The 72,089-nt window shown below is 40.2% G+C and overlaps 1 protein-coding gene across 1 annotated transcript; it reads left to right on the top strand.

Moving 5' to 3' along the window:
- The first annotated feature begins 15,040 nt into the window (after nucleotides 1–15,040).
- ADAMTS15 (ADAM metallopeptidase with thrombospondin type 1 motif 15) lies at nucleotides 15,041–53,367 on the top strand. Its single transcript, XM_074303786.1, has 8 exons — nucleotides 15,041–16,174; nucleotides 34,280–34,412; nucleotides 35,699–35,866; nucleotides 41,108–41,391; nucleotides 45,429–45,606; nucleotides 46,230–46,411; nucleotides 46,525–46,700; nucleotides 49,499–53,367. Exons 1-8 carry the CDS (start codon nucleotides 15,218–15,220, stop codon nucleotides 50,271–50,273), a joined length of 2,853 nt encoding a protein of 950 aa, XP_074159887.1. The 5' UTR covers nucleotides 15,041–15,217; the 3' UTR covers nucleotides 50,274–53,367.
- Nucleotides 53,368–72,089: the final 18,722 nt, after the last annotated feature.

The following is a 72,089-nucleotide window of genomic DNA, read 5'->3' as shown; positions in this document are numbered from 1 at the left end:
ATGTTAGATGTTATGTCTAAGGCCACTTAAGCTAGTTTACTTCAAAACTGGGAATAGAATCTAGATTTCCTGATTCGGTTCATATTCAATGACAACTATTTATCTACCATCAGACAGCTAGGGAGCACAGTGATCACTGTGGGATCACTGGGGCTGGAGGCAGGAAGGCCTGATTTCAGATCAAGCCTGGGATACTTACTAGTTGTATGACATTGAGCAATCCATTTAACCTTTTCTTGACTCTGTTTCCTCATCTGTGAAATGGGAATAATAATAGCACCAGCCTCTCCAGGAGAATTATTGTGAGGATCACATGAGATAATGTTTATAAAGTCCTGACACATAGTTGACTTTATAGAATGATAATTATTATTGTTATTGCTACCATCATGATTGTCATCATCATTGATCTAATTAGTCATTAGCACTTTAGTGTGAATAGAGGATCTAAGAATAGTTTGTCACAACAGGCAAGAGGGAGTGAACATAAATTGAGCCCATGGTAGCTTTCTTCAAGCATTTGGAGCTTTTGACTTATGGTACTTGGCCCAAGAAGGCAGAACTAAAATCGGCGGTAGAGAAGAGGCTTATTTTAGTTTATATAAGGAAAAACTTCTTTACAATTAGACCTGTGCAAAAGTTGAATGGACTGACCTTAAGAGAAATTCCTTATCTCTGGATGTCTTCAAGTAGACAATGGGTGACCATGGGGTGTTTGGGAGGATTTATGTTCAAGTGTTGGTTCCACTGCATGACTTCAAAAGAGTTCTTTTAACCAGAAGTGAATAGTATTTCAAGGCTTTTCCTTCTTCAAATATCTTCTCTGCCTCCTGTCCCTTTCCCTCATGGCCTTCTATTAAAATAAAGGAATGAAAAATTATATTGGGCAAATTAAGTAGGTTATGATGTGATGTAATGTGACAAACTACCCATTTTGAGGTTATGAAAGTCTCCTTATTTTAACCTAAAAAGAACATAAATGCATAACTAATCAGAAAAAGCCTTATAGAGGCTGGGTGTTGAGAGCAGTTTGTTAAGAAGGAAGAGGAATTGGCATATGGAAAGCCTGCTTATGGTATATGGAAAGCCTTTAAACAGTAATGTTTAAAACTTTGAGGAGTCTTTTCTGGTCTTACGTTTCTTTTTTCTGAGTTAGGAATGAGGCTGTCTTCCCTCTCCTTTTTTCATCTTGCCATCTCTATCTCTCATTCTCCAGGCCTCAGTTCTTAGATATACAGTTTTCTCCTTATTCTGAAAGTTAGTTTATTCTTCTTCCTTTATTTCCTTTGTGGTTTTACATATTTGTTAGACAGTGAAGATCATGTTGCTAGTGAAATATACAGGGTTTAGATAAAACTTAATCCTTGCTGTCATGGAGCTTATACTCTAATAAAGGGATAAGAAATTAATAACGACAATAGATAATATTACAGGCTGAATGGAATAGGAATTCTGTGAAGTCTTAGAAGGAAGGATGTTACTAATGGGGGGAATTAGTGAAGCCTCCAGTAGAATGTAATATCCTTGAAGGCAAAGATTGTTCATTTTGTGTTTGGATTCAGTGAATAGTATGGTGGTTTCCACATAATAAAAAGTTAAAAAAAATGCTTATTTAATGAAAGAGCATTTCTCTTGGGAGATATTTGACTTGGATTTTAGTGGATGGGTGGCAGATCAAGAGACCAAAAATGGGAAAAAGAGTATTCCAGGCATAGAGAAGAATTGAATTAAAGACACAGAAGTGAGAGAACAAAAGAAATGTTGGGTTTTTTTTCCTTGGTGGTGAAGAGTCATAGTGCAGAAAATAGTTCAGCATGACTTGAGCATAAAGCACATGTAGGAAATGAGATAAAGCCCAATCACGATTTTCTTTTTTTTAAGTGTCTTGCTGCTCAGATATTTCTATTGTCATTCTCTATCTCATTCATATTTTTACAATCTTTTTATCTTTTTTTCAGACTTCCAGGAGATTAGGAGAAAATTTCTACTACATTTAATACCTTACTAAGTATTCTCTTACCCCTATATCTGATAGATGATCAGAGGTAATAACATCAACTCATTCTTTGCTTTACTTAATTCATTATTTCTCAATGTGTTTTGTGAATTCAGAAGACAATACATGACCAACATCACAGGGTCCTTACCCCAGTTGGCTCCATATAAGACTCATACAGATCTGGTTCCATCTTAGAGAAGTCTCTTCTCAGAGAAGGAGGCTAGATTTCTCTTTGCTTTTCTAGCTTATTATTTCTATCCTGGAATCAAACTCGGAGAATCTTAAACTTATATCTACATATGGCTTATGTTTAGAATTTCTGCAAAATCTTGGTAACAGGGATTGTAACAATATGCAACAACATCCCTAAAATATGAACAGCAGATATAGAACAATGCTTCATTTCCTTCTCCACAGAAAATGCTTACGATTATAAAATACTCATAGATGCTCATAAATACATACTGAAAACACAAAGCCCATTATATTCTCCTCAAAAAGTAAAGGTGCTTTTAGGTAATCTGTTGACTATTTCAAAAAACAAGACTGTGGAGGAAAGGGAAAGTGGAAGTAGAAGAATAGAGAATCCTTATTTTGTTTTACCCAAAACTGTGGGTTTATTGAAGGACTCTCTTTTGCCTTTCTGTACTTGGTACAGTGCCTGGCACATCATAGTTATTTAAAACTGTTTATAGATTGACTATTGGAAACTAAGCAACCACTGCTCGAAGGCCTTGAACAACTAGAAATAGGCTGATGGTTTAGTTAAAAAGTGGATATAATAAAATTTCCCCATTTCTTGTCTTTTGATCTGTGACCAGGTTGCTGTCCTGGAGGTTCAGAGAGGCAATGGAAGGCCAAGTGTGAAAAGTACCTATGAAGGAGATTATTACATCTTTTTCTTTAGGGCTTTGGAGAGTGTGGAGCATGAAGATAGCAGCCCAGAAAATTCCCTCTTCCATAGACTCAGCTTGTCCATCTCCTTTAGGATAAAATGATATCAGGTTACCAAGAAGGGTCAAAAAGTGTTTCTGTTTGCATTTATTTGGTAGTGACAATGAGAAATAGGAGTAGGGAGTCAACAAAACATTTTCTTCCCAGGTTAGAAAATCTGAGAGGCAATAAGTAAATTTAAGGAATCTTTCCTTCTTAGATGCTTTGGAGTTAGTATAGGAAGAAGTGTGATAGAGAAGGGAAGAGATTTATAAGTAGGCTACTACAAACACTTCAAACTATTATTAGTCATTTATATTTTAGTATGAATGGAGATCTAAAGTCAGGGTTCAATGTGGCATAGTCAGACAGTTAGCCTTGCTTTATGTATTGTGTTTCAAGGAAGACTGTACCAATACAACTGTTTACCCACACCTTGTTCCCATTCCTTATAGCTTTCCTTTCTCTTCACTTAACTTCAGGCTTTCTTTGGGCTAATGCCTATAATCTTATCCAGAAATTCTATTCTTAAAGCTTCATTCCTTAACCTTAAGATTTATTTTATCTGTTAAAATTAAGGGAAGTATCACATTAATTTGTTATATACCTTATTGTGAATAAAAGTTTTTGCAATTGTTTTTTATAGTGAGGGGAGATGGAAATGAGGGCCCTAGGAGCCTAGAATCTAGGGAAGGGAACCCATCAAAGAGGAAAGATAGAGAACGAAAAGACTGGAGGAAAATGTCTATTCAATTAATTTCAAATATACATACATACATATATGTTTATATTGCTATCGTGGTTGTTCAGTTGTATCCAACTCTTCATGACAGACACATTTAGAATTTTCTTGGCAAAGATGGAGGAATGATTTTTCTATTTTCTTCTCCAGCTTATTTTATAGATGAGAAAACTGAGGCAAAGAGGGTTAAGTGAGTTGCCCAGGGTCATACAATTAATTAGTAAGTGCCTGAGGCCAGATTTGAACTCAGGAAGATGAATCTTCCTGACACAAGGCCCCAGCACTCTGTCCACTGTGCCACCTATTTGCCCTATACATTTATGTGTATATATATATATATATATATATATATATATATATATATATATATATATATAGGACCTGTTATGCTAGGCTTAGGGATAAAGAAATAAAAAAAATATACATTTTCTCCTCTCAAGAAGCTTGATGGTACGATATATTGATAACCTTATCTGAGGGACATTATTATAAGTGCTACTAAAAGTTATGCTGAAAATGTTTGCGGCAGCTCTTTTTGGAGTGGCAAGGAACTGGAAACTGAGTGGCTGCCCATCAGTTGGAGAATGGCTGAATAAGTTATGGAATATGAATGTTATGGAATATTATCATTCTATAAGAAATAATTAGCAGGATAATTTCAGAAAGGCCTGGAGAGACTTACATGAACTGATACTAAGTGAAGGGAACAGAACTAAGAGAACATTGTATACAGCAAGAACAAGATTATGTGATGAGCAATTCTGATGGATGTTGTTCTTTTCAACGATGTGATGATCCAGACTTGTGATGGAGAGAGACATCTGCATCCAGAGACAGGACTATGGGGACTAAATGTGGATCCCAGAATAGTATTTTTACCTTTTTTTGTTGTTTGCTTGCTTGTTTTTTTCTTGTTTTCATTCCCTTTTATTTTATTTTTTCTTGTGTAATATGATAAATGTGGAAATATGTTTAGAAGAATAGCACATGTTTAACCTATGTTGGATTTCTTGTAGCTAGGGAAGGGTAGAGGTGGGGAGGCAGGGAGAAAAAATTTGGAACACAAGGTTTTGCAAGGATGAATGTTGAAAACTATCTTTGCATGTATTTTGAAAAAATAAGAAGCTATTTTTAAAAAAAGAAAGTCATGCTGACTCAATGACACATTATTCCCTGAACTGCTTATCAGTCAATGTTGGGAGGAGGTCACCCAGTCTTCAGTTTTGTATTACCTGTTTGTATGTGGAAATTGTCAAGCACTTGCTGCCTCGGGAAGGGACTGAGATGAAACTGCCCATCCCCTTTTATTGCTATGGACCTAACTCAATTGTTTTTATTTCATTATAAAAATTATCAATAAGAGCTGGCTCCATCTTGAAGGCATTTCCGAACTCCAGTGATTATCCAGTCAATGTGTATCTTGCTATAATTAAATTTAAAATATTTTAATATAATTTAAAAAAATAAATTAAAAATTTTATTTAAAGTTTTGAGTTCTAAATTCTATTCTTTTCTCCTTCTCCCTTCCCTGAGATAGTAAGCAATTAGATATAGGTTGTATATGTACGATTATGTAAAACATTTTTATATTAGTTATTTTGTACAAGAAGACTCAAAAGAAAAAAAAAGAAAGAAAGGGAAAATAGTATGTTTCACTCTGTATTCAATCAATATCAGTTCTTTCTTTGGAGGTGGATAATATGCTCATCTTTAGTCCTTTGAGATTGATTTGAATCATTGTATTGCTGGGAATAGCTAAGTCATTTACAATTCTTCATTGAACAATATTCCTGCTATTGTGTAGCAGGTTTTATTCAAACTCCACTATGCATCTGTTCATGCAACTCTTTCGAGCTTTTTCTGAAATCGTCCAGCCTGTCATTTTTTTTTAGCACAATAATATTCCATTACAATCACAAACTGGCTGGTTTAGCCATTTTCCAAATGATGGGCATCCCTTCAATGTCCAAGTTTTGGCTACCACAAGGAGAACTATTACAAATAGATCCTTTTCCCTTTTTCGGATGGATCTTCATATACTTTTAATAAACTCCTTTTAATTTTCTTTGTTTTAAGTTTTGCAGGGCAAAAGCCCCAAAGAAAAATTTTCCTAATAACAGTGCAAAGGAGAGGTCTAGTAAAATTATTGAAGGGAGGGCAGCTAGATGGCGCAGTGGATAGAACACCAGCCTTGAATTCAGGAGGACCAGAGTTCAAATCTGATCTCAGACACTTAACACTTCCTAGCTGTGTGACCCTGGGCAAGTCACTTAAAATTAAAAGAAAATTATTGAAGGGAAAGAAAGTGAAAGCTCATGAAGATGGTACTTGAGCTGTTTCAAAGGAAAGTTGTGATTTCACTGGGCAGAGATTAGGGACAAAACTGTAACCAAAAAGGATGGGGCAAAAGTTAGGGGGAAGAGATGAAGAGTAACGAGTTCTATAGATTGGATGGAGCAATGTTAGAAAAGGATGTAAACATCAGTCAGATTCACCCTGAGGAACCTTGAATGTCAAGATCAGAACAATATGCTTTCTTTGGTAATTAAAGGAGCAACTGAAGGCTTGTGGTTAGAGGAATGAAATGAGCAAGAGTTTCATTTGAAAGAGGAAGAAAGCAGCAGGGGAGGCTCGTGCATGAACCACTGGTGGGGCCAAGACTCCTGCTTGGACCTCCCATTAGTTTTGCATGGTGCAATCAACCACATGGGTTATAGACTTCTACAGGACAGAACTCATGTCTCAATCTTACTCCTAAACATAAGGTCTAATAAAGTGTTGTGTGCTCAGTCAGTCCTTATGGATGATGATGACATATGTGTTCTATTTCATTTGGGAAGAGAAATGATTATATCAGAAGATGAAGTCATTTGCCTTGTAGCATAGAAAAGAGTGGGTTTTGGCTTCTATAATTTTATCCAATGAGATGTTACTTCTCTGTTCTATCTTTTCTTTACAAAAAGAACTGAGATTCTTTTTTTTAATTAATTTTTTTTAATTTTCAAAACATATGCATGAATAATTTTTCAACATTAACCCTTATAAAACCTTGTGTTCCAAATTTTCCCCTCCTTCCTCCTTCCTCCCACCTCTTCCCCTAGATGGCAAGTAATCCAATATGTTAAACATATTAAAATATGTTAAATCCAATATATGTATACATATTTATATAATAATCTTTCTGCACAAGAAAAATCAGATTAAAGAGAAAAAAAGAGAAAGAAAACAACAAAATGCAAGCAAACAACAACAAAAAGAGTGAAAATTCTATGTTGTGATCCACACTCAAGGAACTGAGATTCTTGCCAAAATGGCTCAGCTCTTGGTTCTCTTCTTTCCTACTCTTGAGTCTTGCACTATTTCAATCATTCTGTTTTTAATGAAAATTTAATTTCTTTAATTTGCCTCCTGGGTCTGAGAAGTAGAAAGAGGGAAGAGGTCCAAAGAGAGAGATTTTAAGTAAAAATCAATGCAGCATTTTTGCTTATGGTGATGGTGGAAGCACCTGAAAATGTGGTTTCTCCAGAGTAGCAACACTCCATGTGTGGAAATTCTTTCCACTGATGCAACTTGTTACCTTCTCTGCAGCTTCTCATTTGAGAGGCACTGAAGTATTTGAAGTACAGAGCTGACAATGAAGAGAAATCAGATCTGTTTAAAAAAACCATAAAGTTAGGTGATTTTGTTTTATTCAAGACAAGTCTGGGAAAATGTGGATTTTTCCTTTTGTCAAATGGTGATATGGACACAAATAATTCTCTTTGACAAAAACTGAGTAATCAATCACCTCCCCCACTCCCTCATTAGAGTAAGCTTGATTATTAATTCTTTTCATTACTTGTTAACCAATTAGAGTTTATTTCCTCCCACAGGAATACTCACTCTTCCAAGAGCATATAAGAATTGAGTGAATTCCATGATTTATCTTTGGCCTAAAAGAGATGACCAAATGACCATCATACTTTTATTAATATGCTAGCATCATTAATAAAAAGAAAAAATTCCCCAGAAATTATGTCTCTTAAAATTTTGATACATTACACTATCCTTTTTCTTTGTATTTGTATCTTAAACATCAATATATAAACAAATGTTACTGGCATGTAATAGGAACTTAATAAATAATTTTTGTCTTGATTATATATTTGGGAAGCAGGTCAAAATCCAGGGGTGATAATCTGAGAAATAGTAAAATAAAATACAAACTCCTGTTTAGCTTTTAAAGCTTTTCACAACTTTGTGCCAAATCATTTTTTCAGTTTCCTTGTAGATTGCTACTGCTCTCCCTATCCTAACCTCCCTCCTATCTAGCCAAATTGACTTTCTATTTCTCATACATGTACCCAATCTCTTGTCTCCTTGTCTTTGCACTGATCATCCTTCATTCCTGGAAGATATTCCCTCCTTACCTTTACCTTATAGAGTTTTTCTCTTTCTTTAAGGACTCACCTCAACTTTTTTTTTTTTTTTTAAATTTTAAAGCTTTTTATTTTCAAAATATATGCTTAGATAGTTTTCAACATTCTCTTATAAAACCTTATGTTCAATTTTTTTCTTCCCTCTACCCTCATCCTTGGATGGCAAATAATCAAATATATGCTAAACATGTGCAATTCTTCTTTATATATTTCCATAATTATTGTGCTGCACAAGAAAAATCAGGTCAAAAAGGAAAAAAAATGAGAAAGAAAACAAAATGCAAGCAAACAACACAAAAAGGTGAAAATACTATGTTGTGATCCACACTCATTCCCCACAGTCCTCTCTCTGGATGCAGATGGCTATCTCCATCACAAGACCATTGTAATTAGTTTGAATTATCTCACTATTGAAAAGACCCTCCTCCATCAGAACTGATCATCATATAATCTTGCTGTTGCCGTGTATAATGATCTCTTGGTTCTGTTCATTTCACTCAGCATCAGTTTTTTGTTGATGTTGTTTTGTTTTGAGGCTGGGGTTAAGTGACTTGCCCAGAGTCACACAACTAAGAAGTGTTAAATGTCTGAGACCAGAGTTGAACTTGGGTCCTCCTGAATTCAGAGCTGGTGCTCTATCCACTGCGCCACCTAGCTGCCCCCTTAGCATCAGTTCTTGCAAGTCCCTCCAGGCTTCTCTGTATTCATCCTGCTGGTCATTTCTTACAGAACAATAGTCCTCCATAACATTCATATTCTCCATTTTCCAACTGATGGGCATCCACTCGGTTTCCAGTTCTTTCCTACTATAAACATTTTTGCACATGTGGCTTCTTTTCTCTTTTTTATGATCTCTTTGGGATATAGGCCCAGCAGAGATAAAGGGTATGGACAGTTTGATAACTTTTTGAGCATAGTTCCAAATTGCTCTCCAGAATGGTTGGATCCATTCACAATTCTACCAACAATGTATCAGTGTCTCAGTTTTCCCACATCCCCTCCAACATTTAGCATTATCTTTTCCTGGCATTTTAGCCAATTTTACAGGTGAGTAATTTATCTCAACTTCTATATGCCCCTTTTCCTATTGACCTGAACAATTAGTGCTCTCCCCTATTCTCAAATTATTTTGTAGACAGCAAATTTCTATTTTTTCTCTTTCTATGTATAGAACTACACATGAATACAATACAAGCATATACATATACACCCATAACATGTATGTTCCAGCTCTCTCCCTCAGAGTCAGGTTGCTCCATCTACTTCTTAGGATTTCCTGGAGGGACTCCAAGGGGATTGGGATGGAGTGTTTCTTTTCTTTACCACCATCAGCTTGAGCTCCTACTGCTGTGTTTCCCCTTTGGTTAAGAGCCTATGATTAACCTCTCAGTTCCATTTAACTACTTAACATTAACTACATTTTATAAAGGCATCTTTACTTTGAAGATATAGCAGGAACTAAGTACAAATATTCCCCCCTTCCCATTTCCAACACCTTAGAATACTCTCATTCCCCCTCAGTCTCTGGAGGAGTAGATTCAAAACTTAGTTCATTTGCTATAAAGTGTTGATCCTGTCTAGTTCTCATCCAAAAAGGCATCTTTACAGGATGAGTAATGGTCTTGGCTATCTCTGGGCTGGGGTCTCAAAGGTCACTCCTTGCTCCCTAAGGCTGAAAAGCTGTGGACTTCGGAATGCTAGGAAGTGCAGATACCCTCTGCACTGTTCACTCTTCTCACCCAGAATTGAAAAGGACAGACATAAATACATGTATCACATACATAAATATATACATATTTACATGTATAATGGTAGAATTAAAGGAAACATAAATACATATATGTATATATACATATATGTATATATATATATATAATTTCCTCCAATAGGACTTAAGCTCCTCATGAATAGAGATTGTTTAATTCATTGTATTTTTAACCCAACATACAGCACAGTGTCTGGCACATAGAAGGTACTTAATAAATGCTTGATGACTGGTTGATTGATAGGAGTCAAGTGAAATCATAATAAAAAGCAGATTTTCTGTCTTCTTCCCTGTTCACTGGCATTTTGAGGTGTGTTATGGATCTTTTTGTTTAAATGCAGAGTACTCTCCTTTTTTTTCCCTCCCAGTCTTTGGTATAATGAGGAAGTTCCAAAACTTTTGCACTTAGGCTGGTTGAGGGAGGAATGCTTAGAAAAGAGATGGAGTATATCCTGAATCTAATTATCTTCCAATGGTGAATGATTCTCTCCCCACAGGGTTCAATTGGGGAACTTCTGTACTAACCTTCCACTGTCTACAAAAACAGGCCCTACCATTTCTTTATAGTAGAAGGTTCTAGATTATCTTTTTTTTTTTTTTTTTTAAACATATGGACCCGGAGAATATACAAGGTGAGTGGTTGAGATAGAAAAGACAGAGTTAAAATTTTCTCTGACCAGTGGCCCAGCTTTATAATTCATGAGGCCCCAGCAGGGTCTCTAGTAGCTCCAGCTGTTTTCACATCTGGAGTAATATGGCCTAGGAGCTCAGCCAGTAGTGATGGTGTATAGACAATACAGTTGAAGGGCAAGGCAGTCCCTGAAGTCCCCAGGCTACTCCCTAAAACCTGATGGCTTACATTCTTTGTTAACCTCTATGGTTTAATCAGGGTCAAATTGAGTAATCTGGGTCACCTACAACTCTGGAGGCTCTTCATGCTCTTGGCAATGATTAATTAAAAAATGTAGACTTTAACGGAAGATAATTTTTTAATCATACTTCACCTTATTATGTAGAATCCAATATAAATTTTTATATAATAGATATATGAAATAAAATTATTTCTCTTAGCAGTTAAGACTGACTTTAGCTATTCATCCCTTTACTTTCTTCGTTTTCTCTTAACTCTCAAGCAGGCCTGAAGCCTTTTAATTTTTCTTGATTCCTTTCTCTTGTATCATTCATTTACTCTCTATGTCTTTGATGGCAACTGGGATCTTCCACTTAGAATAAAGTGAGGAGAAGAGAAACCTCTTTGGAAGGAGTGTTGATTAAAAAGCTGGATGCTAGTGCAAAAGAAAACCCTTTGTGGAAAGGTGAACATTAAAAATCCTAGAAGAGTAAAAAGTAGAAAGTAAAATAATTGACTTTCTAACCCCCTGATTTGGCTAAACCTATGGCAATCCAGTTTGTTTCTTTTCAGAAAAAAAGAGGCAGATCCCTCAGGACATTTAGATTTCTAGAGAATTTTCAGGGTGAAGATGAAGATGGAGAGAGGTGACAAAAAGAGTGGGATAAGAATAGGAAGTGAAATGAGAGGGCTCCAAAGGAAGAAGAATCCATATTGGCATGAGACTATGAGAAATAGTGGCAGAAATATTAACTCATACATACCAACTCTTCTTGTTAGTGCTCAGTTCTGACGGACTTTTTGTGACCATAGGGTCTGGTTTTCTTGGCAAAGAGTGGTTTGCCATACCCTTCTCCAATATGTTTCTACTTTTACAGATGAGGAACTGAGGCAAACAGGGATTAATTGATTTGCCCAGGATCAATCAGCTAGTAAATGTCTGAGTTGGGGTATAAACTCATTTCTTCCTGATTCCAGTACCAGTGCACTATCCACATTACCACCTAGGTGCCCTCACACTCACTTTTACCCCATCACAAATGAAGGGGAATAATACCAGCAATGGCATCATTTTTGCCTCAGTCTTTCCCCACTCCACTCAGCTATGAAAGTGATCTTCCTAAAGCACAAATCACTTTACTACTAGAAGCTCCCTATCACCTCTAGGATAAACCTTATCCCTTTCTAGTCTCTTTACAATTTATTCCCTCCCACAAAGTCTGAGATCCTGTGAGATGGTCTCCTTTGCCTTGATGTCTGGAATTCATATACCCTTCTTAACTTCCCTGAAGTCTCAGTAAAACTCTCACTTTCTTCGAGAATACCTCACCAGTCCTTCAAGTTCTTAGAGCCTTCCCTCTGAGATTATCTTTAATTTACCCTATATATACCTCAGGCTGTGAGCCTTTTGAGAGCAGGGATTATCTTTTGTCTTCATAATCACAGAGTTTACCACAGTGCATGGCAGTTAGAAACTGCTACTAGCCTGACTCATTGAAGAGAATAAGTGATTTGTCCAGTGAGTATCTATCAGAGGTAGTATTTAAATAAATCTTTAAACCACAGGCTGGTCTTCTACTCCCCATTCCTGTTCTACCATATTATCCCTTGGACATACGATGGGGATGGCAGTGAAATCCCTAGGATAGAGATGAGGGATTTGACAGTAGACCCCTACCAGAGTTGGAAAGTCAGTATAGTTGCCAAATTCTCTTCTCCTTTGGGGAATTCCTGTATGGAGGAAGAAACAATGATCTAGAGATTCCAGGTATTATTAAGATCTATGAAGTCTTGATAAAGTTGCTCTTGAGGCAGCTAGGTGGCACAGAGCTCTAGGTCTGAAGTGATTCTAGCCAAGTATAATTTAATTTAGTCTCTGTCTCAGTTTTATCATCAGTAAAATGGGAATATAATAGCACCTATTTTGAAGGATTGTTGGGAGGATCCAGCACTTAACACAGTGTCTGGCACATAGTAAACACTATATAAAGTTTGGCTATAATTATTATGATTATTATTGTTCCAATTTACTAATTGTGGATGCTCTGGAATATGCAATAAGGCACTTCTGTAAGATCTTGAATAACTCCCTTGGAAAGGCACAGAATCTCAGAGTTGGATGGGATTTCTGTGACTGAATTCAACTCAAATCAGAACCAAAAATCACTCTACAAGTTCATTGAGTTGTTATCCAGTCTACTTGAAGAGCTGTAATGAAAGGGAGTCCACTCCCTCTCAAAGAAACTTATTCCACTAAGAATACCACAAATCCACCTGACTTGTTAATGAGTTTTTGCTCAAAAGTGAGAGCAGGCTGAGTGAAGGGGAAGGGAAGTAGGGCATTTAGGTCAGAAAGGGTCTCTCCCTCCCTGAGGCTATTGCCCTGGTTCACTTTTCCAGAGGCACTGCCAAACTCCTTCAAATCACAGCAAAAGGAGAATTTCTTTGGAAACTTTGTAACCTACCATTAAAACAACTGTGTGTAGGAAAGCAATCGTTTGTCCTAAATAAGTGACTTATGACTGCCCTTGGTACTCTGGATTTCTTTTTAATTACAGGCCCGTTTTAAACATACAAACACACAGGGCCTTTGAAAACTTAAACTCATTCTTTGTATAGATATTCTCCTGAATACACACACACACACACACACACACACACGTCTCTTCCCCTCTCTCTCTCTTTCTCTTTTAACATGTAAACATTGGTCTCTTACTCACATACTAAATTTCAGCCCCTTATCCCTCCAAAAGGGAGAAAATCCTACAATCAATATGTACCACAGAACTCTTTCTTCACCAGGGCTTATAAATAAGTCTGTATTCAGGTTACTTTGATGAGGAAATTTAAAAAGGAAAACTTGTCTAAGCTAGTGAGTTGGGAGACCTCTGCTGTGCCCTATGTCATTCAGGTGTGCACAAGAGCAGAAACAGTAGGTACATTATGAAGCCTTTGTGATTATTTTGTACACCTACCTACAGCGCCTCTCCCATACCTCCTGTTATGTACAGAGGCATTGTCCCTTTTCTTTCTGCTTCTTCAATCAGTGTTTTGGAATTCTTGAATCATTTCAGAGGCAATCTACCCCCTCGAAGACTATTTAGCATCATGGAGGCTAAGTGCACCCTTCCAACATCTATTTTCTTTCTACTTCTTTTTCCTGGATTGGTTTACAAATAGTGGAAAATTCAAGGGACAGGTAGATGACCTTAGGAATTGATGCCTGAAATCAGGATTTCCCTGACCATTTCTAGTTTAGGTTAAGCTTCCACAGTGATTTATTATTCCCATTACATTTATAGCTTCATCTCCAGCTCACCAATGTTCTTAAAATGTAGCTGGTAGGAACAATCATTTCTCTCTTTCTCTCTTTCTCTCTCTCTCTCTCTCTCTCTCTCCTCTCTCTCTCTCTCTCTCTCTCTCTCTCTCTCTCTCTCTCTCTCTCTCTCTCTCTCTCTCTCTCTCTCTCTCCTCTGTCTCTTTTCTATCTCTCTGTCTCTCTTTCCCTCCCTCTCTCCTCTCTCCCTCACTGTCTCTCTGTGTCTTTCTCTTCCCCCCTCCCTTCACCGCCGCCCCTCCTCCCCCCACTGTTCTGGAAGGGAGGACCGCGATAGTCTTCCTCCTCTCTCTTGGTACCTTGGTTTAAAGAAGATATTACTGCTTTAGGATATGGGGTGTGGGCTTGTGTGTGTAAAATATAATTTGCATAAGAGACAGATACAGAAAATCAGAGAAAGAGACATAGTCCTTTTCTTACAGTCTCTGAACCGACTAGATAAAGGTCACCTACGGGATAAGAAAAACACAGGAGAAGGCACCAGCTGAGAGCTTTGACTGGGAACTACAAGAAGAATGTTCCCAAACTTCACGAAGTACCATTCGATGGCAGAAGTAAAACACCTACCGGGGTCTGGTGGGCTATTATTTAGGGAGAATGGGAGGCAGCATCCTAGCAACCAACTAATTTACCCCTTGTCCACGCTCCCAGCTAGTCTCCCCTCCCTCCCAGCAAAACACAAGAGGCCAAGTGGCTCTCGGCTGTGTAGGCGGGACCCAGTTCTTCAGTCGCCCCAGGAAGCTCGGGGGCTGCAAGTGATGGGAGGGGAGGGGAGGAAAGGGGAGGGCCTCGATCGGCTCTGTCTAAGCTTGTGCTGGCCCTTTAAGAGGGCTCGCCCTCTGCCGCGCCGCCAGGGTCTGCCTCTCTGCGAGTGGCTGCGGAGGCTCCAATAAGCGTCCCAGCGCCTCCCCGCCAGGCCCTGGGCCACAAATCTTAGTCTTCTGCACTTGACAGCGATTGTATATAAAGCTCCCAGAGCGCGCGCTGCTCGGGGAGACACAGGTAGGAGTTGGGGGGAGCACAGTGTGCGCTCAGTGCTTAGGGAGCATTTTAATCCCTCTCTTCCTTCCCAAGCCCCACAGCTGTTGCTCCTCCAGCTGGGTGCAGCCGTATCACCCCAAGAGCGGGGAGCTCTCCTTTCTGGGACCCCTTCTGTGCATAGTCCCCGGCGCCATGCTCTTGTTCGGCATCCTTGCCCTGGCCCTCGCAGGGGCCCCCGCTTGCGGTACGGACCCCGAACAAGAGATTGTGGTTCCCATCCGGCTGGACCCGGACATCAACGGGCGCCACTATTACCGGCGGGGTCCCGAGGACTCCGGGGAACAGAGACTCATCTTCCAGATCACCGCCTTCCAGGAGGACTTCTACCTACACCTGGCTCCCGATGCCCAGTTTCTAGCGCCCGCGTTTGCCACTGAGCATCTGGGTGTCTTCCAGGCCGGAGTGTCTGGGGACTCTCCCGACCTCCGCCGCTGCTTCTACTCAGGGGATGTGAATGCCGAGCGAGACTCTTTTGCAGCTCTAAGCTTATGCGGGGGTCTCCGTGGTGCTTTTGGCTATAGGGGCGCAGAGTATGTCATTAGTCCCCTGCCCAACGTCAGCGCGCCTGAAGCGCAGCGCAACAGCCAAGGTGCACATCTCCTCCAGCGCCGGGGCGCCCCTGGCCGAACCCCGGGGGACCCGACCTCCCGCTGCGGGGTGGCCTCGGGCTGGAATCCGGCCATTCTGCGTGCTCTGGACCCCTATAAGTCCCTTCGGTCAGGCTCGGGTGAGAGCCGGCCACCCCGAAGAGCAGGGCGGGCCAAACGTTTTGTGTCCATTCCGCGCTACGTGGAAACACTCGTCGTGGCCGATGAGTCGATGGTGAAGTTCCACGGTGCGGACCTAGAACATTACTTACTGACACTGCTGGCCACTGCCGCGCGGCTCTACCGCCATCCCAGCATCCTCAACCCCATCAACATAGCAGTGGTCAAGGTGTTGGTCCTCGCAGACAGAGACAAGGGGCCCAAGGTCACAGGCAACGCGGCGATGACCTTGCGCAACTTTTGCGCCTGGCAGAAGAAACTTAACAAAGTAAGCGATAAGCACCCCGAATACTGGGATACAGCCATCCTCTTCACCCGGCAGGTGAGTTCTGGGCTCTCTTTAATCCCAGATATTTCCTCTACCCCTGGGCTACCAGCAAGTTTCTTTTAATTGGTTTTTTAAAATCTCTTTGGAATTTAGGCATTCTTCCCCCTCTTCATCCTCCCGTCCCCAACTAATCAAATTCATTTCTGCAGTTTTAAGCTTTATTATCTGTGACCCACTCCAATTCTCTCTAGTTCGGATTACTGCCCCATAATCCCTAAGGGTTCGGGGAGGGGGAGAAAGGGAAGAAAGGGATTTCCGTTTATTTCAGAATCTTGCAGCCACCTCAGTTCCCTACTTAGCCTCCGCCCTCTAACTAGGTTGAGTCCCCAGGTCACGTTTTGGCAACGCGCTTTGAGGAGGGTTGGTGCTTTAGGGAGGTGTTGCCCCAAGTGGCCAATCAGCGTCTGAGCAAACCCTGGAACTCGATGGGCTGGAATTTGGGAAAACCGATGGCTAGTTTCCAATTCTCACTGAGGCCGAGAGGAGGCGCTCTGAGGATGGTTGGTGAAGAGCTTTCAAGTGCTGGAGCCGTTAATGTGGGGGTTCAAGAGTCCTTGCCCTGGCCGATCTCCTTCCATTGGTCAGAAGACTGGAGAGTGACAGTCTCAGTGTTAGCAAACTGGGCCCTCTGCAATGTTAGGGCTAGTATGGCATCCTACTTGCATAGGATTCGGATGGAAAGAACTGCTGCCATCCTTTCCTTCTGGGCATCAGTCAGTGCAAAGAACAGTTCCTCCCTAGCGCCCTGGGAACGCGCGCGGTCAGATTCATGTCTTCTGCTGCTGCCTTCTCTTAACCTGCCTTTTGTGGGTGAGTCTGTTTCGTTCCCTAAAGGACGCGTCTGGCTTAGAGCAGGCTGTTTAGCTGAGGCACCTGTTTGTTAGGTGAGGTGCCTGGGTTCTTTCTCAGGACCCGGAGAGCAGTGGAAGTGGGAGAGGTCGCATCTGATGAGCATTCACCTCTGCACCAGGTTCAACTCTTGACTTTGGCTCCACAGGGCACAGAAGTTCATATCTGTTTCCCATTGAAACTTTTAGCCCTGCTTTTAACATCAAAGCCCAAAAAGCTGCCTTTGTTTACACCAGTGTTTGAAGTGGACAGATGGAAGGAAGAACTTGTTAGGGAAGGTATATTGGCAGGGAGGGGGAGAGGAATGCTTGCAAGGGAGTAGAGAGCTTCACAGGTCAGGACAGCCACTGTGGTTTAAAGCCATCTAGTTTTGGATTTTGAAATCCCCGTGCCACCTAGGGGTTGGTTCTTCTTCCCATCTAGTGGAGTTTTCAGGGAGCAATCAGAACCAAATCTTACATCGTTGATGCTTTCAAGACCAAACCAAAGATTAAAGATTTCCATACACTGGAGGCTGACCCAGGACTTCAGTCTTTGGGCAGTGACTTTATCACTAATCCTTCTTTCACTTCCTATAGAAATAGAAATACTATGGGAAATTCCCTCCGCTGGTTCAAGAACTGGCAACTTTCAGTCTTAGAGAGTTTCCTTGGAATACCAAAAAATAAAATGATTTGCCCAGTATCACCCAAGCCAGGAGGTTTCAGAGGGTGGGCTTGAACTGTTTTTCTGACTTTATTATACTGTGCTTCCACTCCTGGCCAGAATATCTGTGAATAAGAACTTCTTTTAGCAAACTCCTCCCGCCACCTGGTTTCTCTTGGGAACTGCTTGGCCTGTGGTAGTTCTTTTACATGAATTCTTTCGGACTAGGAAAGTCTGTTGCATCTGCTGGGCTCTTACACTATTGACTCATTTGGGGAGACCATACAGGGAGTGTCTCTGACCCATTCATAAAACCCATCTCTACCCTCAATTTGGTGAGAAATAAAGCCAGTCCAAGAAGAGGATGCCTATAACACACCAAGCAGCTAGAGTTACTTTCTGCTTCTGGGCCTCCAACTCATTAACTCTTGCTTTCCCTGTGAAGGTCACTTAAGTGCTCCAAAGTAATGGAGTTTCTTCTCTAGTGCAGAGCCAAAACAGATTTTTTTGGAATCACTTTGTGGAGAGCACAGGTCCCTCTGAGTATTTAGACCATGCAAGACAGAGAGATCTTGACCTTTGAAGGAAAAGAAATCAAACTGAATGGATCAGAGCTTCTCAGTGATGTGTTACACCCACGACTTGACCCAAGATGTCATGTTGATCTTGCATAATGGATACAAGATGTATATATGACCACTTTGGTTGAAAGCTGTGGCTTCCAAACTGCCTTTCTTCAAGAAGTTAGAGGGCAGGACTGGAGAGAAAAGAAGCTCTGTTGGCTGTTTGGTCATCAAGGTATGTGCCTGAGACTAAAGTAATCCCCTTCCCAGCAAATACTTAATGACTTGTTGCATTCTAAGGGCTTTACCTAGCCCCTCATTCCTGAACCCCCAAGGGCAAGTACAGTATGAGATGAGCGCTCCTACCAAACACAGCTGTGCTTTCTGGACTCTGGCAGCCGAGGTCTCCAGAAACCAGCGGATTGAGCCAACTACCAAAATACTTCAATATAAGAAGTGGGCTTGTGCTTTCCTTTGTAAGAATCACTTGGACTGATCCTCTGAGTTCTGAAGTCTTTCTTTAGGTTCTGTTTGTGGTATTAGCAGTATATTTATATTTGGATGAATTTCTTTTCTTTTCTCTCTTTCTCTGTCTCTCCACCTTTAAAAATACTTGATCTTTAATATTAACTCATTTAACTAATAGTCAATTTCTTCTAAATAGCTAACTCTTTGAATTTTTTTCTCCCGTGAAATTTTACTATTCTAGAAAGGGACAGATGAACAAAGCATATTTGATGGAGCTGAATATAAAGCACAGTCTTTGCTTCCCTACTTCAAGTTGCCACATTGATGGCGAATCCTTCTGTATCTCAAAGGAATTAACAAGGTGATAAGTGATGCTTATTTATTTTGATACAGGTTAGTGACTGGGTGCTTAGGGCTCACATCTTTTTCATGAAGAATTTGTGAGCATCAGATAATGGCTTCCAAAGTACAAGAAGTGACTGATTAAATTATGATTTGCTTGTAATAGGAGCTTCCCCTGAATAAAATCCAAGCTTCTGTATCTAAAGCTGATGGGTTGTCTTGTCAGAGGATAGTGACTTTTTGGACCGTGCATAGCATAACCACTGAGAAGAGAAGACCTTGGAAGGATCTGGAGATATTTGGGCTGACTGATCATGGAATAAACATAGCAGATGGTGGCGCATATTCTTCGTGAAGACAGCTTGGTGTACAAATGTCACAAATCTGATGTTGCAGAAGGAACCACAGATGTTCTCCTTGTGGTCATGCTCTCAGAACTAATTTTTCCCTATTTTTGCAGTGACTAAAGACAGGTGGAGTAATCCTCTGACTTCTAGCAGGTGAGGAATAGCACTGTAGTCATTTTGAATGAAAGTTTCCCTAGTGGGGAGAGAGTTTTCCATGCCTTTTTGGTGTGCTGGAAAGTGTGGAGTCCTGCTGACTTAGCCAGACCTGCTTCTGTCTTTCCCTTTTACTTTGGGCTAAACATTAACCTAATGCCACCATTATTAAAGTTTGGTATGGGTCCTTGACCTCTGTTGACTTTGGATGCAGCCGTGAGAAGCATGTGCTAAGGGGTTGGGCACCAGGAATTGCTGTGCTTCCCTGGCTCTTTGTTGGGAATGGGGAAAGCATTTGTAGGGTACCTTACTATCATGTGCCAGGCACTGTACCAAGCAATTTTTGCAAATATTATGTCATTTCATCTTCATAACAAACCTTTGAAGATAGGGGCTTTATTATTTCCATTTTACAGTTAAGCAGATGAGGTAAGCAGTGATTGCTCAGGGTCACAGAGCTAATAAGTGTCTGCGTCCAGATTTATACTCAGGTCTTCCTGATTTCAGGTCCAGTGTGTTACCAGCTGTCTCTGTTGGGGAGTCCAATGGGAAAGGAACTAATTTCTCTGCTTTATTGGAAATGTTTAGATTTGATTCTTCTTCCCCTACCAATTCTTGCTTAGCATTGGTGTCTTCTGACATTTTGTGTCCTGGAGATCTAAGGTTTTCTATTTATTCCTTCCTTTCTTAAATTGCCTGATATAATTTTGCTACTCTTTTTTTCTCTTCTTTTAGTTCTTTTCTTCTTAACTTCCTAACTTTCTCTTATACTTTTTTTTCATTTTTGTCATTTTTTACATCTATCTATTCATCCATCCTTACTTTGATTCATTAGTTCTCTCCTTGTATTTCATAGACTGGAGTGTAGCTTCACATTTACCTTGGGAGAATTTTGTCCAAATTCTTACAGCACACTTTCATATATATATATATATATATATATATACATATACATACATATATATATATATATATACACACACATATACATGCATGCATAAATATTTATATATATGCATATATACATGCACACACATAGCCACCTACTGTTGTAGTTCTTTATATCATTATTGTTGTTTAACTCATTTCAGTCCTATCTGACTCTTCATGAACCCATTTGGGATTTTCTTGACAAAGATACTGGATTGATTTGCCATTTCTTTCTCTCAGTTCATTTTATAGATGAGAAAACTGAGGCAAACAGGGTTAAATGATTTGCCTAGGATCACACTACTAGCAACTATCTGAGATCAGATTTGAACCCAGGTCTTGTCACACTTTGTTTCTTCTAGCTATTTGTGCACATGCCTTATTTTTCTTATGAAATTTTAAGCTCCTGGAGTACAGACTGGCTTTAGATGTTCCACATACTCAGGACAGGACTTAGCACGTGGTTCAGTAGAGACTCAGTGACTTTTGGATGAATTGGTGGTAGCTTTTGGTGACCTTCTTTCTTTCTTTTTTTTTTTTTTTATTAATTTTTTATTTTATTTTATAATTATAACATTTTTTGACAGTACATATGCATGGGTAATTTTTTACAACATTATCCCTTGCACTTACTTCTATTCAGATTTTTCCCTTCCTCCCCCAACCCCCTCCCCCAGATGGCAAGCAGTCTTATATATGTTAAATATATTACAGTATAATTTAGATACAATATATGTGTGTAGAACCGAATTTTTTGTTGCACAGGAAGAATTGGATTCAGAAGGTAAAAATAACAGTTTACACTCATTTCCCAGTGTTCCTTTTCTGGATGTAGCTGGTTCTGTCCATCATTTATCAATTGGAATTGGATTAGTTCTTCTCTATGTTGAAGAAATCCACTTCCATCAGCATACATCCTCGTACAGTATCATTGTTGAAGTGTATAATGATCTTCTGGTTCTGCTCGTTTCACTCAGCATCAGTTGATGTAAGTCTCTCCAAGCCTCTCTGTATTTCTCCTGTTGGGTGACCTTCTTTCTTGCCAGAGCATACTTTTCTACTTGTGCTTTTGATTGCATTTCTTTCTGTCTCTTCTGGGAGCTTTGCTGAGAGGGGGTCATTCCCTCTACCTCTTATCTTATTTCCAGGCTCTCTATTCACTCCCACTGTTTTAAAATATGTCCATGTCTTTCCTCTCTCATCTTTTAACAGAAATAAAACAAAACATAAAAGGTTCGTCTGAGTTTACCATCTTTTCAAGCTGTTGTCTTCTACTTGTTCTCACTATCAAACTCTTAGCCAGAGCTGTCTCCTTTCACTGCTTTTATGTCTTTACCATCAGTTAGTTTGCTTTCTGCCTTTTGACTCCAGAAGGCACAGTGGATAGAGAGCCAGGCTTGGAGTCAGAAAGGCTCCTCTTCCCAGGCATTTCCTTTTGCCTCAGTTTTCTCATCTGCAATTCGAGCTAGAGAAGGAGATGGCAGACTGTAGTATCTCTGTCAAGAAAACTCCAAGTTGGGTCACAAAGAATTGGATGTGCCTGAAAATGGCTATACAATGACAACTTTCCTGAAACTAATCTTTCAAAAGTCATTGGTGATCAATGATTTCATTTTTTAAATTGGATGGGCTTTTTTCAGACCTTATCCTAAATGTCCTCTCATCAGCTCTTGCCACCCTCAATATTCTCCCTCCTCCTGGGCTTCTGTGATACTTTTCTCTCCCAATTCTTAGTTTCAGACTTGCTGCTGGTCACGGTGACACTTGCGTGTAATCCATGCTGCTGGGGAAGCTGAAGCTCCGATTCAGGAGTTCTGAGCTACAGTGGAGCTAAAGATGTTTGGGAGTCTGCATTAAGGTCTGACATCAACACCAGGAGCACACGGGAGTGCTATTTAGGAGGGGCAATTTAATGCAGATTAGAAAAAGGGAGCAGGTTAAGACTTCTGTGTCAGTTGATATTGGGATAGAGCTTGGAAGTGACAATTGTAACGACCTGGACAAGACTGGGAGATCTAATCTCTAGAAATCTTCCGGGAAAAACTCCCTCGTTTAGGTGGAGTTCTGAACATGTCACTGTCTCCTTAGAGATCTTTCGTAGTTCTCTCTTGCCTTAGTCTGGCATTTAAAGCTCTCTGCAATCTGGCTTCTTCAGTCCAAATGGAACTGTCCTTCACTGGACGTTCCATTTTCTGCCCATACGTCTTCTTGGGTGCCATGCTCCATTCTTTGAATGCACTCCCTCTTCATCTTTCAGAATCCTTATCTTCCTCCAAGAATTAGAACAGGTTTCCCTTCCTCCCAGAAGTCTCCATCCATCTCTTGCTCCCCCTTGCCCATTTCTAAAGTCCTCTTACTCTCCAAATGACCTTATATTGCACTTAATTGTTCTGTGTGTTGTATTCTTTCCCCGCCCTGGTCAGGTTTCTCACCGCACTTGTGTCATGTTTCATCCCGGGATTCTCAGCTTCTAGTAGTGTCCTGTACAAGGTCAGTGCTTTGTAACCATGGTTGTTTGGGTGCTAGTCTACCTTTCTTCCCCTCTAATGGATCATTCACTCAACTTTCCAGGGTTGAGTCAGCCTGTTGAGTGGAGGAGGAGGGAGTTGAGGTCTGGGGCCTTTCTGGCACTTTAGAAAGTGAGCCGGGCACTCTGCCACTGGGGCCCGGACCAAAGGCCCCAGGGAAGGGAGGGGCTCAGGAGAACAGCTTGTTTAATCCATCCCTGAAGTTAGCAGATGGGGTTCACTGCAGTAAACGGGGTCAGTGTGTCAGTACAGGTGTTGGGCAAGAAGCCAGGACCTTGGCTAACCGGAGAAGCACGGATCTGTGCAGAGACTGTGCTTACTGCCTAATCCTCCCATTCCTCTCTCCCCAGGACACAGCCCTCACTTTTTAACTAGTACCAGCAAGTATCCAGGGAGGGGGTGAGGGGAGAGCAGTCAGCCCTAGTAAGCTTCTGATTTCCCTTCCATTTTTTTTTCCAAGAGGAAGGTCAGGGGGGCATTCCTGAAGAGATGCCTTTACAGACCAACCCATCTTTGGGGCTCACCCTTGCCAAAGTCTGTCCCAGAGGACACTTTAGCTTTTCTTCAATCTTCACTTCCTCCCTGCAGCTATCTTTATGGTCTTATTTATTTCAACCTCTCTCCTATGGTACCATTCTGAGAACCAGCGATTAAAAGGCCAATGAAAACTAATCCTCCAATAGAAGTGACTTAGTTCTGTTCTTTGGGGTGAATGATCCATCTCCCACTTTACTTCTCCCTCCAAGCTCAGATGGCAAAGAATTATAAAATTCTTTTCTTTTAACAAGCTATGCCCCCCTTTTTCCTTAAGAATTACAAATGGAAAAGAAAATGTGTCTTTGGGCCTTGGATAAGGAAATGTAAAGATCCTGGATAGCTAGGAAGTCCTTAAAGAGGACTTGGACATTTTAGTATTTTATAGTCTCTAAGTAGGTTGAGGACTGGAGCAAATCACTTGGGATGGAAGTTACCCTTGACCCTAACATTTTAATTCAAGGGAAATAGAATTAAGTGAATGAATAAATCAGTAAGCATTTAGTAAACTTATGATATTTGTCAGAGACTGTGGTAGGCTTCAGGGGATAAAAATATAAATGTGCTTAGCATGGTGTCCATCACACAGTAGGCATTTCCTAAGTGCTAGTTGACTGACTCATCTCAAGGATTTTAGATTCTATTAGGGAGAATACAGTGCCTTCAAAGATAAATAAATATGGGATGGGATCAGAATACATAAAACTAGAGGAATCAGAAAAGACCTTTTGAAGGATGTGGCTTTTGAGTTGAGTCCTGAAAGGAGTGAGGGTTCCAAGAAGGAGAGAAGGGAAGAGCAGTGTAGGAATGGAACACTGCTTATGTAAAGGCATGGAGGTCAGAGATGAGATGTTGTGTCTGAGGAACAGAAAGGAGTCCAGTTTGGTTGAAGTATAGAGTTGTAAGGGAGGAATAATATATAATCAACCTGGAGAGATAGGCTGGAACCATATTATGAAGAGTTATGAAGGTCTGGGGTGTTTGTATTTTATTTAGAGAAATCACAAAAGCTTCTTGAACAGGGGAGTGACAGAGGGTCAAAGGATGACAGATCTTCAATGACCGTTTAATCTAATAACTTCATTTTATAATGATCACATACCCAAAGTCACTAAGTAATAAGAGTCAGAGGGGAGATGGTGAAACAGAAGCTTTAGGAATATCGATTTGGGAGCTGGTTTGAATGGTTTGGAAAGAGGAGAAGCACAAAACAGATAGGTGAAGGTCCAGGTGAAGTGATAAAGGCTGGAGGTGAGTGAAGGAAGAGGTCAAGGAGGTAAAATTCATAAGACATGGCAAATGATTGGATGGGGGGTCAGGGTGGAGTAAACAATTGATTATGTTTGAGGTGGTGAACCAGCATGACCAGAAAGCAACTACAATAGAAACTGGGAAATTAGAGAAAGAGCCAGATTTAAAGGTATGAATAAATAGGCTAGGGAAGTAGTGATGGATAGAAGAAAAAGCTTTAGGTAATGTGTGGCTGCCTGATGTGACCCCAGTTTTCTCCTTTATGAAATGAAGTTATTAGATTAAATGGCCATTGAGGTCCCTTCCCTAAGTTCTATCATCCTTTGACACTCTGGTACTCCCCTGCTCAAGAAGCTTTTGTGATTCCTAATTTTCTCTAGGATAAAATGCAAATACTTCTGACCTTTAAAATTCTTTATGAAGTGGTTCCAGCCTATCTCTTTAGATTGATTACATATAATTTGTTACTTGTGATAGACAGGGGAAGGCAGATTTGTATTTTCAATTGATACCAGTCATTCAATTTATTTCATTGACATTTCTCTGGGTAGAGTTCCCCAGAGGATCAATTGTGTATATAATCTAGGGACACTATGATTTCCGGAATTAATTTGCTTTGTCCAAATCTGTTCAACCCGTAAAAAAGGTCAATTTCTCAGACTTCTTTCCTTTTGGAGGAGTAGAGAAGAAAATAAAAATTCAGTAAGTAGGAATAGTCTTCCACTTAAGTTCTACTTTAGGACCTTATAAGTTAAATGGCAAGTCCAATAATTCAATTCAACCAACACTTTTGGTACCTTTTATGAATGAATGAATAAGTGAATGAAAGTCCTTGCTATTAACCAAGTACTATGCTAAGTGCTACAAACACAAATACAAATGAAAGATAGTCCCTGCCATCAAGGAGATTTTTATTCAATAGCATTTTATTTTTTCAATTACATGTAAATAATTTCCAATATTCATTTTTGTAGATTTTGAATTTTAAATTATTTTTTCTTCCTCCATCCTTCACTTCCATGCTCCCCAAGACAGCAAGCAATCTGATGTAGATTATATATGTACAATGATTTTAAACATTCCCAAATTAGTCATTTTGTGAAAGAAAAATTAGAACAAAAGGGAAAAACCACAAAAAAGAAAAATCAAATAAACACACAAAAAAGTGAAAATTTATTTAGTGTTCCCTAGTTTTCTCTCTGGATGCAGATGGCATTTTCTATCCCAAGTCTATTGGAATTGTCTTGGATCAATATATTTTTGAGAAGAGCTAAATCATATAATCTTGCTGTTACTGTGTATAATGTTATGGAGCTTTTTAATGGGGGAAATGATACATATGGGAATGATGACCAGGGAAGTGAATTTTGGTTTGGGAAGTTACAGAGATGATCAGTTGGTACTATTGTTTTGATTATTGTACCTAGAGCAAGAGGTGGGAAGGGAAGAGATTAAGTTCTTGTCGGTAGAGAAAATAGCAAGATAGCCCCTGGGCTAGATGGGATGTTAAGCTTTGTATGATCCAGGAAGGCTAAATATAGCTGGCCAGGTGCATTCACTCATATGCTTATCACTCCAGACAGCTCTACCTTAGGGCAGGAGTTCCAGAGCTGTGAGTGGCTTAATTCACTATACCAGATGCTGAAGGCTTAGCTTGCAGAAGATGAGTTCTGGCAGGACTCACAAAACTAGAGAGAACTGGCCAATGAGTGACTGTAATTTGTCACATGAGGACTAGTCTGATTAAATTAGAGAGATTCATCACTTGAAGAGCTACTGTAGGGTGGTCCGTTTTTCCATCCATAGCAACTCAGGAAGACCATTCTGTAAGACAAGTTGGCGTACTTTTCAGGCTAGAATTAAAGTTCTACTATATATGTCCTCTCATTAAATAAGTAACATTTGGAAGGTAATTTAGTTCAGTGGCTGGCATATTTGATTTACTTATATTCCCATTATATAAATTCCACTTTATGTTAAGAATTCTGAAAAAAATCCTATATATATATATATATATATATATACTGCACAAGAAAAATCAAATCAAAAAGGAAAAAATGAGAAAAAAAATACAAGCAAACAAGAAGAAAAAGAGTGAAAATGCTATGTTGTGATCCATACTGTTTCCATGGTTCTCTCTCTGGGTAAAGATGGCTCTCTTTATCACAAGATCATTGGAACTAGCCTGAATCATCTCATGGTTGAGAAGAGCCATATCCATCAGAATTGATCATTGTATAATCCTGTTGTTGCCACGTATAATGATCTCCTGGTCCTGCTCCTTTCACTCAGCATCAGTTCATGTAGTCTCTCCAGACCTTTCTGAAATCATCCTGCTGGTCATTTCTTACAGAACAATAATATTCCATAACATTCATATACCACAATTTATTCAGCCATTCTCCAATTGATGGGCATCTACTCAGTTTCCAGTTTCTAGTCACTACAAAAAGGACTGCCACAAACATTTTTGTACATGTGGGTCCCTTTTCCATGGAGACAATTTTCAAACAACTATGTATAAACAACTTGTGTAGGAGACATATTGGAGCTTTCAGTTCAGCATTAGCGCTAAAGGAGATCAGGAAAGGCTTCCTGCAGAAAGTGGAACCTGAAGGAAGCCAGGGTGAAGTGGAGGGAGAGGAACTGAGACATGGGGGACAACTAGGGAAAATGCCCAGAGTTGGTAGATGAAGTATCTTATGTAAGACATAGCAAAGAAGTCAGTGCTCCTGGATTGTGAAATATAAGCTGAGTAGGGATGGGGTGTAAAATGCAAGAAGTAAGATTTAAGATTTAAGAAGACTGGAAATGTAGGAAGGGTCCTGGATGTGAAGGGCCTTTAGAGCCAAACAGAAGGTTTCATATTTGATCACTAAAGCCTTTGGGGACTCACTGCTTGAATTAGCAGATGTATGCTTTGTTTGGGAAAATCAGTTTGAATGAGTGGAGGATGGACTGGAGGGGTGAAAGACTTGAAAAAAGGAGACTAATTGGCAGATTATAGAAATAGGTCAAGTCTGAAGTGGTGGGGCCTGTACCAGAGTGATGGAAGTGTCAGAGGAGATAAGGGAATGCATAGGAGAGATGTTGGGAAAGTAGAAATGGTAGTACTAATAGGAAGATAGGAAGAGGGGAAGGATTTTGTTTTGTTGGAGGAAGATAATGAATTCAGTTTTGATCTACTTTGGGGGATCCTGAATTACTTATAGCATGGTTGAGCAGTTGGGTGGGTGCAGAATAGAGCTCAGGACTTGTAGTCTGTAATATTTGAGTTCAAATCTGACCTCAGATGCTTAGTAGCTATGTGATTTAGCACTAAGCAAATCACTTAGTCTCAGTTACTAGAAGTGTTTGCTGGAGGTAATTGCTTGTGGCTGAAGTCCAGGATGGGAATGTATAGCAAGTATGTACCTGTGTGTGTGTGTGTGTGTGTGTGTGTGTGTGTGTGTGTGTGTGTGTGTGTATGTAGAAATGTGAGCTATACTGATGAATAAATTGTAGCCAAATAAGAAAAGCCTTTGGAAAATGATGTTTCAGGGCTGTGTAGATTCCTAGGTCACCAGGGGCCTTAGGAGGAGGGACCAGAGAAATAGATGATATAGGAACAATGGAGATGGAAAAACCATCCTGTCTGGACTATTCCTTCTGGGGCCATCCTGAGAAGGGGACAGCAGCAGCAGCAGGGAAGATAAATGGTAAGTGAAGCAAGCAGGAGGACTGCCGGGGAGTTCCTGCCAGCCCTTGGGAGCCATAACGGATTCCATTCTTGAAGACCTGGGACCAGACAGAAGGAGTTAAAGAAATCAGAGTGCATTTGGAGTTCAGTCCAGATGGGCAGAGGCATTCAGTGCTGTATGTGAGGAAGAGCTAGAGCTGGATGCTCCTGGGATTCTGAACAACTAACTGCCACAGGCCTTGAACACACAGATAAGGCCTTGTGCTTGCCCATCATGCCCTCAGAGGGATCCAGAGCTAGTTTGAGACTAGCCACTCCCTGTGATGATGTGAGTTCTTGATGGACAACAGTCCTCAGCTGTACCCAGGCCCTCATGAAGCTGGTTTGAGCCCCGGGAATAGGGATTTCTTGATGGAAAGAACAGGTTGCTCACCAGTGGAGGAAGGCTTTTGTGGTAGAACAGGAAAACCTCTTTTCCTCCCTTTAGTGCCCTGAGGCTTTTCTAGACACAAATCTTGGTTGATTTTTCCTAATAGAAGAGGCAGAGCATGGAAGATCCCAAAGGGCAGGTTATCCCCAAATCTTTGATATTTTGAGTTGGGAACACACTGTGTGATTGTTTTGTTTAGTTCTCCCAGCATATTTAGCCTAAATAGAATTCATTAGGGCAATATGGGAAGTGATTTTTATTCTTTTTTATGTGACTCTTTATTTCCCACTGCTACCCTCCTAGAAAAGACCCTTATTTGCACCTATCTGCACTATTGCAATAGCTTGCTAATCGGTTTTCCTCTGTCTGCTCTCCCCTGTCTCTCATCTTGTACAGGAAGGGGGGGAATGAGGGAAAGAGAGGAGAGGGAAAGAGGAAGGAGGGAAGGAAAGGGGAGGAAAGAAAAGAAGGAAGTAAGAAGAAAAAGAGGGAGAAAAGAAAGGAAATCAGGAAGAAGAAAAGGGAAGGAAAAAGAGACTGAAGGAGGAAATGTAGGAATGAAGAAGAGGAAGGAAAAAAAAGCACTTATAAAATGTCTATTATGTGCCATTCATAGTTCAAAACATTTTACAAACACCTCATTTGATTATCACAACCATCCTGGGAGCTAAGTGCTGTTATTGTCTCTGTTTTATAGTTGGGAAACATGATCTAACTTCTGGCTTTATAATAGCTAGAAGAATCTTTGTTCTGTATAGATCTTCTCTTAATACTTCCCTGCTCAAAATTGTTAAGTGACTCCTTATTCCTCAAAATATAAGGCATAAACTGTTCTGTCTGGCAGTCAAGGCTCTCCCTTATCTAGCTCCATCCTATCTTTTTAGCCTACCTTATATTATTCAGACTTTGCTTCAGTCAGACCAGACTCTCCTCTGTTTACCGAGTCCTTCTCATGCTACCTCTATGCACTTTTTTATGTTGTCCCTCTACATGGAATGAATACCCTTCCTCTCCCTCTTTGCCTCTTGATTTTTCTCTATAGACTCTAAAGCCCAGCTCAAGGATCAATAAATAACATCTCTTTCTCAGGTCTTATATAACACTTTAGATAGCTCTTTTATGAACTTATCATATTATATTGTGTTATTGTTCTCTATATTTGTTCCTTCTGAGAAAGGGGGTGATGAAGAGGATAGGAGTCAGGAAAATCTGGATTCACATCCTCCCTCTGATACATATTGGTTGAGTAACCCACAGGAAAGTGACCTGCATCTGTGGAGGAATTACCTATATAAATGTAACCCAAGTTTCCAACTAAAACTGGGGTTTTTTGGATGCTGCTGCTTAAGTGGGACTCTTTATTGGTGGAAAGAATGGTGATGCAGGACTGATTTTTGACAATTTTTGACAAAATAGATTTTTGATTTTTGAGGGGTGGAGCTAATCCTTGAGCTTAAAAGGAGAGACATTTTTCATTCTTTCTTCAAGAGTCACACATGGTTCCAATCTCTTCAGGATTTACTCAGACAAGTAGAAGAGAGAAAGACTATGCAAGCTGCAGATATGAAGGGGAAGTCAGTTCCTCAAAATGTCCCTGATTTCCAGCTTTTTTCCCTAGAGGCTTTAGGGAATTTTCTCTTGGGGGAGAATGAAACCTCTCTCTTGATTGTTTCACTCTTGTGTGTTTTCTAGTATGTTTTAATCTGTATAACTTCTCTAATTTCTGTTTACTATCTGCATGGATAAATGAGTTTGTTCACCATTCACTATTTGTGATTGGTCTATTGTTTAACCCGCATTGGTGAGAAGGGCTCAAGCTGGTGAGTGTAATCTTGGCAACCTACCTTGGCAACCCTACTCCCACGTGAGCTATTAGGAAAGTGGCTTATTGTTTTGGAAATGATTGAAATGATTTTACCTCTAGACCAGCAACATTTAGAGGCAGATAGATATAATTCTAGTCCAGTACCTCTTTGTAGCCTAGAAGAAAACACCCAGCCTGGCTTTTTTCCAAGGGCTTCCCTGGCTCTCCTCTTTAGTTATCTTATTGGCTTTCCTCCTCTGGGGCAGTCCAAATCAATCAATCACCATTTATTAAGTGCCAACTATGTGCCAAGCCCTGTACTATCTAGCCATGCTTCCCAGGAACTACTTACCTAAATGTATAGATATCCCACGTACGCATGCCTAGATGAACAGCACACCTGTTTTTGCCAAGGAAACTTCAGGTCTACTCCCTGCTCCTATATTTGTGTCTTATCTCCCAACTGCATTCTAAATTCCATGAGGATAGGGACTGTATTATATAAACTACATCTCCCCTAGATGATATCATAGTACTCTTCACATGGTAATTAGCTAATAGATATTTGTGGTGGTATATGAGAGAGTGAGTGAGCGTGTTGGGGGAAGAAGAGGCTATAAACTGGTTCAGGAATCATATAATTAGTAGGAGATGATTTTTCCACCTCTGAACAACTCTATGTGTTTACCTGCTCAGGTATAATTGCATAAGAATTGGGTGTACTTGATTGGTTATAGACTTACAGATAGATGGATAGAACCTTTTCTCTAGAAGGGATTTATCCACCATGACAAGAAAAAAGTTTTCTTTTTTTAAAGTCTCTGCAGGAGAATTCTGAGTTCCAGTGTCTGTTTCCATCTTAATTGTTAAGTGATCCTAGAGATGTACATCTGTCCCTGCTCAGGGACAGGCTGAGATGGGCTGCCGAAGGGAGTGGGGGAGGAGCAGGCATCCAGTCTGGGAGACTGGTATGGCCAAGATGCTTGCTGAAAACGGGCTCCTCCCCTTCTTCCCTAAAAATACAAAACTCTATTTCAAGCCACTTTTATTGGAAAGGGAACAAGGAAAAAAGAAAGGATGGAGAATCATGGAATGTTGAAACTGGCAGGGGAAGACTTTCTTATTGAACCCCTTCCTCATTCAGAGGTCCAGAAAGGAAGAATTACAAGCCTGGGGTTGCCCAGCTGTGACTCTGCTGCTTGCTCTCTGTGTAATTTATTGGCAGGTCCCATAACCTTTCTGAACCTCAGCTACTTCAGCTGCTCTAAATGGCCTTGGGGGACTTAATGGGCAGCTTGGTGGCTCAGTGGGCAGGGTGCTGGGCCTATGGTCAGTAAGACTCCTTTTCTGAGCTCAAATCTATTCTCCGACACTTACTAGTTGTGTCACTTCACCTTATTTGTCTCAGTTTCCTCATCTACAAAATGAGCTGGGGAAGGAAATGGCAAATCATGCTGGTATCTTTGCCAATAAAACCTAAATGGGGCACTGAAGAGTTGGACACAATTGAACAACAATAATGTTATTATTTGTTGCATGACTGAGAATCCAGGTGTCCCGATTCCTCAGCCAGCATTCTTTCCTGTACTTCTCCATCTCCATCCTTTCCTTCCTCTCTCTTTCTGGCTTTGGATATTTCCTATGACTAAGTGCTGGCTAGATTGGCAGTTGGGAGTAACATGCAGAGGAGTTCAGCGAGAGATATTTTTGATGTGGATTTTATAAAAGCCCATTTTTTAATGCAGGAAAGATATCATTCTTTGTGACATAGAGGGATTTGCTTTGTGATGTCAGGCCATAGCAGGGAGCTGTGAAGAATCAGAACTTTCTTGGATAGTGATGTGCAAGACCTTGCCTGGGGTTCACAAATTATCCGAGCTGTGCTCCAGGAGACTCTTACAACCTGGTCTGTGTTATTTATCTCCTTTCGGTCATTTGTGTAACAGCTACCCTCACCTACTCTACCTCTTCATGTGACTTCCCTCCTGGGATGCTGATTCCATCACAGAATTCTGGGACATGGGAAGCTCTTGGAGCTGTAAGAATTCCCCGCTGTGGGCTCTGTAGATCGCTGTGCATAAGCCACCAGAGTCTGCCTCAAGCCATACTTTTCTTTTGTCTATATCCAGAGACAGTTGAGTCATTAGAAAATATTAGCACAAGGTCATGTGAACCCAAGTTTGATTGCTCAACTGATAAAACTTGGAGAAAGTTGAATTAAATCATGATATACGCCTCCTCCCACTCCCCTTTCCCCAATAAGGAAAATGGGATCAAGGAACAAGAAAGAGCATAATTAGCACAACTGGGGTGAGGAGAGTTCTGGGACTCTCTTCTCCTGCTAGGAAATAACTGTGTGTATGTGAAATGCATATTCTTCCAAATTCTCTTCCCTTGCATAAATAAATAGGAATTTCTGTGTAAATAAATAGGAATTTCTGTGAAGTTGATATGTATTGCTGTATATGGGGCAGAGAGGAGGATTCATATCTCTTGAGTTCAAATCTGGCCCCAGCTATATGACCTTGGACAAGTTACGTATTCTTGTTTGCCTCAGTTTCTCCTTCTATCAAAGGAATTGGAGAAGGTAATGGCAAACTACACAAGTATCTTTGTCAAGAAAATCCCACAAAAAGGGGTCATGAAAAGTCAAATATGACTGAAGGGATTGGATGTATAACAGTTTGTTGTTCAATCTCTTTGATTTTAAATCTCAATGCAAACAGAGAAGACTTTCCTGCCAAGTGCTTTAGCAGCTCAGAATTCATCGTTTCTTGTTATAATCTGCATTAAGAAAAAGATTCTCTTGAATTCCTATAACCAAGTGGAGTTATCTCTCACTTTTGGCTCCCCTTGCCTCTGTCTTAACTGAACTAAAGCCTCATCTGGCATGGAGGAGAAGGATTTTTCTTGGTGTTTGGTTGGCTAAAGGTCTAGCTTTCTAAGTCATGAAGATCTGATAGAAGCTTCTTTTTAAAGTTTTATTTTATTTTTTTTTAAACTTTTTTAAAATAAAATTTTGAGTTTCAAATTTTTTCCCTTCCTTCCTAAGATGATAAGCAACTTGATATAGGTTATATGTTTATGTAATCATGTGAAACATATTTATATGTTAGTTACATTGTAAAAGAAGAAATAGAACAAAAGGGAAAAAAAAAAAACTGAAAAAAAATAAAGTGGAAATAGTCTGCTTCATTCTGCCGGGGCTTCTATAGCCAAAACAGTGGCTGAGGAAGGAGAGACATACCCACCTCCTACTTTGTCTCGCCTCTTTGTATACCAGGGCCTTAGCCAGCTGAGGAGACATTGCTCCAGCAGCCTAGAAGGTTTTTTCTACATAAAATGACTCTCTGGATTTATTTTAACCTCCTAATTTCCTCCAAGAATAGTGCCCCCAACAGGAAATGGGCAGCCCTTTGTTGGTAAGCCACAAAACACCCATCACAGGGCTAGCCACCATCTCTTTAGCCCGTCCCAACGCTCTTGATGTCTGTTCTCCATCCTTTCTGGCCTCCCTCCCCTTCCTGCTTCCCCAAGATGGCTGTTGTCTCTAACTTCGGGATCTCTCCATTGCAGGATCTGTGTGGTGCTACCACTTGTGATACCCTGGGAATGGCTGATGTGGGCACCATGTGTGATCCCAAGAGAAGCTGCTCTGTCATTGAGGATGATGGGCTCCCGTCGGCCTTCACTACTGCCCATGAGCTGGGTAAGGCTGAGAAAGGGAGAGAGGGAGAGAAAGAGAGAGACAAAGAGAAGGAGGGAGGGAAAAAGAGAGAGACAGAGAGAATGAGGAAGAGGGGAGAGAGAGAGACAGAGAGAGAGAGAGAGAGACAGAGAGAGAGAGAGAGAGAGAGAGAGAGAGAGAGAGAGAGAGAGAGGAGGAGAGACAGAGAGAGAGAGAGAGAGAGAGAGAGAGAGAGAGAGAGAGAGAGAGAAGAGAGAGAGAGAGAGAGACAGAGAGAGAGAGAGAGAGAGAGAGACAGAGAGAGAGAGAGAGAGAGAGAGAGAGAGAGAGAGAGAGAGAGAGAAGAGAGAGAGACAGAGAGAGAGAGAGAGAGAGAAGAGACAGAGAGAGAGAGACGAGAGAGAGAGAGAGAGAGAGAGAGAGAGAGAGAGAGAGAGAGAGAGCAGAGAGAGAGAGAGAGAGAGAGAGAGAGAGAGAGAGAGAGAGAGAGAGAGAGAGAGAGAGAGAGAGAGAGAGAGAGAGAGAGAGAGGAGAGACAAAGAGAGAGAGGAGAGAGACAGAGACAGAGACAGAGACAGAGAGACAGAGAGAATGAGGAAGAGAGAAGAGAAGAGAGAGAGAGAGAGAGAGAGAGAGAGAGAGACAGAGAGAGAGAGAGAGAGAGAGAGAGAGAGAGAGAGAGAGAGAGAGAGAGAGAGAGAGAGAGAGAGAGAGACAGAGACAGAGACAGAGACAGAGACAGAGAGACAGAGACAGAGAGACAGAGACAGAGATAGAGAAAGAGGGAATTTTACTCCTGGCCTTATCTGGGTTTGCTATGAATATTCCAAGGGTCAGAGCCTGATCTCTGGTTTGTTGGGCTCTCTTCTGTTTTAGCACTTGGGCTCAGGGGAGCGTATTTCGTACCTGTAGAAGCACACCTATCCTGGGGCACTGAATGAGCCCTCCATTGTGCATCATGCTTTTAGGGAGCACTGTGAGGAGATGCAGAAAGAGGAAACTCATGGCCGTGGGTGGGGGTAGGAGATTGGCTGGAGGCATAAAAAGCACTGAGAACACTCTGAAGCTGGTGGAAATGAGTAGTAAGTGACTGGGGAAGGAGATCTCACCATCTTTCCCCCGTCACCCGGCCTCCTTCTCTCCGGCTGCTTCCCGGCCGGACTTTCCACTTCGGCCCCAGCCATGGGAACTCCCCCCAGAAGGCCATGGTCCATTTTTACCCTGTATTCCTTCTCCTTATTGCTGCCCTGACTCAGAGGTCTGCTTCCCCAGCCTTAACAAGGGCTTTCTCCTGTTTCGCCCCCCAGGTCATGTATTCAACATGCCCCATGACAACGTGAAGGTGTGTGAGGAGGTGTTTGGGAAGCTCCGGGCAAACCACATGATGTCCCCTACCTTGATCCAGATCGACCGCGCCAACCCGTGGTCAGCCTGCAGTGCCGCCATCATCACTGACTTCCTGGACAGCGGGCATGGTGAGCACAGGCGGGAGAGGGAGGCCTCCGTGGCAGACGGGGCCTTACGGCAGTGAGGAGACCGTTTATAAGCTGAAACGAGCCTTATAAGGATGAGCTCTTATACTAGTAGCTTATTGGACCAGAGTTCTTCTGACTCTGACTATGGGCTTCGGACAATCGGTTCTGGGACCCAGTAGAAAGTTAACCATCCCAGTCACTTTCCAACTGGGTCTGACTCTTCTTGACCCCATTTAGGAATTTCTTGTATGTGTTTTCCATTTCCCTCCCCAGGCCATTTTGCAGATAAGAAAATTGAGACAAACAGAGAGAAATGACTTGGCCAGGGTCACACAGCTAGGAAGTGTCTGAGGTCGGATTTGAACTCGGGGGAAGAGGAGTTTTCCTGACTCTGGGCTGGGTAGCACGACCTAGTTCCCTGTTCAAATCCTAGCTCTTGCTCTTCCTGGATCATCTGGGGCAATTTTTTAATCTCATTGGGCCTCTACTTCCTCATCTCTAAAACAGAGTTGGACCAGAAGGCCTCTGAAGTCCACTTAGATCTATAATTGTATAATTTTAGGCAATGCTCGGTCATGTTTTGGTACATTGTGCCTCTGTTCTGGATTCAGAAAGGTCACAACTTACTTAGCTCCTAGTTTTAGTCCAGGATAGTTCTTTTTGTGAGAAGAAAGCTGTTTTTTACATTGGAATCTCTTATAAATGATCTTCTCAGGAGTCAGGAAAAGAAAATTGTCTATGAATACTCACCTTGCTGGAGAAAGTAGCCATAATACAAGATGAGTAACAGTAGGAAACATGCAGATGTTTATAAACGTTAAAATCTAAAAGAGGAGCCAGGAGTAAAAATCCCCGAGTTGTACGGAGCTGGGGAAAGTATGGGTAACAAGAAAAGTGAACTACAGATCTTAATGCAAGGTGGCGGACTTTAGCACAAACATCATTGAGACTTGCTGGAATAAGCCAATAGCTCTGAAAGGAGAGATCCAGTTCAGAAGAACTGGACAGTAAAAGCATTTGCCCGTGTGTGGGATATCAGGACATGTGTTGATGGGAGACTTCAGCTATCCCATATCTGTTAGAGTTCTCTCTCTACCAAAAGCAGAGCGACTAAAAGCTTCTTTTTTTTGCCTTAAGTATAATTTTATCCTTCAGAAGTAACAAAAGGAAATTTTATTCTGGATTTGATTCTGACTAACAAAAGAGTTATGAGATTTTGGGGTAAAAATAATGAGTATCTAGTGGGAAGTTACCATTTTATTTTTGAATTCATGAAAAAGAATATTGTGATATATGCATCCTACATTTAAAGAGAACAGATCTCAAAAGCTTCATAGTAAAAATAAGAATACCATGAACTGAAATTTTATAAGGGAAATTAGCCCATGAGTAATGGGAAGCTCTCAAGAATACAACTCTGAAGACATAAGAAACAATTCCAATGAGAAAGAAAAAGGGGAATTGTATACAGAATCTGATGTGGCCACACACGGAACTCTCTGATCAACTTAGATTTTTTAAAAAGTCCAGAAGATAGAAGCAAAGATAGATAATGGGAAATAGCTATTAAAGTGAAACGTGATTCTGTTGAGTAGCTAGGTAGTGCAGTTAGGGTGGATAAAACACCAGACCTGAAGTCAGACTGACTCATTTTCCTGAGGTCAAATATGGCCTCAGACACTTACTAGTTGTGTGACTCTGGGCAAGTCACTTAATCCTGTTTGTCTCAGTTTGTGCATCTGTCCAGCCATCTGGAGATGGAAATGGCAAACCTCTCTACTATCTCTGCCAAAAAACCCCAAGTATGGGGTCACAAAAAGTTAGACATGAGGAAACAATTGCACAATAACACCATGATCCTATTAGATTTATGCTAGGATTGCTAAAGCTTGTAACAAGCTGAGGTAGGTGAGGGATATTAGGAACAACCAAAAAAGTTAGGGAAAAAGGAAGGTCAAAGAAGGGATAAGATAGTTGTTTAGAAGCCTATGTGATAATGATATGTGTTGATGACAACAAATGATGGAGTGGAAACAAAATTGCTCTATTCTGCATTTTATTTTGGATGGTTTTTTTTTTGTTTGTTTTTGTTTTTTGGAAAGGATAATCTTTGGATTGCAAAGGGCAGAACAGAAATAGCCAATAAGGAGTTAATACCTGAGATAAGGAGGGTGATATAACTCTTGATGTGTTCAAGTCTCTAGTTCAAGACAAATTGTATCCCAAGCTGCTAAAAGAACTGGCAGATGTCACTGCCAGTTAGGATATGTGATACTTGGAAGGTTGTGAAAACTGGAAGAGGTACCACAGGATTGGAGAAGGGCAAACATTGTCTAGATTTTCAAAAAAGAATAAGAATAGACTTCTAGATGGATAAACTAGTGAGTTTGACTTAGATTCTTTCCAAAAATCTAGAAGGTATTAGCAAAAGGATAGATAATGAAATTTTGGAGTGATGTCAGAGAACCACTATGCTTTTTCAAGAATGGATCATGTCAGACTAACCTTAATTCCCTTTTTGACAGGACAACTAGACAGGTATTGAGAAAATGCTGTAGATGCAGTTTACCCATATTTTAGAAGGCATTTGATAAAGGTTCTCATTCTGTTCTGGAAAATATGGAGGAATATGGGCCAGAGAATAGTGCAATAAGGTACAATTATTGGAATGAATAGCTTCAAAGAGTAATATTTATAGTTTCTTTTTATTTTGAAAAGTCTCCAGTGGAGAGCTCCAGGGAACTGTGGTTGGCCCCGGGCTATTTGACATTTTTATCAGTGTATCTAAGACATAACCAGTCTGCTTATCAATTTTGCAAATAATGTAAAACGAATTCTTTGGATGATAGTATTTAGAAAGATCTAAACATTTAGAACTCAAATGGATTTTTGATCTCATGGATGTTAATGTCCTCTCCAATGATTCAGATCACAATTCTTTTATGCATCCCTTGAGTTTACTACAAGCAGAGTACTCTGTGCTGGGGTGTTTCTTGCTGTCTACTTTGTAATTCCTTATCTGTCATGTAATACAACCTGCTCATAGCCACTATATACTTTTCCATTTGTCCTCTGAGTAATGCCATTTAAAAAATTCTTCAGAGACTACATTTGCAGTCATATAAACTTTACAAAAAGTTGGCAAGATACTTCAGTACACAAAGTCATCCCAAGAACATTTGAGGGTGAAAATGAAAGCTGACAATAAACAGATGAAAAATGGAAAAGATCTGCAGACTTTTGAAATCTTTAAAGACAGTAATGCTACCATCCTAGGATTCTAGCATTACAGTCTCAGATGCACTTAGAGCGAAGTTAGAGATAGTATTAAAGCAAAGAAAAGAAAAGCAGCTATGTTAGACCAAGTGTACAAAGAAGAAATCATTGCCAGAGATAACAGTTTTGAGAATGGTGAAGATATTTAAAGGAAACAAAGATCTCAAAGGGAAAAAAATTCAGATTTTATTAATGTCCCAAATTCTAAATTGAAATTTTATGCTTAATTTCTGAGTGAACATTTTAGGAAGGATACTGATAACCTAAAGGGGGACCACCAGGAAGATGAAGGACCTCACTTTGTGATCATTTGATGATCACTGACAGAACTGGGAATAAAAGAAGCTATTTCAGGAAACATGATCATTATCCTTAAATATTTGAAACATTATTTTCTGGAAGAGGGATTAGACTTGCTCTACTTGGACACAGAGGGCAGAACAATGGTAATAAAAACCGAGGAGGCAAATTTAGGCTTCATTTGAAAAAAAGTTTTTGCTTGTTTGTTTTTCCTTTGTGTCTGATTCTCTATAACCTATTCGGGGTTTTTTTGACAAAGATACTGGAGCAATTTGCCATTTCCTTCTCCAGTTCGTTTTACAGATGAGGAAACTGAGGCAAACAGACTTGCTGAGGGTCATACAGGGTAGCTGAGTTTGGATTTGAATTCAGAAAGTTGTCTTCTGACACAGGTATGGCTCTGTATGCATTATGGCACTACCTGGCTGCCTTGGTACAAGACTGATCCCAAAGTGGAATAGTCTATCATGGGAAAGAGCAGGTGCCCCTCATTAGGGGGTTCAGACAAAAACTGGATGTTTTATTGTTCAATATGTTGCAGAGAGTGTTCTTTCAAGTATAGGCTAGAGGTGCTCCCTGAGATATCTTCCAGCTAGATGGCATATAGCATACTGAGTAGCATGTGTGGATTTAGAGTAAATAAGACCTGAATTCAAATTCTGCCTCAGATGCTTACTAGCTTATATGACCCATGACAAGTCCTCATCTATAAAATGGGGATAATAATAATAATACCTAAATAATTCCTAAAAAATAAAAATACCTAAATCACAGGATTATTAAGGATTAAATGTATATTTTGCAAATCTAAAAGTGCTTTATAAATAATGGCTCTCATTCTAACCCTTAGATTCTGGGATCCTCAGTTAGGAGATCTGACATAGCCTTAATTAAGCTCTTCACTGAGGTAGCTAAGTGGTGCCATGGATAGGGTGTCAGGGCCGGAGTCAGGAAGATTCACCTTTCTGTTCAAATCCAGCCTTGGACACTTAACAAGCTGTGTGATCTTGGGAAAGTCAATTAATCCTGTTTATCTCAGTTTTCTCATCTGTAAAATAAACTGGAGATAGAAATGGCAAATCAATTAACTTATTTACTCATTTGCCTCATCTGTAAAATGAGTTAGAGAAAGGAATGGCAAATCAATTCACCTGTTTACCTCAGTTTCCTCATCTGTAAAATGAGCTGGAGAAAGAAATGGCCAGTCACTTGTATCTTTGCCAGAAAACCCCAAATGGGGTCATGAAAAGTGAGACATGACTGAACACAAGAAGCTCTTCACTTGCCATTTCTCTCTAGGTAAAAACTAAATCTCACCTTTGTAATAACTTTGGCTTCCATGTCTATAATCTGGTTAAGACTACATCTAACCTCCTTACCTCATATAGTTGTGAGGACAAAATGATGTGATAGGAAAGAGAATGCTTTATTAGTAAAAGCTCCTCCCAAAAAGAGAGTAATGGGCTAAAAGAGTAATGGGTAAAAGAGCTCTGGCAACAATCCTTTGTTTCTAGATTTCAGATATGGGTCAGAAAACTCTTTTCCCTCTTCCTTTTTTGGGAAATAGCTTCTGATTGCTGCTAATTCATCCCTAGCCTCCAGCAGCCCCAGATCTCTCACCTCCTCCCTTCTTAATTCCCTTGTGTTTTTTTTCTCCCCCCACAGGTGACTGCCTCTTGGACCAGCCCAGCAAGCCCATTTCACTGCCTGAGGATCTACCAGGATCCAGCTACACCCTGAACCAGCAGTGCGAGCTAGCCTTCGGTGTGGGCTCCAAGCCCTGCCCCTACATGCAGTACTGTACCAAGCTGTGGTGCACGGGCAAGGCAAAGGGCCAGATGGTGTGCCAGACCCGCCACTTCCCCTGGGCAGATGGCACTGGGTGTGGAGAAGGCAAGTTCTGCCTGAAGGGGGCTTGTGTGGAGAGACATAACATCAGTAAGTACAGGGTGAGTACCATGGCCTGCTCTTTGCTGGGGATGCCAGGGAGCGGGGGGCAGAGGAGAGCCCCTCTTAATTCCCTTCTGTGGGGACCCAGTGTCTGGGAAGAAAGAAGGGTTCCCGTGTGAGAACCACAGACCCAGATTCTGTTTTTCCTGCTACTTCATTCATTGTATGACCTTGAGGACAGTGCATTTTTTTTCCCTGAACCTCAGTTCTTCTATGCTCCCCAACTTTTAAGGAGCAGGGAAAGGAGAGAAGGAAATTCAAAGAACTTAACGGGTTTTACTGAAGAACTTAATGCAAAAACCCTCCAGAGGACCCCATCTTTCTGTGTTCTCTCTTCCTATATAAGAAGGAACTTTAAATTTGACCTCTAACCCTTTACAATGTCTCTTTCCTCTTATGTCACCAAGTTGGGATTCATTCATTCATTCATGATTCAATGAATAAATCCTTCTTAAACACTTATTAGGTAGCACACTCTCCTGGGTGCCAGCTGGGCCTTTGTCCTTAGGGAACTTCCAGACCAGTAGACTGCTAGTGACGGGAGCTTAAAGTGACCCAGGAGTAAACAACCTGAATGAATCTTAGTGGGTCTGTTGAACATAGAACTAAAGGTAATAATTCACTGACCTGGAATTCCCCTCCACCCTTTGCAGTTCCACTCCAACCTTTCAAAACAGAGCATCACCTTGCTTATAAATCTCCATTTAAAGTAAAAGACTTCATGACCCTCCAGTGAAGTAACCACCACAAATCCTCTCTCTTTGTCCCGCCTTCTGGGCCACTGAGTGAGGGCTTGGCTCTATCTGAGGAAAGGGTGAGGCTCCTTCACTAAAAACAATATTCACTTTGGGGCCAATTACTTGTATTGGCCTGGCAATTGTACTTAGCTCTGCCCTCTAGGAGCCTGTAGTCTGAGTGAGTGGTGTATATACTGAAGGATAAGGAGAAAGACAGAATAAATATGCTGAATAAATACACACAAAGGTTTAAGCCTTTCTCTTAGGGTGGGTAAGTGATGTCATGTGGAAGAAGGATTAGGGATGTTTTGCTTGGCCCGGGGGCACAGGGTTAAACCTCTAATAGAAAGGCACATTTCAGCTACATTTCAGAATGTTCTCCTTCACTGTTAGTGCCTCAGTCCTTTTCCTCCCTCTCTCATTTCTCTTTTATCTGATTCAGTCTTGTGCTCCTAAGTATATCAGGAACAGGTAGAGACAGACTTCCACAGATCATCCAGTTTCTCCATGAGACAGGTAGGTTGACAAAGTCACCCTCTTAGTGTAAGGTTGGGAAGAGATCTCTGATACTCACTTATTGCCCAATGAGAATCTGAGTCTGTTCTATAACTATACATAGACCCAGACCATTGCTTTGTCCTTTCCACTCCTTCAAATGTAGCTGTCTGGCTTGTTATCTAAGCTGGAGTAGGAGGCCAGGTTGCCAGATGAATATGGGACCTCTGGGAGGTGGCAGGATCTCCCGGATGTTTTCTAGGGAAGAATGGCTTTTCTTTAAGTTGAATAAAATAATCTATGTGGTCCCTTCCAGCTCTAACTCTTTAATTCTAGGTTCTATTTCATATAATTAAAGCCAAAGAGAGACAGTTTGGCATAGTAGAAAGCGTACTGGACTTATGGTTAGAAAGAAGAAGTTCTAAATCATATATACTTTCTAGCTGTATGACACTGGAAAAGTCACTTGACCCCTTGATATGCCTCAGATCATTCCTTAGAAAATTTTACTTTATGAGTCATAGGAGAGGTTGTGATCTTCATAAGAGTACACTGATTCAAGTCCCAGGAGTTCCTTATTCTGATGAAATCACAATACTTTCAATTTTTGCAATATTTTACATTCCAGGCTGGTATAATGTTGGTCAGATGACATCTGCTCAGGGATTGCAAACTCTTTTTAAAATATTAAAATGCCAAGAAAACATAATTTGGAGTCTAAATTTACAGTTCCTTTTTTCTCCAGGCTCTAAACAAAATCAAGTCCTCATTCCATAATCTATCTCAAAGTTGAAATGATTTTAGGATTGCAGGAAGCTAAATATTGTCAAGTATCACTGATCCCATCCATTAGTAGATTATATTGTATGGACATTTGGATTCTAATTAATTGAAAGTAAATGGCATTTGTTTCTGTTTAGTTGGAAATCCTGAAGATCTTTTACTCCCACTTTTGCTTATTTATTTATAGACCCCCCCCCCCCCTTTTTCAAACTAGTGAAAGGGGAGATTCTTTGCCTCAATTACTATCCAGCTTTAATTACTGAATGGGTGTGGCTTTAAACAGACCTATTGAAGACCTTATCTTAAAAAGATAGAGGTCTCCCATTGCATCCAAGGCCATCTCCAGTCATTCTGATCTATATATGGCCACTGGACCTAGAGGGCTCTGGAGAGGAAAATGAGGGAGGTGACCTTGCCCAGTCTCCCTCACTGAAATTCAACTCACTTGCATGTCATGGCATCAGCTCCCTAATGTCATGGTCCTCCTTGAGAACAAAGGACAAACAACAATTTAGTAAATTAACTCACATTGGACTTGATGATGGAAAGGCTGGATTGATTTAGAAGTTATAATTAAAATATTTAATATATTTAAAGAGATACTTTTAGATTCATAAGGTCACACTATTTTTTTCTTTCACATCAATGTCATTTTTAAATAACTCCACTCCTAAGAGAATAAAATTTCAAGTAAACAAACTAAATCAACAGGTTGAGTTTGTCCGACAATGTATACTTCATCCCACACCTGTAGTCCACGATATGTCCACTAAGGACAAGTCTGTTTTGTTAATAGTTCGCTGTAGTCTCTACTGGCCACTGCATTTTCTGGAGTCCTGATGAATTTAAACGTTGTTTCCTTTTACATTGTTGTGGTTATTCTGTAAATTCTTTTGTTTTTACTTCATTTTGTATCAGTGCATACAAATTCTGCTAAGTTTCCAAGAATTCTTTATGGACATGTTCTTATAGTAGAAGCATCCACCATATTCATCTATCATCATTTATTCAGCAATTTCTCAGTTGATGGGTACTTCCATTAAGACAAACTCTTAATGGGGGAAAAAAGAATATTAGGAAATTCAGTTAAATATGTAATTAGTAGCAGTTTGTATTCAAGCTTATGAAGGTGATGTTGCTTTTAGTTTTTTAAAAGGCTAATCATTTGTCATGATTACATTCTTAATTTGCTTAGCCTACTCTTTTTTCTCTAAAGAGACACAAAGATAACTTCTGGCCAGGGATGTGCTAATAAATGTTTAACAACTGACTCTGCAAAGAAAAAAGTATGCAGGATGTATTTTTACATTTAATTTGTTTTATTAATTTTTTCTCCATACTTTTTTTTTGGAGGCAATCAGGATTAAGTGACTTGTCCAGGATCACACAGCTAATAAATGTCTGAGCCTGAACTTGAACTCAGATTCTCCTGATTCCAGGGGTGATATTCTATCCACTGGCCCATCTAGCTGCATCGCTATCATTTTTTTTAATTAAAGCTCTTTATTTTCACAATATATACATGGATAATTTTCAACATTCACCCTTAAAAAATCTTGTGTTCTAAATTTTTTCTCTCCCTTCCCACACCACTCCCTTCTCTGGATGGCATATGTTAAATATGCGCAACTCTTCTATACATTTTCCCACAAATATCATGTTGCATAAGAAAAATCAGATTAAAAAGGAAAAAAAATAGAAAGGAAATAAAATACAAGCAAACAGTAACAAAAAGAATGAAAATCGCTGTCACTTTTTAAAGCCTAGACAATCCACAAAACAATAAATGAAGCTGTGATTTGTAGCATTTGCTTTTTTCTAAAGTGCAAATATTCTATCTGAAAATTTAACAATGCTCTTTGCATTGATCTGAGCAGACACCTGCTTCCAGACTAGCATTCTGGGAAATTCTGAACCAGAGGAGTCTAAAAACTAACATTGCTTTGCTTCAGTTTAGATGCACTGGCAGGTTGTTGATTCAGGGGAATTTCACAGATATTAAGTGGTGTCTGTCTTTTCAGGTGGATGGTTCCTGGGCCAAATGGGAACCTTATGGCCCCTGCTCCCGGACCTGTGGTGGAGGTGTGCAGTTGTCCCGACGGGAATGTAGCAACCCTGCACCTGCCAATGGAGGCAAATACTGTGAGGGAGTGAGAGTCAAATATCGATCCTGTAACCTGGAGCCATGCCCCAGTTCAGGTAAGGAGGAACCAGGAGCTGACTCTCTTATCCCGGAAACATGGGAGTGGAGGCTGGATGCTCATTTTCTAAACAACTACTATACATCCAAGATATATGCCTTATAACTGGCTATGCTGAAGAGTTCTTCTGATGTCGTTTCTCCTGCTTTTTGGAAGACAATTTCCATACCGAGCATGAAAAGTTTCTGCCCTACTTAAGTAAAAAAAAAAAAAAAAAATTGTTTTTCACCACCTTCATTTGCAAAGCTATCCCTCTCCCTCCACTAGATAGTGAGTCATCAAATCTGGCCTACTTTAAGCATTCTGTGGAGGGAAATGTCAGAATTTCTCTCAGTTAAGGGCACTAAAACTTGTAATCTTGTAGTAGTAGAAAGACTGGGAAGAAAGTGACTCTTGGGAATCTAATTCATCTCTTTTCCAGATTCTTTAGGTTAGTTTATATCAATTTATTAGTCTTTATTAGTCAATTATTTAGTTTTCTGTTAAATGGGGGAGAATGATGGACAAGGATGAATGCAGAGAATGTGTGGCTCATGGCTGAAGAATCCCCCAGGAGTCTTGCCCGCCCATCCCCTCGAGATACTTTTCTGAGACACCTGTTTTTACTTCCCCCCATCCCAGTCTCTGGCAAGAGTTTCCGGGAGGAGCAGTGTGAAGCTTTCAACGGCTATAACCACAGCACCAATCGGCTCACCCTCACCATGGCCTGGGTGCCCAAGTACTCGGGCGTCTCCCCCCGGGATAAGTGCAAGCTCATCTGTCGGGCCAGCGGCACTGGCTACTTCTACGTGCTCGCACCCAAGGTGAGCAGGGCCTGGCGGGAAGGTCCCAGGCAGGGTGGCTTCCTATAGGAAAAAGCTTCGTGAATATACCCGCTCATCCATGTCTCTCTCTTCCCTCCCTGTGGGGACCACAGGTGGTAGATGGCACCCCATGCACTCCGGATTCCACCTCAGTTTGTGTCCAGGGCAAATGCATCAAGGCAGGCTGTGATGGGAATTTGGGCTCCAAGAAGAAATTTGACAAATGTGGAGTGTGTGGGGGAGACAACAAGAGTTGTAAGAGGGTCACCGGACTCTTCACCAAACCCATGTGAGTTTTTTGTTTGTTTGAACATAAGGCTATAATTGGTGATTCTAATTTAAAGCCTTTTGTTTTTTAATGTATATTTATTTTTTCTTCCTCCAAAATCCCCTGGTCCTACTAGGGGGAAAATAATAGCAACAAAATCCCTATGACAAAAATACATAATCAAGCAAAAAAAAATCCCACATTGGCCATTTCCAAAAACGTATTCTGTACCCTGAGTTTATTATCTCTCTTTATCAGGAAGTGGGTTGCATGCTTCATTATCAGCCTTTTAGAATCATGGTTAATACAGAATTCTTAGATCTTTTTAAATTGTTTGTTTTTATGATGTTGTTTTAGTACAAATTGTTCTCCGGTTCTGGTCACTTTATTTTGCATCTATTTATTCAAATTTTTCTGAAATCATCTCCTTCATCATTTTTTTATGTCATATTGTCTTGTTACATTTAAATGTCATATTTTGTTTAGCCATTGCCCAATTGATGGGTACCCCTCTTGCCCCTCTTAGTTTTCAGTTCTTTGTCACCACAAAATGAGCTGCTATAAATATTTCTGTGTCTGTAACATCTTTTCCTCTTTGATTTCTTTGGGGTATAAGCCTGGTAATGATATGACTGGGTCAATGGGTATGCAGTTTAGCAACTTTGGAGGCATATTTCCAAATAGCTTTTCAAAGTAGCTGCACTAATTCATCACTCCACCAAGAATGCATGGATGTGCCTGATTTACCGGAGGCCCTCTAGCATATGAATTGAAGGCTTGGGAAGATAGCTGTTTGAGGGGGTGGTGAAGAAGGAAAATAAAAATTCATTTCCCCCTCTTTCCTCCTGTACCTTAGCTGGGACTCTAGAGTGACCGAGACAGGTTCAAGACCTTGGACAACACCCTCAGCTATAATAATAATAATAATGATAATAATAACTAGCATTTGTATAGCCTTTAAAATTTACATAGAACTCATTTGAACCATACTGGCCCTATGAGTTAGGTGCTATTATTATGCTATTATACATAGGGAAATTAAAAGAGTTAAAGGGATTGATCATGGTATGTAGCTAGCAAAGTCTGAGGCAGTTTATGAATTCATGCCTTCTAGATTCCAAGTCTCACTCCCTATATACCTTTTGTCACCTTGATACCTAGCACACAGTGCTCTCCTTATCCCTGAATCTCTGAAGTAAAGTATTTATTGAATGCCTGATATCTGTAAGGTATTATATATAGTGAGTGATTAGAAAACTTGTTAGTTTTTTGTTAAGCTAAATAAGACTAGATTTTTGACACTGGGAGATAAGATGAGCAAGCAAATCACAACGATATTTTTTTCAGAGAGTCACACAGGTTGTAAGTATCTGAGGCTGTTTTTGAACTCAGGAAGATGAGTCTTTTTATGAGACTCCAAAGTTTATCCACTGAGCCACCTATCTGCCCTATTACCTACCTCTATGTCAGGATGGCTGAGTTGGAAACATCCCTAACTCTACAACCTTTCCAAACTAACCCTTCCTAAGCTGACCAGCATTCATGACCATTATTGCCTCTTCATATCTATATTAATGGACTGAAACTTGTGTTATATTATAGAATTCTGTATAACTAAATATTAATTTTCAATTTGTCTGGCCTATGGTTTTGTTATGGGGGAGGAATCAGTGCCTTTGGAAGTTTGCTGCTGTTTCTGCAACAATGGGTTGACCTTCTTGATAGTGATTTCCTTCTATTAAGACTCAAAGGCTTCTGGGGTCCCAGAACCAAATATCATCTAAGGGAGATGGTTCAGAAGGGGGGTTTCTCACGGATAAATTATGCCAGAGAACATTCTTGGGATGGACAATTTCCACACAGATCACCTTGGGCAAGTCACTTAATTCTGCCTCAGCTTCCTCATCTGTAGAATTGTCTGGAGAAGGAAATGGCAAACAACTTCAGTGTTTTTACCAAGAACATCCCTCAGTGTGGTCATAAAGAGTCAAACATAACCGAATAGCAACAGCAAAAATCCATAGGAAAAGATGAATATGCATTGGGTTGGTGATTTTTTTTTTTAAATGCCAATGCATGTTGGGACCTTCTCTGCAACTTTTTAGTTTTAGAGAGCTATCTAGGGTAGTTAGAAGCTAAATTACTTGCTCAGAATCCCACAGAGAGTATAATGTCAGGAAGGGGATTTGAACCCAGTCTTCCTTACTTTGAGACCCATTTTCTATTCACCATTCTATACTGCTTCATTCTATGCTGTGCAAACTCACAGTGCTTACTAAATGTCTGTTGATTGATTGGTAACATCTTTTACAAATGGGCACTTTAAGATGAGCAATTTATGCATAATCTGCAATTTATGGTCTTGCACCAGGGGTGCTGCCTTATATAATATGTCAGAAGCGGAAACTGTTCCTACATCTTCCCAGCTCCACCATATCATACTGCATGTGGTCGTGAACAAAGCTTAATTTAATCGAGAATTATCCAAAGCAGCTGCTTTTAGGGTATTAGATTTCCTTAGAATAGCACTCTTTCTGAAAGGGCCTGATTACTGGTGCGCACAGTGTGCTAGCATAGATCAGACTGGATGGACTCTGAGGTCAGATCAGTGACGTCGGACAGGTCTGGATTTCTTCTTCTGAATTGACCCACCAGAGACTGGACAAATCAGTTTCCAGGGTGTTGCGGTGGGGACTCCTTCCACGGGTGAGCTGGATCGGGCTGCTGCTGAGAACCCTTCACGCTGCTGAATTTAGTAATTCTATGACCGTTCCCTCTCAGAACTTGCTTTGACCCTCTCTGTTTCTCTCCTCCCCCAGGCACGGCTATAACTTTGTGGTGGCCATTCCAGCGGGAGCCTCCAGCATCGACATCCGTCAGCGTGGGTACCAGGGCTTGATCAATGACGACAACTACTTGGCTCTGAAGAACGGGCAAGGCAAATATCTGCTCAATGGGCACTTTGTGGTGTCCGCTGTGGAGCGGGACCTGATGGTGAAAGGCAGCCTGGTCCGCTACAGTGGGACCAGCACGGCGGTCGAGAGGCTACAGGCCTCCAGGCCCATCCTGGAGCCTCTGACCGTGGAGGTCCTTTCCGTGGGCAAGATGACCCCGCCTCGCATCCGGTACTCCTTCTACCTGCCCAAGGAGCCCCGGGAGGACAAGTCCACCTACCGGAAGGATGGCCGAGGGTCTTCGGTGCTTAACAACAGCGTCCTCAGCCTCTCCAACCAGGTGGAACAGCCGGACAACAGGCCTTCAGCTCGGTGGGTGGTGGGCAGCTGGGGCAGCTGCTCCGTAAGCTGTGGGAATGGCCTGCAAAAACGCGTGGTGGACTGTCGGGGCTCCCCGGGGGCTCTGGCTGCTTCTGCCTGTGACACGGTCCAGCGGCCATCAGAGACAAGGTCCTGTGGGGAGCCCTGCCCAGCGTGGGAGATGGGTGCCTGGTCTCCCTGTTCCAAGAGCTGTGGCCGGGGATTTAAGAGACGCCCCCTGAGGTGTCTGGGCCATGGAGGAAAGCTGCTGGCCAGGGACCAGTGTAACCTGCGTCGGAAACCCCAGGAGCTGGATTTCTGCACCCTGAGACCATGTTGAATCAGGCTCTTTCTGCCGCCCCCTCACTCTCCCCACCCTCACATTAGGGCCATCAGCATTCTGGTCAGCTGGCACAGTGGGCGCTAGCCAGGGGGTCACCTCAGGACCCAGCTCACATCCAGGAGCTAAGGACTATTGGACAGGGGTGAGAGATTCTCCTCACTCTCCCTCACTTGAGCAGAGTGGTACTAAACTCACAGTCTACCTCGTGCCAGGCTCCTCCAGTGCCCAGGTGCGGGGGAGAGAGGAGGGAGAACCTGAGAGGAGAGCATGCTGGGCATGGAAGGACCGGAGCCCAGTTTAAAAAGAGACCTGGAGAATGGGCATCTCCAGGGCAGAACTTCAGGTACTGTGGCACTCCCTCAAAGGAGGCCGCAGGCTGCTGGAAGAAGAGCCGAAGCTGGCAGCCTGGCACCCTCAGGGGGCCCTGAGGGCTCTTGCACCATCTCTGAACAATGCAGGTTTTCACGGTGCTTGCAACCCACTTTCCTTTTCTTTTATGACTGGTAATGGGAAAAAAAACAAAACAAAAATCCAAACCCAACAAACTCAAAACTTTGCAGGATAAAGGGATCCTAAGGGAATGGGGAAAATGATTAGATATCACAATGATGAAGTCATTTTCATCATGAGAGGGATGGGGATGTAGAGGGAATCTTCAGGGAATCTCCCAACTTTCTGTTTTCCTTCATTGTCTCCCAAAACATTCCCCTCCTGTCAACCCCAGGTTTATAGAATATTGTATTCATTTGGGGCTGGGGGCTGGGGCTGGAGTGGGGATGGAGAATAATCTTTAAGGATAGCCTCTATAGCTTTGTAAGGATGAAAAATTCTTAAAATTGAGAACAGTGTGAGAATATGGAAGTTGAGAAAGTCTAGATCCCCCTAAAAGAAGGATTGGGCCAAAAAAAATGAAATCTGCTATGGCATCCTGGAGATTGTGCCAGAGCCAATGGCTAGTGTAAGGAAACTAAAGGGATAAATAAACTCCAGGCAGGGAGCTGCTGTCACTGGGATTGGAGGCTGGGGTACTTGCACCTCTAGGATCTCTTTGCTTTAAGATTCTTCTGGATTTCACCAAGCAAGAGTGCTATTCCCTCAATGAATGCCCCTCTCTCTCCAGTGGGGTCCACAAAGGAAACCCAGCATCAGCTTCTCTGTTACCCCAAATTGCCCTCAAAATGACTGGCCTCGTATCCCAGGAGATGCCCCAGAGGAGCGATGGGGACCGGTGTATGTGTGGCGGTGCTTCCCCTTTCTCTGCCATCAGGACGGCTGTGTGGCCTTTGATGTGTTTGTCTCCCTGGATGTTTCCCCACGTGTAAAATGGGGTTAATCGTTTGCTACCTCAGGTTCTATTTCTGGGCATCCTGCTTTCCTTTCTCCCACCTCCTTACCACACGCTCGCTGCACTCTCCCAGAGGTGAGGGCCCTTCTCAGAAGGTCATGCTGAAGGTCATTCATGAAGATGAGTGGGTCTCTTTGGGGGAGTGTCTCCGAGCGGGGCTCCCAATTTTGAGACAGGATCCCTCCTTCATCCCAATCCAGGTTTCCTTATGGGCTAACATCATAAAGCTTGTAGTTTCCTCTATGATAGGATTTCATTGTTGACAGATTCCTGAGAGGCTATCTAATCCAACCTGAAACCAAAACATGCATTTTTTAATTAAAAAAAAATTTTAAACTTAAGAACATTTGTAACCTTGAGGGAAGGCATTTCAGTTAAATTCAGGTGGCCCAGGTGACCTATGCCAGGGGAATAGAAAGCATGCATCTATTCCATGGGCCCCAGGGCCTTGAAGAGAGGATTGGCTGTGAGTCAGGAAGAAGTCTGGTTGGAGGCTTGTTCATAACATAGCATCCTCCTTCAGAATAAAGATACCCCAGTGCAGGTTCTGGAATTTCCTATGTCGGAGTCACTAGAGTTGAGATCCAGATCCTAAGTGGGAGTATTTCCCAAAAGTGTAGAAGAAGGTGGGATTCTAGAGAGAGAATTTTGATTCCAACCACTCAATCACCTGTTAAATACTAATTCTTTCCCTCTAGCTTTTTCTTAGGGCCTGAACTAAAGGGTAGAAATCCTTTAGAAGTCTGTGTGTGGGGGGATACGTGTCTACTGGTGAGAAAAAGCAGGGACCTTTCGTAGGGAAAAGGACTGCAACAAGAGCAGAGATGGAGACTCAAATGCAGAGCAGGGTAATTCATTGTTAGTGCATCTCACTAGAATTCAGGTATGGGATGGGATCTGTGAAGAAGAGGCAGGGACATGGATGAGGGTGGGTGGCTAGTAGAGATGCCTTCACTGGGATGACTAGCTTCCTTGAAGGAGAATCTTTATTATCATTTATTTCATGTGGATCTTTAAGGAGAAACATACTTTCTTGTTTATGAAATCAGGTCTAGAAGGATTTTTTTTCCCTCCTGGTTTTTGGTAATTTTTTGTCTTCATTATTAAAAATAATATGACTAAGGTAGCTTATTTGGAAGTTGCCCTTGACTATGAACATTCCACTAATCAAACTATGTCTTCAGGACTGAGCAGAGTTCAAACTTGAGGCAGATTTTTGGAGGCTGGGACGAGGTTGGGGAGACATCTCAGGTCTGGGTGACAAGAGACCCCTTAGAACCCCTTAAAAAACCAAGCTTTTTTTCCCATTGGTTTGGGGACAAATAGGAATTGGGTTTAGCTTGCCCTTGTCTGCTTTATCCTTCCTGTGCACTGACTGTAGGAGCCTGACCCCAGCACTCACCTTACTGATCTTGTGCTGTGGGACAGGTGAGCGGGCAAGGGGGCATCCTGAGGGGCTGGTTCTGTTTCCTGCACCTGACGTTTGGCTCCCCCAAAATACCAGAACTTGTCGCTGTTACTCGTGGAGTTTGTTTTTTGTTTTTGTTTTCTTCCCTTATTTGGGGGGGGGTATGTGTGTGTTTGTGTGTGTGTAAGTTTGGTTGTTTACGCCCTGCGTACTGCAGAAGGACAGCAGACCCTAGGTACTGGCTGGGCTATGTATACTGTGTATACCTGGGAGTTGGCTAATGAGTTGTGAACAGCCGCTCCTAATAAAGTTGTAAGGATTTAAGATCTTCGCCCAGTCTCGGTGTTTTTATTTCTTTATCAGAAATGTTTCCCAAAACTGAACGAAGGACCCATTCAGCCTAATTCAATTAATTAATTAAAAAAAACCCATCAATAATCATTTATTGTCTAGTGGATGCTAAGCTAAAAGTGTCAGAACTACTCAGAAAGGAAAGTGTCTATTCTTGAGGACCCCATAGTCTAATAAGTGGAAAAAACATGCAAAGAACTATGCATTAAAAGGATATTTATGGGATAAACTGTAGAGAATCAATGGAGGACAAGGCACTGGCATTAAAAGCCATATAGATTCTATTCTGGCTCAAACTGATGACTAAGAAAACATGAAAATTATTTGATTCAGCAAAAAAGGGCATGGATTTAAATACATGTACACATGTCTATGCATGTATACATGTATACATATATATGTATATGAATATATGTCATATATTGTTTTAAGGGGTTGCCATGATGAAAAATGTTATCTCCCATGGAACTTACTGGTGAGCTTTTTGTACTCAGTTAAGCCAGTCCCTAGATTGCAGAAAGTGTCACTGCCTCATGGTTACTCTAAGGTTGTGATAGAAGCTGCTAAAGCTTCATTTTACATTGCCTTTGAAAACTCCAGGCCATTCCCACACCAAAATAAAGTATCCGAAGAGAACATCCCCAGGAAGTTCAACAGGCAAAAGTGGAAATTTGCTTTAAAAATGTCAGTTTGGATTCTGAGTCCTGCTCCTAAACCTCAGTATCAGGGAGCTTATTCCTAGACATCAACCAGGAGAAACAAAGGTTTCTTTGGCCTTTTATGGGAGGGAACCTTAGAAGCAGAGGCTATAAGGTCACCTGCACTGATATTGTCTCAGTGATGTGGGCCTGATGACCTGACTAATGCCTGTTTATTAGGGCAGCTAGTTGATGTTGTGATGTGTGCCAAACTTAGGGTAAAGAAGACCTGAGTTAGAATATTGTCCCAGACACTTTATAGATATTTGGTTGTGAGGGAGTGACTTAACTTCTAGTCTATTTCCCTGTTTCCTAGAGGGGAATAAAAAGCACCCACTTCACAAAATAAGATTTTCTATGTAAAGTGCTCTGTAAACCTCAAAGTGCTATGTATGTTAGCTATTAACTTATATAATTAATATTCTATATGTTAATTATATAAAATTAATAATTTAATGCTATATAGTACGATTACATTGTATATGTTAATTATATAAAATTAGTGATTTAATGTTATATTAAATAATATTATATATTAGCACTTAATTACTAAGTTGTTAATAATCAAACTAATATTTAGGTTTTGCCAAAGGAATAACCTTTGGAGGCTTGTTCATAACAGCATCATTCCACATACCCAGATTTTTTTTTTTTTTTGATGGGGGAGGAGGCTGCTCTGGAAAATATCATCCTAGTAACTAATAATCCTAACCCTGGAAAGAGACTTTGAGACTTTTTGAGTTGATCATCTCTGTGCCTCCAGGCAGGATCCTACTCAGATAGATGAGAAGGGCCTTGTTTTGAAAGCCCTCCAGAAGGAGAGAAAAATTTCCTAATCATGGCTGGACCTTGGAGGGAGGCAGGAACAATTTGCTCTGTAATCCATACTTCAGTGGGGGAGGCTTCCTTTGCCCCAGAAGAGAAGGAGATTTGATGATTGCAAAAATGGCTTTTTTCCCCCCTCCCTCGACAATGCTCTTGTGGCCAAGTCAAGTCCTGGCACCATGCTCGGCAGGCTGAGTCGGCACACCGATGTGCAATGTTTGTGACCCCGGATAGTCTCTCCGTTTCTTGTTGGATCCTCCCCAGCTCTTGCTGAATGAGTCAGCCTCAAGGCCCATCAACAAGCTCTAGAAGAGCAAAGCGTCTTCCTTTTGGCCTCTTTGTGGACTCACCAATGAGTCAAAGGCAGTGAACGATGGTTTCCAACAAGGTCTTAGACCTTTCCAATGCACGTGACTGCCAGACAATCAGATTATGTTGCAAACCCAGTTGCGGTGCCAGTAATCCAACAGCCATCCATCCATCCTCTCCCACTCAAGATAATCAGATGACTTTTGTTGCCCCTTCCGTCCTCCCGGCTCTGCTCAGGAAACACTTCCATTTCACTTTCTGATTCTCCTTTTCTGGTTTGATTTGGAAGCCACATTCCTAATGCAGACCCAAGTGCTGAAGGAGATAAGAGTTCCTGGCTTCTAGGGGCATTCCAAGGAACGGACAAGCTTATTTGTCTCAAGAGCACAGCTTGGGTGGAAAAAAAGGGCAGAAGGACACAGAAAAGGCAGATCCTTGCAGATCTGGGCAGAGGAGGGAAGTGCTATGAGCACACTCTCATTGTACAGCTCTGCTGGGGTGAGATGATCTCACCTTTGTCCTTCTCTTGGGCCATTCTTGCTTCCTTCTCTCCTGGAGGAGTACAGATTTCCCATAGATCATGGGCCATCTGCCCAGGTAACGGTGAGGGATGGTTCAGCTTAGCTTAGAGGAGGGCAGACCAGGTAATTGCTGGCAACACAACTATTTGGCTACATGTAATGATGATTTGGGGGAAAGACTACAACTCTTTTACCTTTAAAAGTGTCCATGGAAGCGAAATGATCTCATAGAACTTCTGCCTAACCTATATATCTGACTGGGCAAGAGGGAAAGGAAGTACTTCATTGGAAACATCCATCAAAATAATTGATAGGAATTAGCCAATCTCTTAGGACAAAGGACAATGGAATTTAAAGCTGGAAGAGGCCTTAGAAATGACCCAGTTCAGTCTCCCCATTTTTCAGAGAAGGAAATTAGAGCCTGAGGTTGTGGAATAATTTGCCCAAAAGACCTGAGAAGAACAAGGTGAACCAGAACAATTTACATTATAAAAACAACACTATAAAAAACAAAAACAAAATAGATCTGGATGAATGATCAAACATTTTGCTTACCTGCTGACAAATAATGGACTCAAGGTTCACAATAATCAAGATGGGTTTTTTAAAAACCATGCATATCTGTTAAAAGGGCTTTGATTTTCTTTCTTTCTTTTTCTTTTTTTTTCAACTTGGGGGATGAGAGAGGTAGAAGGTGAAGTAATCATTAGGTTGCCAAGGAAAAAATAGAAAAGGAAAAGAAAGAAAAAAAATTATTATTGAAACATAACATTTCTTTGATCTCCCTCAGCTCTTTTCATAAGCGTTCTTGATAGGGTCTCTTAGAGAGGAAGTGATGAGCAAATAGCTACTTTGCTTGGCTGGGCTGGCTCCTTCCATGATTAGGTATCTGGGCTGACTGACCCACTGTTGGGCAGCTGCTGCTGCTACCAGCTCTAGTTACCAGGGAAACATCTCTGATAGTTTTGATTGGCATTTGGGTTTCATCATTCGTCTGGGCACTCCTTTCTGGATACTTGGTTCACATAACATTGGGAAACAATAAAGACCAAAAAAAAAAAAAAAAAAAAAAAAAAAAAGATGTCATTTGTTCAGTGACAAGTGATGTCAGGGTAGAGGAAGAAAGTAGTCAGCTTCTTCTTCACTCAAAACCCTCTTAGAGAACAGGAGGGCAAAGTTCTGGCTTAGAGTCAATTAAAAGTTTTTTTTTTTTTTTTGGTCACCATACAGTATGAGCCCCTAGTTATAATGGCTGACAGGAAGTAGTCAGAAGATCTTTGCACAAGTTGGGGGTGGGAAGAATCATTTCTGTCACCATACCTGCCCTTTCCAAGTTTCCATGTAGTTTTTTCATGTAGTTGTCAACTTCATGAAACGATGATTGAATATGCCCTGAAGTTGGGGGTGTTTTGCAGAGGGTGCTAAAGAAACATTTCAAAAAATGCACAAGAGAGAACAGAAGAAAGGCCAGAAGATCCACAGGACAGATTAGAAAGTTACATGTTGAATTTATTATATATATATATATATATATCTATATAGATATATAGATATATATATATATATATATTCTAAAGAAAAGCATATTTTAATGAACAATTGTCTTTTTGGAGGGCATCTGCTTTGCATATGGAAATAGTAATTTAATTTGATGTTTTTAAATTTGGAATGATTTAAAAAAATTGACTTGCCCAAATTTACCACCAATAGACTAAAAGGGAAGTAGTGGCTTCTGTACTCCTGGGAAATGCTAGTATTGTGATTGTCTGTTCCTAGACTGAAATGAAAGGTTACTTGGCTATTTCAGAGAAGGCAATATTCTCTGCTTCCAAAACAATATTTTCCCATATCCACCTTTAATTGACAGAAAACTGTCAAACTTTTCCTGAATCTTTCCTTAATAGGATATTTGTTCATTGTTTGTTTAGTGCCTTTTGAAGCTTTTCCTAAGGACCTTGGGCATGACATTTAAAGCCTCAAACTGATCTACTACCTCATAGATGTGATTAGGCTAGAAGGAGCTAAAAGATTGAATCTCAAAAATCTTTAGTCAATTTAGAAGATAAAAAAAAATTTATACTTTATATTATTTACTAAACCTTTTATATTATTTACTAAACTGGACTATTATTTTTAAAAGGTTATTTGAAAACTTTAAAATACTAGACCTCAAAGGGACCTTAAAGAACATTTAAGTTGGGAGATGGTAGAAATCAATTAGTCAATTAATAAGCATTTATTAAGCATCTGCTATGTGACAGACACTGTGCTAAGTGCTGGGGATACCAAAAAAAAAAAAAAAGACAGTATCTTCCCTTAAAGAGCTTACAATCTAATCTTTTGATTCAAAATCTGATTCTCAGTTGATAAAAACTTTAGAGGTTATCTAGTATAGCTTTTATCAGGACAATAATCCTCTTCACAATATACCTGACAACTAGACATTCAGCTTCTCTGAACACCTCCAGTAAGGGGGTATTCATTATTATCCAAGTTGGCCCCTTTCATATTTCAGCTCTAAGTAGGAGGTTTTTTCCTGACATCAAGACTAATTTTTCAGCTTTCACTCATTATTCTTAATTCTGCCTTTGGGGATTAAGCAGAACAATTTTAAGTCTTCTTCATGATATTCCTTCAAATACCTGAAGGCTGGGATCATGAATCTCTATATCTTCCCATTTCCCATCTCAAACCTTTTCTTTTCCAGGTTAAATATCCCCAGTTCCTTCAAAAGACCCTCATGAGGCATTGTCCTTATCCTGGTTGCTCTCCATCAGATATATTCTAGTTTAATGATATCCTTCCTACAATAAACACTTTTCCAGATGTGATAGATAAGGCCAAGTAAAACAGGGCTTGTTCCTTACTAATCCTGGACACTCTAATTTGTTTATAATGTTTTATATTTTCCCTCAATTAAATGCTAAATCATTCACAGATGATCGTCGTAGAATATTGCTGTTACTGTGTGCAATGTTCTGGTTCTGCTCACTTTACTTTGCATCAGTTCACATATGTCTGCTTATCATTTCTTATAGTATGATTCCATTACAATCTCATTCCACAACTTGTTCAGCCATTCTCCAATTGATGGATATCTCCATGATTTTCAATTCTTTGCCACCACAAAAAAGAGCTGCTATAAATAGTTTTGTACAAATAGATTCTTTTCCCTTTTTTGGATCTCTCTCAGTTATAGACCTAGTGGTAATATTGCTGGATCAAAATATATGCACAGTTTCATAGACTTGACACTTTCTTTTAATGTAGCATAAAATCCTAGTACCATAGGTCTAGAGATAGAAGGGACCTCATAAAACAATACCCAAGGTCACATTGTTAGTATGCTTCAGAGGTGGGATTGTCCTCTCACTCCAGAGTCAATGTTATTTCCACTGGGTCTTTTTTTTGGTTGTCATTTTAATTTTGTCTTCTATTAAGCTTACTCACTCCATAATGGGATACCATTTCAATATTAAAGTAATAAAAGGATTGGAAAGAGAGATTGTTGTTGGTGGGTTGGAGGCACAGTCATGAGAAATACTTTCCCTCTGAGGTAAAGGAATCCAAGGAAGAGTGACTTGGACACTTCTGGTAATACAGATTAGATACTTTCAGCATTAATCTAGTGTTCAAACATTTTTATGTAGGGGAAATTGCATTTAAAAGTTTGATTCTGCCTCAAGCCAGGAGAATAGATTAGTCTCTACTGATTTTTCAGTTAATGCCTTCTGTCTTTTGTTTGAAGTTTTGACAATAAATCTAAATTTAATATTTTACCTCCTCACCCCAAACTGAACGCTTTATCGATGTCTGAGAACCAAGAAGTTAAGTAAAGAGCAAAGGAGACTAAAACAAAATAGATTGAGTGAAGGGAGAAGATAGAAAGATTGTTCACAGACATTAGTGTGAAAGCAACTACATGATATTTAAAATACATTTCAGTATAGGTCATATAAAGAGGTTTATTTTTTAATATACCCCCTGTATCTTTCAGTCATACATGCATTGTATGTAATATATTTCAATACACACATTTCAGGATAGAAACAGCAGAAACATATGTTAAACAAAGTTATATTAACTCCAGGGACAGCATCACTGGGTTACAGGGTATTATGATTCTGTATGCTTCAACAACACGTGTTACACATAATGCATCTGAGGCTTTAATACACTGGACTTGACTGGAGGAACATGTTGGAGACGGACAGAGAAAAATGAAGTTCTCTTGAATATTTACTATATCTGAATGAATGAACCTTCACAAAGGGCACAGGGAAAATCCCTTGTTGCCAAACTGTTTTATAAGGTAGAGTTTCCAAAGAAACAGATCGCTATTATTTTCTTGACATTGTTTTGGAAAAAGAGTTAAAAAATACAGGTTACTTTATAGGAGATCAGGCAAGCATGAGACTACTCTAACACAGAATCATAAAATCTCTTTTTGAAGAGACATTAGAACTTATCTAGTCTATTTCACACACAAACAGGAATTCTCTCTACAACATACTTAGTAAATGGTGTAATAGGGGCATGTCTGGTTGAAGGCTCAGACTCTTGGTTTAATGCCTTGGGGCTTAGGGTCTCAAGGACAAGTCCAGTCAGAATTCTCAGGGTGAAATTTTTTAGGGAGATGCTGCTTCGGACACAGGGATGGTTATATCAGGAAGACAACAAAAACTACTAGGATGGGAGAAACTCACAGTTCCTTAGGGATATATGGCAACAGTGTCCAGGAGGTCTAAGGGTACTGATATATTCTTGAGATACTTATGGAGCAAGGAGATAAAATATTTAGCCTGTGGAAGGATGATAAGCCCCCAACTGGGGGGAAAATGCCTCATGGACGGAGCTATTCAGACTCAATCTGCTCACTGCCAAAAATGGCAGACTTTTCACCACTTGAGAGCATGAGTCTTTCAGCTGAGTGCAGTGATTTTCAAGTTCTAGGATGTCCACATTGAAGCCTAAATGCACTTTTTATGTAGTTTTAAAAAAGAGAGTCCTTTCCTGGTTTTAGAGGTATGAGGTGGAGAGACACTGTTTTCCCAGGAAACTGTTGAGAATTGGGGATGTTTGTCTTTATACGATTGTGGGTGTTAACAATAACAATAACACATATTTATTAAATACATACTATGTGCCAGATGGCATGCTAGGTTCTACAAAGTACACACAAAAACATATACACACAGAGCATGTCTGTAGCTTTGGCATTTTAAAAGCAAAATTTGAAACAGTTTCTTGCCCTCAGGGAGCTTACATTTTACTGGAGGGCTACAATGTATTATATAGATGAGTAAATACAAAGTAAATTCTATGGAAAGAAATGCTAATAACTGGAGGAGTCAGGAAAGACTTCTCATAAAAAGTGTTTGATTTGAGACTTGAAGGGATCTAGACATTCCAAGAGGTGGAGGTGAGGAGGGAGCACATTTCAGGCAAGGCTCTTGCAAGGATGGAGGAGTAGAGGAAGGAATATTATGTGCAAGGAATCAAATGTTTCCATTTAATATTATAGTTTAAAAATTCATGTCCCTTGTCTGGTTTCCTAGTAAGGTGCAAACTGAATACAGATGATTTTAATGGTTTCAAGGGGAACTGAGAAGGAAGGCTTAAGCCGACTGAAGCACTCTCATTTCCAAAATTAGCCTCCCCAAAAGCCAATAATTCACATGAATTTAGGGTTGAGGGAAATTCATCTCTGTTTTCATTGAAGACTTCCAATGATAGAGAGACCACTAGTCCTAGAGGCTGTCGCTTCCACTTTTGCATGGTTTTAATTATTAGAGAACCTTTTTGTTATATTGAGCTGAAATTGGCCTTCTACAAACTCCACCTGCTGCTTCTAGTTTTACTTTCTGAAGAAAAACAGAACAAGTTCTCCTCTTGATAGTCTTCACATACAAAGAACAACTATCATTTCCCTAGTCAATCTTCTCTTGAGTGGACATTCCTAGTTTCTTTACACAGTCTTCATATGGCTTGTTATGGCATCCTCTCACCAATTCTGACCATTCTTCTCTGCTCAACCTTTCCATGTCTTTCCCAAAATAGGTCACTCTGAACACAATATACTTCTCCAGTTGTGATATGATCAGTGGGATATTCTTATCAAAGCTGCCTCAGACTCCAATGCCAATATTTTTTTTGCCATTGATATACTTTTTTCATTGTACTGTATCAGCAAAATATTTTATGAAACCAATGACTCTTTAATAATTTTGTTTTTTTCCCCAAAACTACATATTTATATATAATCTCGAAGTATAGCAAGGGTCTCCAGGAAGGACTAGATATGGAAAGTGAGAACTGGGAATTGAGGAATCAGAATTCTATACCTAAATCTCAATTCCTTGTCTATAAAATGAAGGAGTTGAAATAATAATCTTTAAGGTCTCAAAGTCATGTAATTCTAAAATTGGACAGTCATTTAATTCAGTCATCCAATTTGTGTTTTCCTCCCAATGATCCCATGAAGTGGCAGCAATACACAACAGAGAAACACCAAAGTTCTTTGAGATTATGACTTATTCCCCATCACACAACTACTAATAGTCCTGCATTTTTGAAGAGGATCAATGATGTCACAGGGTGATGACTTTCATGTGAATTGGATTTAAGTAAGACAACATTGCACAGAGTAATCCACTTCACCTTCTCTTCCAGAATCATTGAAGTTCGGGGGGCAGGACAAAAGTCAAGGCAATTGGCAATAGTCCAGGGCTTCAGTGGACAAACTTGGCATTCATGATGTCTAACTAAGCTCTGAGCATTCCACGACATCTGCTTCAGCAGTATTTATGGCTGTTGGAACAAATTGTTCCCATGTACCCACTCTGCCAGGGCATTCTTCATATGCTTGGGATAGACTTCTTCCAACTCAGGTCTTTTTGACCAAAAGTCTACCACTATATCCACTATGCCAGGTACTTGAGCTATGCTCAAGTTCACACAAACTAATGAAAAGCAGAGTTGTATTAGATCCTAGGTCCTTTGCTTTCTATTACTTTGATTCTATAAACACAATGAACTATGATTTCAAACCCAAAGAGGTTACCATGAGTCATTTGCAGAATTACTTTGAAGGGGAATCAGCAAAGACAAAATCTTGGTGATTTTCAGAGTCTTTAATTCTCTATGACACATTTACCTTCCTAATTTCTCCATCCATACTCCATCTCTGGCTGGAGAGTAAATTCTGAAAAATGTCTTAAGAAATTCAGTAAGTGGCTTGGTGTTGCTCTGGTGTTTCTTAAGTTAAAATGAGAAGTTCAAGGTACTCAGATCTTCTAGAGCATCACTCCAATTTACTTACACATCATAGTTACTATCATAAGTCTCCTTGAGGATAGGACCTTAATCTTATATGAATTTTGTATTTTTCTTAGTATCTACTACAAAGATCTGTTCATAGCAGATGTTTACTAATCAATGCATATTGAATTGAACTCAAATGAACTGCAAGAAGAAAGTATCACAGTGGAATAATACTGGATTTGGAGTCAAATGACATAGATTTGAATTCTATCCCTGCTACCTATTCCTGGGTGAAGTTGGGTGGATAATTTAACATCTTAACATTTAATGTCTCTGGTTTTAGTTTTTCTATATGAAAAATAAGGAGTTGACTAGATGATCTTCAAAGTTCCTTCCAGTTTTATGTCCTGTGAATTGATATTGGGCATTTATAGATAAGACATTGATGAAATCTGAACCATTTTGGAACTCTGTACTGACCCCCAGTGGTGTCCCGAACCATGGCATTCTCAAATCTTAGGGGAAGGAGTCTTTATCTTTCTATCTATCTATCTATCTATCTATCTATCTATCTATCTATCTATCTATCTATCTATTTATGTATTTATTTATCTATCTATCTATCGATCTATTTATTTATGTATTTATTTATCTATCTATCTATCTATCGATCTATTTATTTATTTATGAATTAGGTAAGGGTGATTTCAGGCTTGAAGTCAATTGAGAGGTCATCTTTTCTTCAGACATCTGAACAACTGTCATTACTTCAGTCTCAGTTTTAAATACTACTTCATCCCAAGTATCAGGCAATCCTCAAACCATTTAAGTTCCAGCTATGTATAAGGCACTGTTTGTTGATACAAAGGTAAAATATCACTGCCTTCATGGAGCTCACTTTCAAAGCTATGTATCCAAAAGCATGTATGCATGTGTGTGTGTGTGTGAGAGAGAGAGTGAGACAGAGAGAGATAGAAACAGAGAGACAGAGACAGAGACAGAGACAGAGAGGAGAGGAAGAGAAAGATAAAGGGAGAGAGAAGGAGAGAGAGAGTTTACACACACACACAGAGAGAGAGAGAGAGAGAGAGAGAGAGAGAGAGAGAGAGAGAGAGAGAGAGAGAGAGACAGTGAGAGAGAGCGACAGACAGACAGAGACAGAGAGAGATAGGAACAGAGAGACAGAGACAGACAGACAGAGACACAGAGAGAGATAGAAACAGAGAAACAAAGAGAGAAAGAGACAGAGAGAGAGGGGAAGAAAGAGAGAGAAAGAGACAGAGAGACAAAGAGAGAATGAGAGAGTGAGACAGAGACACACATATACAGAGAAAGAGAGAGAAGCCACACTCACATATGTATATAAAACATTGCAGGTTAGTTTTTTCAATACAATTTCAATAAGTATGTGAGTATATGAGTAAATATGTGAGCATAGGACTCCATAAGAAACATAAGACATAGTTCCCGCTTTTATGGATATAACTCTGTATATCCAGGAACTACCTGAATGATAGCAATACAAGACATAATTAAGTGAAAAATAAGTGGAAGAGACAATGTAGAAAAAATTCAGAGAGGGGAAGAATAAGAGAGGATGAAGAAGTCAGGAAAAGATTCATGGAGGAAGTAAGATAAGCTTTACTTGGAGTAGAGGGAGGGCATTGGCTATAGAGGGCAAGACTAGGTGGGAATTGGTATTAATTAGTATGGGCAAGATGAATGTGGTCTGTTTGAGAATCAGAGATGAGACCTTTAGAAGGTTTGCTTTTGGGAGGTATGGGAAAGAAAATAAGGCTGAATGGGTTTGTGAAACTAGATTGCAGAGGACTTTGAAAACCATGCTAATAATTTTTTCCCTTTATTTTAAGGTAGTTGGGAGCCACTGAAGATTTAGCATAGGAGAGTGATGTGATGGAATTAGCATTTTGTATTTTGTTCTTTTCTTGATTGTGGCAGTAAGGTATAGAGACAACAAATATTCTTAAATAATCTACATAAGTATTAGTAAAGAATCTCTTTCCCCTTTAAACTACTTGAAACTAGCTCTGGAAAACTTTCCACTGATGCTGTGCCATTGTATTTCTCTACCAAGAAATATTCCTGGAGGGATTTTAACAATGATAACAAGTAAATTGTTAGGATAACATCACTTTCCAGGCAATTTGGCCTCTACATATTTAGAGGCCTTGCTTAACAAAACCAGAAGATGACCATTCCCAAGCAGAAATTAAAGACAGAAGAGGATCCAGGCGAGGATTCTCAGTTTTCTTCCAGCCCTGAGCACCAGGCTGATTTTATTTATTTACTTATTTTAGCTTTGTCTCTGTAAAAAAGGTCAACTATGATCTGAAAAACAAAATAGAGCTCAGTAAATGAGGAACAGAAAGACTGAATTAGTGCAGGGAGAAATTTAGAGATGGATTGGGGTTGTTCAATCATCTCTGTGACTCCATTTTGGGATTTTCTTGGCAAAGATACTGGAATGATTTACCAATTCCTTTCCAGCTCATTTTACAGATAAAGAATTGAGGCAAAAGGGGTTTAGTAACTTGTCCAAGTGTCTGAGGCTAGATTTGAATTTATGTAAGATGAGTCTTCCTGTTCCAAGTTCAGTACTCTCTCTATCCTCTGTACCACTTAGTTACCTGCCTGCTATAGATAGATTACTTAAGCTAAATATATAGAAATCTCCAAGATCCAATGAACTTACTCTTTTGGGCAATCATATGACAACATTTCTTAGTACCGGAATTTGAGTCCTTAATAGGAAAACACTCATATATTCGTCCCAAATGGTACAGTTTTCTTTGGACTTATTAAAATTCTCATTAAAGTGAAATGAAACAGAAAAGGGGACAGGAAAGACAATTCTGGTAAGTGAAGGATGGGAGTAAAACTAGGACAAAGCTATGTTGAAGAGTGCAATGCTACTTCCCTCTTTTCTGATGAAATAAAACTAAGATTCAGACAAAGTATTCTAGGAAAATTTAAGGAGGGATCATTTCAGCTGTAGACATCAGGCAGGACTTCATGGAATGAATAGTTCTGAAGTGAGACTTAAAAGGAGAGAAATATTTCAATAATCTTTTACAAGCCAAATCCCTTTGGCTGTATTGCTCTCTCTCTCTTTTTTTTCATCTTGGTCTCTTGGAATCCATAGCTCCTTCTAAATCCATAACTCTTGTTTCACATAATTGTTGTCCTCTCCATCTCCAAATTAATTTCTATTTACTTTTCATATATTTTTATTTACTAATATATATGAATTCATTTTCATCTTTGCATTCTCAGTGTCTAGTCCAATGCTTTGTACAGAGTACACCTTTACCAAAGCTTCTTGAATTAATTTGACTTAAGTAAACTGTGTTGAGGAAAGAATCTGTTTTATATACAAATAATAGAGGTAAGAGAGTAAGGATAAAATTGAGAATCAGCTTGTTTGGAATGTGTCACCAAATCTCAGAATGGTGGTGGATGGGAAACTCAAAGGCTATCTTATCTAATTCATATATAAATATCTTGACAACAGATCATCTGATTTTTTACTAAAGAAGACTTCTAGGAGGCTGAACATACTCCCTTTCAAGGAAATACATTCTAATTTTGATATAATTATAAGATTAGGCCCACATGATAATTTTTTTTGAGGGGGTGGGCAAGACAGTTGGAGTTAAGTGACTGCTTAGAGTCACATATCTTAGTATGTGTTGAGTGTCTGAGGTCACATTTGAAACCAGGTCCTCCTGAACTCAAAGTTGGTACTTTACCCACTATATTATCTAGCTGCTCAGTGAAAAGGTTTTAAGTGGCAACAAGGTGTCAAACTAATTTAAAAATGGAAACTACCCCTATGAGATGTAAATCCCTTTCTCTGATGGAATTAAAATGAATAGCTTCATTGGGTGAGAAAAAAAAAGACATATTTTCAGGTTTTAAATGGTTAATCCTAAAAAAGAGTTTGCCAGATTAAGACAGTGGTGCATTGAGAAGAATTTATTCACTCTTGAAGGTGGGTATGAGAGGAGGTAGGGATTTTCTTTTCCTTCTTCCACATTTGGCTTAGCATCTAGCAGTAGAAATGTCTCATCCAGCAACTCAAATATTCTTTGGTTTGACAGAGATTAAACATAATTGAGAGAAAAGACATATAGACACAAGAAGGTAGTCACTTGAGGGAGAAAGGACCTTCAAAGAACAAGACAGCTGGCAGCAGGGAAAAGAGTTGACTATGAAGAGGAACAGACCCTTGGAACTCAGTGAATCAAACTATTAAGCTGAGATGCAGCACTCAATTAGAACTATGTGAGGTCTCTGAAAAGATAAAGAACTTGCAGGTCATAAAAATGTGTATCTCACTGGCATTGTCTGAGACCACTCTTTTTATGAGCTCAGTGTTTATGGGGGAGTACAATCCAGGTTTGTAGGGAAATGTTTTGTAGCTACTGTTTTACTCTGCCATTTTCACAAATGCCTTTTCTCCCCCCCTCTAATCTTCTTTATCTATCTGTATGTCTGTCTATCTATCTATCTATCTATCTATCTATCTATCTATCTACTTATCTATCTTTTTGGAGAGGCTATTAGAGTAAAGTGACTTGCTCAGTGACAAATGCCTTTTCTAAGAGTCATTTGTGTCTATTGACTAATTATTAATAGGAATACAAGGAGAGGGAAAATTATTTGAATTATAGTGGGCACTCAATCTCAGCCCTAAGGTACTGCTTATCCTCTGGGGACTTAATTTGTGAATGAAAATGGAAGTTGCAAGGGAATAATGGGAAGAACACCAATACACCCATAGCTGCTTTTAAAATCTTTTTTAAAAATTAATTTTATAATTATAACATTTTTTGACAGTACATATGCATAGGTAATTTTTTTACAACATTATCCCTTGCACTCACTTCTGTTCCGAATTTTCCCCTCCTTCCCTCCACCCCCTCCCCTAGATGGCAGGCAGTTCCCATACATATTAAATATGTTATAGTATATCCTAGGTACAATATATATGTGCAGAACCGAATTTTTTTGTTGTACAGGAAGAATTGGATTCAGAAGGTAAAAATAACCTGGGAAGAAAAACAAAAGTGCAAACAGTTTATACTCAATTCCCAGTGTTCCTTCTCTAGGTGTAGCTGATTCTGTCCATCATTGATCAATTGGCACTGAATTAGATCTTCTCTATGTTGAAGATATCCTCTTCCATCAGAATACATCCTCATTCAGTATCATTGTTGAAGTGTATAATGATCTCCTTGGTCCTGCTCATTTCACTCAGCATCAGTTGATGTAAGTCTCTCCAAGCCTCTCTGTATTCATCCTGTTGGTCATTTCTTACAGAACAATAATATTCCATAACATTCATATACCACAATTTGCCCAACCATTCTCCAATTGATGGACGTCCATTCATTTTCCAGTTTCTAACCACTACAAAAAGGACTGCCACAAACATTTTGGCACATTCCCTTTCCCTTCTTTAGTATTTCTTTGGGATATAAGCCCAGTAGTAGCTGCTTCTTAAATCTTATAAGACTATGGGATCCGTTCAGGCAATAGGTATTTATTAAGCATCTACTATTAGGTAGAACAAAGCAAAACAAACAAACAACATAAAAACTACTTTTTACACTCTCTGTTTACAGGGGACTCACAAGTCCAATGGAGGAGACAACTAGGTACAAATAAGAATGTAAAGGATGAATTAGAAATAATCTCAGATTGAAAGCAGACTAAGATTGAGGCAGACTGGGGCAGGCTTCTTGCAGATGTTGGGACATTAGCTGAGAACTAAAGGAAGCCAACGAAGTCAAAAGGCAGAAATTAGGAGGGAAAGAGCTCCAGATATGGAGAACAGATAATGAAAATCTGGAGTGTCATGTGAAGTACACAAAGTAGATTATTGTCATTGTAGGGCAGAGAGTGAAGAGGATTGGAGTATAGAATATAGGACAGCTATTAATGAAGGTGGAAAAGATGGGACTTGGCTGGACGTGAGGAGGGGGAGAATGTAGGAGCTCTGGAGCTGGAAGGGACCTCAAAAGCCATCAAATTCAATCCCTTCATTTAATAGATGAGTGAACTGAGGCCTGTGAAGATTGTGATGTGCTTGAGAAGTCTCAGAATGGGGATGCCTTGGATTTCTAATTAAATCTATTTAGTCTATCATGCTTTGATTGAACTGGTGCTTTTAGTGAATGGTCTGTCCCTGGCCACAAAACTAGCCTCTTCCAACTACACTCTTAAGATTGTGTATTATCAAAGGAAAAGAGAAGCCAGGCTCTTTCCAATTGTCCTGTCTTAACAACACAGATCCATGTTGTCACTTATGAGTAAAGTTTATAGCATGTTTTGTCTGGGGCCCATGTCTTAGTGAGGTCGACACAAGTCCAGGATAATTCTATGGTTTCAGAAAATTGATTTTGTGGTTCTCCACAAATGATTACAGTAAAATCATAGAAAGGAGGGACACAAATCAGAATGCCACTTTATGAATGGACACTGAGTGCTATAATTTGCCAGCCAAGTAGGAACATGGATGTTGGCTTGTCAGCTAGCTTACTCTTTCCCTGCTTGGGGAGAAAATAATTTTTTGGGAAACCAAATGAAGACCAGAAGTCAGTTATATGTGTGCAGTCAGGAAAAGAGGGAAGGGATGATTTTAAGGGATAGTGTCATTCAAGTATGCTAACCTAATAATTCAGCTCCATTCTAGGCACACAGCCACCAGGCAGATTGGGATATTTGTGTTAACTGGAACCTTGCTGGAAAAATTCTGACAGAGCATTATTCCCTGATTCTTTCCTTTTTGATTTCCCCTTATCAGTTATCAAATGCTTTCATTATTACATCATTTTGTGTTTCAGTTTTCAAGATTATGGAATTTAAAATTTTAGAGTGGTTGCTTCCAGAAACCTTACTCTTATCAGTCAACTATCTCCAAATCACAGTACAGGATGGATTATTTCTGGGAAGACTTCTGCAGATAGCCAATTCCATTTATTATGTGCTGCTTTTGGTTCCTTGTCCTTGCAGCTGAGGGGGTAATTGCTCCCTCTTTTCACCTCTCAATTCTCTGTCTACCTACCACACTGTTAAGGATGTTTTATCTTTGATTGACATTTTGCCTCCTCTGCTGGAAATAACCCCTTTCAAATTGCTGCAGCCTCCTTTCCTACATCTCTGCTCTCCGAGGTCACATCTGCTCTGTATCTATGTGCCAAAGCTTTCCGTGTAAAGCTATTGCAATCAGGGTTTTCTTGTTTACTCACAATGGGGTTGCTTAAAGCCAACCTGACAGAAAAATAAATGAGTATTTATTTGGGTTTCAGTTCAGGAGGACTCAATGTTCTTTTGTGTTCCTTCTGTTGGGAAGGATTGGAGATGCCTGGAATGGAAGTCGGTTGATGGGGGAAGAATGGCAGATGAATTACAAAATCCCTTCAGGTGAAGAGAGATTGTAAAGCTTATCAGGGAGGGAGGGAAAGAAGAGAGAAAAGGGAGAACAGAAAAGGAGAGAGGAGAGATAGGTAAGAGGAGACTGGGATGTGATTTAAAGATCCTATTAACTATTGTTATTAGAGTTTACAGGACTCTGGATTCTCCTTGGAATCAGACCTCCAAATAATTCTATAGCCTTAGGTAAATTACACTTGAATCTAAATTGAATGCATTTCCCCCTTCTTCCATATACTTCATTCTGTACCAAAGGGTAAGAAAAATCAGACTTGGACTATCCCAGATACAACATTGGGAGATTGCAAGTGAGAGATTGAGGTCAATGATTGAGGAAGAAATCATTTTCAGGAGTAAGTGGAAATATATGAGAAATATCAGTGCAGGTAGGATTTTTTTTTTTTTTTAAGATAATGCCTAAAAAGGAGATCAAGAAGAAAAGACAGAAGGGTGAGAAGAGAAGTGATTAAAAAAAAATCTGGCACTAATTAGCATTTTATTCTCTTTTCTCTGCCCCCCAACTAGTCTATAAAATTCCAAGCAAATGAGGTTTCTCCCTGTTCCCCCCCAAATCCCTTGAGTCTACCTATCTCTATGCCTGTCCTTATGATGGTTTCTCCCCCAGAAATGCTCACATCCCCTCCCCCTGGGATTCCCAGCATTAATCTTAACTTCTCCATGAAGTCTTTACTGAATACCCCTACTAGAAATGATCTCAGACTCTTCTGAACTCCTTATTGCATTTTTTACAACAGCTTTCACATATCCTTCCTTGTTAGTGTTTCTACATGTATTTATATCCTCTCCACACCAGATTATAAAATCCTAGAAGGGATGAAACAGAATTCATCTTTGATTCTCCATAACACCTAACACAGAAGCACTCAGTAGTAGAAGCACTCACTCTAAGCATTTGTTGATTTGAATCTCATGTGGCCAATTCTTTTTGCTCTGTTCTCTTGCTCTTCTTGCTAAGAAGAGTTTCTATGGAGAGTTTCCAGATTCACAATTTGTTCATAGAATCATAAGATCACAGATTTAGGAAGGAAACAAGCATTTAAGCACCTACTATGTGCCAGGTGCTTTACCCATGTCATCTTATTAAAGCCTCACAACAAACCTTCGATGTAGAGATTATTTCCTCCATCACACAGTTGAGAAAACTGAGGGAGATGAATGTTAAATGACAGGCTTAAGGTCACAAATAGTAAATGTTTAAAGTTGGATTTGAACTCAGATCTTTGAGTCTCCAGGTCCAGTGCTCTAGGCAGTATCCCCCCAAAGCTGCTTCTAGATTTAGAAATAGAAAGGCACGAAAGGGATATTTAATTTAATTCCTTTATTTTACAAATGAGGAAATGAGACTCAGAGAATTAATAACTTGCCCAAGATTACAAGAAAGTGATAGAGATAGGATTTGAATCCAGGTCTGATTACAAAACCTCTTTTCTTGATTCTGTCCAGCTATCCCACATATTTGCTCAAAGTCTATGTGGAAGATAAAAATAGTGGTAGACAGTGCTTTGAAGTTTAGAAAGCATTTTATGTATCAGTTATCACTTCCACATCACAACTTTCCCCATTGTAGTTTTGATATGTCATGGGTTGGTATTGGAAATTAAATGTGAATTTTTG

Source organism: Sminthopsis crassicaudata, chromosome 3, assembly GCF_048593235.1.
Source record: "Sminthopsis crassicaudata isolate SCR6 chromosome 3, ASM4859323v1, whole genome shotgun sequence".
NCBI classification, from domain to species: Eukaryota; Metazoa; Chordata; class Mammalia; order Dasyuromorphia; family Dasyuridae; genus Sminthopsis; species Sminthopsis crassicaudata.
The sequence above is the reverse complement of the archived record's forward strand: the minus strand, read 5'-3'. Positions and strand labels throughout refer to the sequence as shown.

Excerpts from the sequence above, each read along its gene's own strand:
- ADAMTS15 (XM_074303786.1), top strand. The coding sequence starts at position 15,218 with ATGCTCTTGTTCGGCATCCTTGCCCTGGCCCTCGCAGGGGCCCCCGCT. Across the intron at positions 16,175-34,279 it reads CCATCCTCTTCACCCGGCAG|GATCTGTGTGGTGCTACCAC; the intron begins GTGAGTTCTGGG and ends TCTCCATTGCAG. Across the intron at positions 35,867-41,107 it reads CTTCCTGGACAGCGGGCATG|GTGACTGCCTCTTGGACCAG; the intron begins GTGAGCACAGGC and ends CTCCCCCCACAG.